General features: G+C 38.8%; 2 pseudogenes; one reads left to right on the top strand and one right to left on the bottom strand.

The window, feature by feature from the left end:
- Nucleotides 1-59,629: 59,629 nt before the first annotated feature.
- On the top strand, nt 59,630-59,822 carry LOC139001860 (translation machinery-associated protein 7B-like; annotated as a pseudogene).
- Nucleotides 59,823-66,316: 6,494 nt separating this feature from the next.
- LOC139001859 (large ribosomal subunit protein eL27 pseudogene) lies at nt 66,317-71,475 on the bottom strand (annotated as a pseudogene).
- Between the last annotated feature and the right edge of the window lie 614 nt (nt 71,476-72,089).

Here is a 72,089-nt window from a genome sequence, read left to right as displayed (position 1 = left end):
CTGTGGCACACATTAGCGATAAGCAGGGAGCGTTGCTATGGTTCAGTAGAAGTCGGTACTGAACTTCACAGAACTCTTTCAACCTTTCCTCCCTCGCTGTGTAAATGTGAACGTAACAATAAATCTTGTTGACAATTACTTCCACGTCTATTGGCAGCAAGTCAGCAGCAGTTTGAAGAGTATTGTGAGCAATCTGCGCAGTGGAGCCAACACCCATTAACTATCTCCCTCGTTTCTACTGTGACTTATAGAACATGTTATTTTTCCCCAGTGAGCAACCCTCCAAATGTCGAATTAGTAATATTAGCACCAAATACCACTAATTTGTCAGCTAAGCTGTGTTTTTCCCTCGCGCTGGCGGTGGGGTCCGATTACCCCTTTGCAACACAGCCGAGCAAAGATAGGAATCTGGGGGCGTTTTATTTATATACTTTTGCCACGCGTTACAAAAACACATTAAACAGTCACAGAGGTGACTTAGATACAGTTTGAAATACTCACCCGACTACAAACAGAATCCTGGCATTTTTACCTAAGTCTCCAATGAAGGTGGCATTTTGGCAGCGACACAGCTCTTTTTGAATTTCACCAACTAAGTTTTAATTCACTGAGTCACTTTTAAATGTGCAAGCCCTACATTCATTCTGAATTGAGAAATCGGTTGTTCATTCTTCCTACAGGCTCTCTCCGAGTGTCGTGAAGAACTAGGGGCAGAGAGCCAGGTGGGGCAGGGAAGGAGAAAGGTGTCCTCAAAGCCCCACAACTGTTTCCATCTGACACCGCTGCCCAGCTCCGGAGGCCCAGGCAGGATGCGGGGGCCCAGCTGCGGCGTCAGCTGCTGGGTGGAAGGGTGGAATGTCTCCTAGCTTGCTGGTTTCTAAGAGCACAGATGCTCCCAAAGTTTCAAATTCAAAAAAGGTTTCAGGGTCGATTTTGAGGCCTGAGTGGTTCATCAGAAACTGTATTTTGATCAAAAGATCCCCCCTTAGTTAGATGATTACTCCACTGCACATCTTTGAAAACTAAAAGGTTTATGATTCCCAACCAAAGAACTTGTATGCATATGTACATAACCCATGGATGCAGACAATAGGGTGGTGGAAGCCTGGGGTGGAGGACGGGGACGGTCCATAAGGGGTCAATGGGAGAAAAAAAGGAACATATGTAATGCTTTCAGCAATAAAGATTTAAAAAATAATAAAAAATAAAAAGTTTATGATTCCCTAAGGCCTCACACATACTATTCAAAGGAGTATGGGCCCAAGGATGCCCCAGGGAGGGGGTGGACGAGGACCCAGCCATGCAGACTGTCCAGGGACTCTATGAGTCGTTGAACATCCACAGTTTCTTTCCCATTCTTCTCATGCTCTTTCCTACACCATTTTCTAAGGACAAGACAATGTATGAAAAAAAAAAAAAGCCCTCAATTCCTTAAGTAAACATTGCTTGGCTGATTTAGGTTTCTCCTTTCCTTTCTCCATATAGTGAAAAAATCCCTAATTTGAGGCGATCATACAACTTTTCAAACCAGGACACGCTTGAGTGCTAGCGGATGCTATTGACAATATGTCAGAAGGATGGGTGTAAGCCAGTGGTACCCAGGGAAAGTACAATGTCTGGTCCCCCTACCCAAATCGATGCTTAGACCTTTGGGGATGGGAAACATACTCTTAGATGGCTGGGGAGCTGAGCTCTTCGCTCCTTGGCAGAGGACTGAGAATAGGAATAGAGTGATCCACATGTCTTCACCTCCAGAAGCACTTATTCTCACCCAGGGTTTAGCACATTACTGAGCTTGTAACCAGCATTGAATCTGTATTTGTTCTGTTTAAATGTTTTCCAAAATGTACCATCTTGTAAGTGCAATCTCATGAGTGTACCTGTGGCTTTGGGGTCTCTGGGTGTGTTCCCTGGTCACGAAGCCCTTGTACTCTGTAGCCTTTGGAACAGATTTGTAATCTATAGATTTGGGAAAGAGGAAGAGAGAAAGATGATGCAAATACAGGCTGTGGGTCAACATCACACTCCCTGACTCTCTACCTCGCTTTCTTTAGCAAGTGATTTAACCTCTGTGAGTTTCAGTTCCCACTCCCATAAAATGGGAAAAATAGAGCAACTTCACAGAGTTCTTAAAGGGATTAAATGAGCTAACTAAGTGCATTGGATTGTTGAACACAGGAGCTAGGGTTTAGAAATCAGTCAGTACACAGAGTGGTTGCTAATAATAATAGGATTCTCCTTTTTAGTGTAAAGGTCAGTGGTCTGAAGTTGGTCTATGTAGCCCTGAATTTCTATTGTCCAATCTTAGCCCTCTTGGCCTTTGTGTTGTCCTGTTGTTCATTGCACAGGAACTATGGTTTCAGGGTGGAAGACACTAGTTTACAGGTAACAAAGGACTGCTCTGTTAGAGAGTCACTTGTTCTTTTCTGCTTTTACTGTTACACAACACATTAACTGATCAACTGTGAAAACCAGTCAATTTCTTGAAACTTACTCGTAGACTCAAGTGCTGGCAGCAGCTTTCCCTAGCTCTTTACGTTCCAACATGCATGCAGATATTTGCCTGGTCCCCCACTAGCGTATTTACTTGTACAATATTTCTTTGTGTAATTCCATAGGAAGTGCCCTCAGAGAGTTTCAGATGATCCATCAGACTGGGAGTGGAGGGGGATGGGAAAAGGACCTGTAGGCGTTCTCCATTCAGGAGGGAAAAGGGAGTGAGCTAACTATGAAAAATCGAATACAATTTTGCATGGTATGAGGTTTCAGCGGGCTGCTCAGCTCTTTCCCAGATGCTGGCCAGCCGGAGAACCAATAGATCTTTTCTCAGCTGACAGTTCTTCGCACCTTGTAATGCCCTCAGCAAGACTGTCTATACGTGGTGACAGCATCTACAGACAGTTTGTTCATTGTTCTCCCACCTTCCCTTAAAAAAGTGCTATGTCCAAACATAAATTTGAAATAGTAGTTCTTTCTTACATGAGTCAAGCCCCGAGTGATGAAAATTCAAAACAGCAAGGGAAAGTCTGGAACAACTATGCCCAGACAGACCTGAGGGCAGCTGACTTTTACATGAAGGCAAACAACCCACACCTTGGTTTTTAGCATTTCATCAGTAAAGTGCATACAATAACATTGATTGTTATTAACCAATTAATAACAATTATTAGTAAGTAATTAATCTTCTTAGAGATGTAAAGATAACATTTTATAGGACAAATGCATGAAAAAGAATAGCAGCAGGATATTCCTTTCCCAGCCAGCCTCAAACCAAACTTTTAATTTACTAGCATCTTATGATCCTGATGACTCTGCAGGAGGGAAGAGATTTTCAAGAAAAGAGTACCACAGAACCCTCAAGGGGAAGACAGATGTCTCACACTGAAGTCTGAAGTTGAATTTATATAGAGAAGCAACTCATGCCTTTGAGTATCAAGTCTGTTGCAGAATAAACCTTGGGAACAGCTGAACTTTGAAAGGCATCTCAGCATACGCAGGGCTAGGACTGTGCTGGACTGATGGGATTGTGTTAGAAAGTAGAGACCTTGGTCTAGCCTCAGCACTGACCATGGGCTACATAGTCAATCGACAATACCCATTCAACTATCTGATTACTTTGATGTAATTTTAATATATATGGATATTGAGCAGAATTCAAATTCTACTTTAATATTTGTTTTCAACTAATTCTTCATAGAAAACATTTTTTTATTATTGAGATAAATTTTGGCAATCTTTCTAGACATAGGAGTACTAAATTATACTGAAATATTAACTATCTCTTTTATTCACACAACTAGCACATAATTTTTGCCAGTCACTAGGCTAGAGCATCTAGATGCAAATTTAAATAAGACATATGAAGTGTTATCAGGACAAGACAGTTTAGCTGAGGAGCCAGGCACGTAAGAAATAAATGTAATGCAGTGTAATTACTGCAAAAGACTGGCACAGGATGCTATAGTAATAGAAGAAGATGCAACAAGTTATCAGAAAGAACAATTACATTCTGGCCTTTAAAGATGAGTAGAAGTTTATTCCTGGCCACTCCCAAATAAATGTAGTAATAATATTGTCCAATATTTTTCAGCCCCAGTTTTATGTCAAGTAGTAAACTAAGGACTTTACAAATATGTTTTCAGTTAATCCTCACAACAATTCAACAATATAGATATAATATATGTGTCTTACAGATGAGGGAGCTGAGGTACAGAGAAGCCAAGCAACTTGCCCAAGATTACACAGCTACAAGGTGTTGAAGCTGTCAGGAAAGCCTGAAAGAGTATGCACAGTGTGCTTATGAACTGGCCAAGAGACTGATATGAATTAATAGATTATGCATGAGATTAAACAGGAGAGGATGAAGTGTGAATCACCCAGGAAAGTGCAGCAGGGATACATCATACCATTACGATATTATGATATATTTACCAGCAACAGTAAAAAACCAAAGAGATTCAAGCTTCATAAGGAAGCCAGTAAGGACACTGGGTTGGTAAGGAAAGTGCAAAGTAATTATCCCAATACATTAGAGGTCACTGTGGTGGCAAAAGATCGTTGAAGGTGAGGAAGAGAGAGAGAGAGAGAGAGAGAGAGAGAGAGAGAGAGAGAGAGAGACCTGGAAAGATAGGAGGTAGTAGCAGGAAATGAAAGGCAGGAAATTTGAATGATAGGGAAATGCTGTGATTGACATTGATCAGGTCTAGCCTCTAAGGGTATGACCTCAGAAAGGAAAGGCTAAAGTAGGTGAAAGCAAAGATTCCTGGAGGAGAAGTGATCAAGGAACTAGCCACTTAGAGCGATTACAAACAAATGGGGCCCAGCGTGAGCACCTCCCTGGCAGCCTCTCAGGGTCAATTGTCTCCTCCCAGCTCCTGCACCAGCAGAGTGATGCAGGGGTTAGAAAGATCAGCTCTATGCAAATTTATTTAAATCACCGTGAATGAAGTCATGACTTGGAGATAATACTGGTGAGAGTGGCAGTGTTCTAGAAGTGAAACCAAATTAAGAAGGGGAAAACCCAAAGGTCAGTAGAGGTTGGCAACAATGGGGAAAACACTGACAAACTAAGATCAAAGGGGAATTTTAGAGTGGAGGGGAAAGCAAATGATCTGGGCGGGGCAGGAGGAGCAAGAGAATGAATGTCTTCCACTCCTGGGCCAGGGAGGAGGCGGGTGGGGAGAATGAAATGAACATTTAGAGATGAAGTCAGGAGCATGGAATAGTTTGCTAATATTGGAACAAACTCATGCTGATAGGGCGCCAAGTGTTTGGAGGAACTGCATTACCGGTGAGCCTTGTGGGGATGAGAGTGTGGTAGAAAGAGCGGACCTGGATCCTGGGGCTCTTGAAGTGACTGACATAAACAGTGAAAAGTATGGTGGGTTCCAGTCAGGCCGTCATGGGGAGACTGTGGAGGGAAAGGAAGGTTCTCGAGCTTCCTTTTCTGACAGTGAAGATGGAAGGAGAAGCTGTGGGAAGGGGGCTCTTAGACTCTTCACCATTCAGATGTATTTCAGAGGTCCCGCCTGTTTTCCCTGCGCTTATAATAAAAGAGGAAACTCACCTGAATTGAAAGGTAGAACAATCCTTTAAGTTCTCCAAACCCAGAAAAGAAAAAGTAAAGACAAACATGAAAGAGATGCCTGCTACTCCAAGTTGAATGCAGCAGGAGCCGAAATTCTCACGTGAAATGCTCGCACCCCACAGGAGACATCCTGTATCCTTCTACACTGTAGGCCACTTTGAAAACAGGAACCCCACCTTCTTGTGCATGCTTTGGCCATTTCCCTTTGCCTAACAGAGGCAAGATTTTTACAAAATTACTGAGTTTGCTTCAAATTATCCAAGGGTCAGAGGTTACTCTAACAGTAAGCTAAGGGGACGGAAGAGGAAAGATGAATCACACTTTCTTAAAGAACAACAGATCAGATTCTTATCAGAAACACAATGGTCTTGGATATCAGGAGGCCAGGAGAGAAATTTTAACACGAAGGAAACAAAAAGAAATAATCCAGAAGAAAACAAAAGGTCAAAGGATTGTCTTATCCCTTTTAATGCTCAGTGCCTCTGTTGAACAGGGAAAAATTGAAATAGACATTAGTGTTGTCTCTTGCCTCTGTGTGTCCCATTTTGGTTGCTTTATCTCCACCTATAACTTAGAAAGAGCAATTACAAGCAAATGGGGCCCAGCGTGAGCACCTCTCCGGCAGCCTCTCAGGGTCAATTGTCTCCTCCCAGCTCAGCGCCAGCGGAGTGATGCATGGCCCCTTGGATGTCAGCGTGAGGAGGAGCTAAGGAGGCAAGCGGTCTGTGATTTAAACCCTTGCCTGCCTTTTTGTCCGCTCCACAAGGAATTGCCATCGGGAAGGGAGCCTGGACAAAGCTTGGCTACTTTAAGACACAGGAATGGATACAGGAGATCTGATGAGCATACAGAGGGATTCAAGGGGGAAAAAAGCGATGAAAATCCTTTCCCATTATAATCCCCACGAATTGCCTTACATCTCTAATATAGATCGCTTGGGAAATAATTTAAAAGCATTTAAAAATATCTTCCATTTTCTATTATGAGCCTTTGGATTTCCACAATTTGAAAGAGGGAAGAGTCTGTAGCTTAGAAAACTAATTACAAAACATAAAGATGCTCAAGTCTAAGGGAACATACGCGATCCGAGGGAGATTCCCGCCGTGGCAGGCAAGTTACAAATGTCGCCGGAATGAAAGAGCCGCGTCTGAAACGGAGGCATGTTTCCCCCTCAATGTCTTGTTCTCCACATCTTGGTTTTACATTTTCTTTGTTCCTGTTGGCTTACTAATTAGCTGTGATTTTTTTTTTAATGCCCCTTACAGTAGGTTAATTTTGTCTAACTCACCAGCAGGGGTTTTTGTAATACATAATTCACAGAGCAATGTCAATGATTAAAATTCTTTCATTAACACAGCACCTTAAAGATAATAAATATGAAGCATTTAGCTCCCAATCTATTGGTACAGAAAACCTACTTTTGCATAGAGAGAAAATGCGTGCTCACATAACTTGGCGCTAGAGAATAACATGGACTCTGTTTTAGGGCATTGCAAACGCGAAGTCAAACAAATCAAAAAGCATTTATTTTGGGAACAATAGGGTACCAAGGGGGCCTTCACAGAGGAATTCTAATCATGTACTTGAAGAATGCGAGACATGCCGTCAGAAGAGCTCTGTTCTGGCATTTTTGTGGGCAGCGCTCTGCCATGTAGGTGACCAGCTGAAGGCAGGGTCAGCATGTCTTGGGCTGAAAGTTGTCAGTGGTCAGGGTGCTGCTTTTACTTTGCCCTCTACATGCCATTTCTCTTCAATTTTCTCAAGAAGAGCTATGCAGTAATTAGACGTAGGGTCTGAAATTTCATTTTGAAAAGTTTTAATAACTCTTAGAACATCTGTTCTTCTGAACTCTCTCGCTTCCTTTCCACCTACACCCAAATGATTCTTATATTTCATTCAGCTAGGTGCAGGTTCTGTTTGCCTCCATGTGTTCATCCTGATACAAAAAAAGATAATAATTGCAGATGCCTTGGCAACAGCAGCCAAGAAAACAGAATCTGATCACTAAATGTGATTTTGCTTAGAGCCCTTTCCCTCATGTATTATTTTTCCCCTCTTTGTCTTCTCCAAAGGTAAATCTGGTCATTTTTTTTGTTGTTGGCTATTTTTTTGAGAGGAATGGATACTAGTATATGTATTTTAGGTAGTAATAACAAATAGCACTTGCCAATTCAAAACATTTTCCTCATTAAATATATGAATTGAGAGTACCTTTGCACAGAGGCAGCTTACTGTTCAAAGACATGAAAGTAGAATTAATAACCACAAAATTGTCACCCAGTCCAAAGGTTACACCTCACATTTAACAGGTGGCCCTGACATAATGCGTTTTCTACTCTCAGCTATGGTTCTAATAGGTTTGTCTCCGGAACCAAAGTGCAGCATCAAACAAAGCCCTCAATTGGCATTTCAAACTGAAGAGACGTGGAACCGGGTGAGAGAAGGGGCTCTCCAACATGTCACCCGTTCAAGTAAATAACGCATCCACTTCAGGAAGGAGGGCAGCAGCAGGCCAGACAGAGGAAATGTTCATGACTTGTCCCTGCTCTGTAATTGACCTGCAGCTAATTTCATAATTCCTGTTTTTAGTGTTTGGTTGCTCCTACCACTCTCAAAAGTACAAATAATTGCTCCCATTTTTAAAAAGAAAGCAGCAAACAGGCCTTTAGTATGGCAAACCACTGAGCTAGCTACTAAAATTAATACCAAATACCACTAACTGAAATTTGCTACTGATCAACACATTAACAGGAATGTTCTAACAAATGGTTCTATTTTTAAAATGATAGTGAGGCAAACTGAGTTCTTTTAGGCCAGGCAGGGATTTTAAACTAGAAGTGTTTTAATTTCACACATATAAACCAAAAAGAATTGATTTTTTTTTTCTTGTTTCCACTTATGGATTAAAGTCTGGGTAGCTTGCCAAGCTTGGTCAACCGATTAATGTTAACGATAACAGATGAGGTAGGTGCGGAGTGACTGATACCCGTAACTATTGGGCAATATATACATATGATTCAAATAAATCAAGAATTTTATATGGCTAGATTGAAACATACTTGAGCATCTGACTTTATAGCTCTTCAATGCCACATAAAAGAGGATGGTAAATGCTAAGAGTAAAGCCTCTCTTTCAAATCAATCTCCTTCCTCCCACTGAAAAGATCTTCCTGAAGCATCCATGGCCACATCTAACCAGATTGGTCTTAATGTCAAAAACTAGGTTGACTAGTTCTTAATCACAGCCATCATAACAAGCTTGATCTTGGCTTTGGAATTAAGTTGGGAAGGGCTGTCCACACAGGGCCTGTAAGTCATATCCCTTTAACCTTTTCATCCAGCCTTTCATCCTAGATATTTGTTGAGTTCCTACTATGGGTCTAAAAGTTCATGGTAAGGACTTTGGATTTTGTTTTGAAATGGGAAAGATTTTAAATTGAAGAGTGACACGATATGGCTTCAGTTTTTAAAAGGTCCCTCTGGATATTGTATCAACAAAAATCTTTGCTGAGCCAAAGACAGAAGTAAAAGAGACCAGTTAGAAGGCTAATGCAACAGTCCAGGAGAAAGGTGATGGCTTGGACTAGATGGAAAGGGGTATAGATACAGAAAGTGGCCAGCATTAGATTTATTATGAAAGTAGAGTCAACAGAATTTTCTGATGGAATGATGGGGGCTGAAAGAGACAGAAATAGAGTTCACTAAAATATAAACTCTATTTTAAGAGGTTGTGGGCGTGTGCATGAGCACAACTGATTAATCCCCATAATTGACAACAGAGCCTGGAATAATTGTTTGTTGAATGAATGACATGGTGGCTCCAAGGTTTTAAACAGAGAAATTAGACGAATGGAGTTACCACTTATTGGGGGCATGGGAGCAGGAAACAACTGCAGAGGCAGGCTGTATGTTTGTTTAGTTAGTGGGAAAGTGTGAAGTCAGTACTTCAGCTCTCAACAGAAGTTTAAAATATCTACTACATATTCAAGTGGAGAGATCAAATGGGCCATGTATGTCTGAAATGTAGGAGAAGTCAGAGGTAGAAAATAAATTTGGCTCTTGTTAGGAAATAGATGGCATTTAAAGCTATGGGGCAGATGAGATCATCTAGCTTGTGAATATCATAGAGAAGTTTGAGGAATTATCCCTACATCACTTAAATATATATAGGTCAGGAAAATAAAGATAAACCAGCAAAGAAAGAGTAGCCAATGAAATCAAAGAGGAACCAAGAGTGAGTGGTGTCTCAGATACATACAAAGAAAAGAACATGTCCTGAGAAGAGTGGTTAATTCATTGTGTCAAATACTGATGAATATATATATATTACCATTGAATTTTGCAGCATATAATTAACAAAGATGTTGTTGGCAAAGGCAATTGGAACAGCATCATTATAAACTGGTACTGAAAGAAAGGATAGATCTCCACCATCCACAACAGTGTTGACGTAACAGGTACTCAATAGATACTTAAGTGAATGAAGGAGCATTATTACTTTACTTAAAGTACATTTAAAAATAATTTACATGTGCCCTGGCTGTTGTGGCTCAGTTGGTTGGAGCATCATCCTGTACACAAAAAAGTATCTAGTTCAATTTCTGGTTAGGGCACATGCCCAGGTTGTGGGTTTGATCCCCAGTTTAGATGTCTGGGGCTGGGGGGGGGGGGGGTAGAATTGATGTTTCTCTCTCTCTCTGTCTCATCAACTTTTTTTAAAGGCAGAGAAAAATCACCTTACTAAATTATAGTATGATGATTACCAGAAGGAAAGGAGGACGAAGGGGAGGTAGAAGAGGGAAAAAGGGGTCAAACATATGGTGACAGTAGGAGACTCAACTTTGGGTAGTGAACACACAATGCAATACACATGTATTATAGAATTATACATTTGAAAATTGTATAATTTTATTAACCAATGTCACCCCAATAAATTTAATAAAATAAAAAGTAATAATAATAATTCACACATATTTCATGTTGGTCATGCCTCATTGAAAAACATTGATATTGACTTTGAGAATGTATTTAAACAAATTTATATACATATAAAAATTTTGACACAGCAATTACTAGAAATATACAAAGATGTATGCTAAACATGTCCATCAGAATATTGTTTGTAATAGTAAATCTTTAATAAAACCTGAATATTAAATTATAATAGTTAAGTAAATTAAAGTTTATCCATACAATGGACTATTTATGTGGCCAACAAAAATGTTTAGTGACAAATGATAAATTTAAGTATCCAATAGTATGCGATAATACTATATGATATAATGGACCAAGTGATATAATATTATGTGGATAAAAAGCAGGAATTATAACTTTATACATAAATTGGAATTATTTAACTACTGTACTCATTGGATGCATGTACACTTGTGTGTGCGTTTATCTTTTGTGTGTGGTGAGAGAGAGATTTATTGATTGAAAAAATATGTCAAAATGTTAACAGAGATTATTACCTCTGTATGATTATTCTCTTTCCTTTAATATTTTTTCTTACTTATACTATATTTGTCTATTTTCCTCATATAGAAATATTTTTTGTATAAAATTCAAAGGAAGAAAACTTTAAATTTCAATAAATGTTATAACTTCTTATATTATATATATGCATATACATATAGCATGTATAAAATCTATTTTAAATCTATTTAAATATTTAAACACCTGATAGCAGGACATCTATGATAACTGAAATCAACTGCAGTCAGAGTTATGTGTCGCCCATGAGATCTGTTTCTGAATCTATCAAAGGATAATGTGGTAGGATATTTATTAAAGCCGTGTGCACATCCCTTGCTGTGCATTCTTAATCACTAACTGCCTTTACTCCTCAGGCCTATGTCAGTGTACTGAATTTTAAAATGGTCATCTGTTTTTAGTCTTATAAGTGGACAAATCAGATCCAATAAAAGTGATTTTATAGAAATAAATCATGGGACTTCTTAGAAAAAAAAAGTAACTACAGTTGACTGATTAGCTTTTAAAGACAATTTTTTGGACACAATATTTACTATGTTGACCCAGTGATAACAAATAATGCTTTATATCATCTAACTCCAGACTCAGAGATCTATTATAATACTAAAGTTTTAGTATTATAATAGAATCTGATTCCCTAAATTCTCCAAATTACTAACTATCCAAATACAACTTCCTTATAACAAAGTCCACAGTTATATTAATGGAATCCAGTTTAAACAAATGCAGCCTTTTTTCTTTCAGTTGTATGACTCAATTAGTCTAAAAGTGAGGCTGAAGACTAGTAAGAATATAGCGACTCCTAGATTATTTTATTACATTTAAAACTATATTTTAAATGTTGTATTACATGTTTCTATTCTAAATGGTAGCTACATTTGAATAGAAGAAAGGTATAATTAGTGAAAAAAAAAACAAATGAATAAGTAGATAAATTAACACATATTTCAAACCACTATTATTTTCTACTGAATTCAAATTTGAAAAGCATGCATTAATCATTTAGCTTCTGCGTTAGGCAATTTCACATGTATTTAATTTTCTAAATAAAAGCAAAATATTTTTAACATATAAAAATAATCCTTCTATGTAAATGACCAAATGAAAACCAAGCATTTTTTATCTTGATCCATTCAGAAGAGTTAATTCTAATATAAATGAAAATATTTATGGTCAATAAAAATGTATAATATAAAATACCTGTTTAAACTAGAAATAAGACAGATATCCTTATAATATGCATTGCCAACTTTACAAATTCACCTGTTTTTCTTGAGACATGTGCAGAAATGTAATTCACTTAGTAATTATTTAAATATTGAGTTTTGGCTTTTAAGGAACTGTGCCACTCATTAATTATACTATTATTTAAAGTATAAGTGAAGGACTAATTATTTTAAAATATATTTTATTATAAAAAAATTTTACTGTTGTTGAAAAATCAGGAGACATCAAAACTGACCCCCAAAATTAATAAAATCACACACAATATCACCCCAACCACATAACAGCTTTAACATGTAGGTATATTACTTTCTGGGTAGTTCCTAAAGGTTTATATTATGTTCAATTTTTAAAACTGGAATCCTGTAGTAATTAAATGAGGCTTCCCCCCTCCCCCCGGTGGCACACTGTCAATGTTCCCACCCCTTCAGGTATCCAGCTACAAGATATTTTTAATGACTGCTTAGTATTACATCAAATGGATTTGCCAGTCTGTTTAAGCAATCCCATAGTGAACATTTCGATCATTTATAATGTTCTCCATTATAAACAAAACTGCAAGTAACATTCTTTTAAATATTTGTACAATATCGCCGAAACCGGTTTGGCTCAGTGGATAGAGCGTCGGCCTGCGGACTGAAAGGTCCCAGGTTCGATTCCGGTCAAGGGCATGTACCTGGGTTGCGCGCACATCCCCAGTGGGAGATGTGCAGGAGGCAGCTGGTCGATGTTCCTCTCTCATCGATGTTTCTAACTCTCTATCTCTCTCCCTTCCTCTCTGTAAAAAAATCAATAAAATATATTTTTAAAAAATAAAAAATAAATAAATAAATAAATATTTGTACAATATCGTGATTATATCCTTTGGCTACATTTTCAGATTTGGTTTATTGCTGAACTTCACTATTATTGCTGAAACTCGAGAAATGCACAGAAACTTTAAGTATTTGGTTCTTTCTTTCAAAACTGGATTCTTTTTACTCCCCACTTTCTTCTTTGTAAAGGAATCTAACATTTCGCAGGTGCTGGTGTTAGGCGATTTTATAACATCAAATTCTTAGAAAAGTCCTGCTCGATAGACCCTTTTATCTCCATTTTACAAAACAGAAAAGTGGGACCCCAAAAGGTGAAGTAACTCGCCCAAAGCCACATAGCTGCTAACAAACAAAGCTAGAATTTAGATGTGGATGCGATTCAAAGACCATGCTCCCTCAGATGGGGAAGGGCTTGTCATTTCTCCCTCCTGAAAACCTAACCTAGTAGACAGCCAGAAACTGAAAGAGTAGATCATAAAATACATAAATTTTAAAATGCCCACTTTAAGGAGTGGAATTCTGTTGTTTGTAATCAGATTGCCTCCTCAATGGTTATGCATTTTATTTTTCCCACTTCCTTCTCTGCTTTCCTGACTGTGTCCCTTCAAGGGCTTTGAAGGGAGCCTAGCCCTGTCAGGGCAGATTTCTTCTGAACCTCATTGTCTGGCCAGGTTGAATGTCTCAACATCATCAAGACAACCCTGGCATTACGATTAGCCACACTTCCTTTGGAGCACAATCCTACTGGAATTCAAACTCCCCCCACCTGACACTGAACGGTCCCACTGGTGTGGAACAAAGCTCTTCACCATCACGACAAAGGTAAAAATCTGACAAGAGAAAATTAATGGTTTTCACTCACTATGGCTCCTTCCGATAGGTTTTTTATAGGCATGACATCAGACAGGGAGGGTAAAAGTTCCCGCGATCCCTTCCATATCATCCTGAGCAAAGAAGCTTCCTCCTTTTCAAGCCATCGAGAATAGGAGTTGAGAAATTTCACTTTAATTAATTAACCACTATTATGCCTGTGAAATACAAGGATTTATACAGTCAAGGTGAAAGTATGTTATCAAAGTTTGAGAAGCATTTAACTAAAATTGCATTTTATTTTTCCCATTCCCTCTCTCTCTTCTCTAATGTTCTGATTATTGGCATGTTTTGTTGTTTTTTTAACAAAGATATTTTCTCAGGACCTTCAATCAAATTGTCCACTTTTCCTAGGTCCTAAATCTTCTTACTACACATACCTAAAACCCTCTTTTTTCCCAAACTTTCCTTCATTCTTTCTACAAAGAAAAAAAAAATTACTGAGCATCTACTATGGTTCACATGCCATGCTAGGCCCTTCAAATAGCAAAACTATTGCCTTAGAAAGTTCTCTATGCATAACTAGAATTAATGGGATTATTTCTCCCTCAATAACAGATATTCTGATAGACACGTTTCATGTCTCAAATTGCACTTTCCTAGCATTGCGCAAACAATTGTACATCATGCAAATATTTGGTTCAATTTACTTTTTTGGTTGATGTTGGCATTTGTCTGTATATCTTTCAATCTGTTTATGCATATGCCACTCATATTAAGCTCTTAGACATTAAAGGATCTGTTTATATTTAACTTAGATGTGCACAAACCAGCAAGCATTAATACTAATCCAGATGGATGTTTCTTGAGTTATTTCAACAATTAGAATATTCCCTTAAGTTCTTCATATATAAATAACTCTATTTTTGTGCAGTACCAGCCAAATATTCTTCTCAATATTATCATGAGAAACTTAAGACAGGCATTGCCTCAGGACCAAAATTATGCTGATGATAGCTACCTTTTTGATAGGGACAGTAGATGTATTCATATGCTCAGCCATATAGTTTTTCACACTAGTCCCCATACAGGTTGTAATAAAATAAGGAAATCCTTGCCAGATCCTATCTGGCAGATCCATGTGACTTAAAGGAATCTTTGGCCTAGAGTTTCATCAATAGATGCCAGAATCACCTAAAGGATTGAGAACATATGGAAAACTTCCTGGGCCTCCAAACACTGATTAACTGTATTTGTTGATAGAATATATTTAGTTTTTCTGAGCATTTTTTTAAATGCCCCACTGTGGTAATTTTCTTTATGGGCATATAAAATGTGGCATGTATAGATTTTTTTTATTGACATGTATAGTTGTTAATTATACAAATCATGGTACCTTATTGGAAATTGGGGTGATATAAACCAGAGATCCCTAAAGAATAAACCCTTTCACTAAAATTCAAATCAAAGAGATCACCACTTTCAGAGGTCTGAGGTATTTATATTTTTCATGGTTGAGTTCCTTTTGGGGGGGTAGGGAGGGGGAGATTTGGACCTCTGAAATATTTCTGTGGAAAAGTTGTGGTTTGTCAAACACCAGATAATCTAAATAGAAAAATTATCATATATAGTATGGTATATAAAACAATAGGACAAGTCTGCCAAGTCTATGTTTTTAATTGAGCGGTTATCCTTCCAAGAAATGTTTACACACACACACACACACACACACACACACACACACATAAATCAGAAAGAGACCATTACACTAAGTTAAAAAATGATTGCAATCTATCTTCTGAGCGGATGATGAGTCTTACTGGTTCCATTTGAAGTGTATTTTTCTTACCCACTCTCTGTGGATGAAGAATTGTATTAGCCTGTCATTCACATAATACACATAACAACACTCATATAGGGACCATCCTTCAACAGCGACATCATCTCTCAATCTATTGGCTCAGTTCCCTTGGGTGGTTGCCTGGATGGCAGTTAAATAGTTGCCGTAACCCCTGTGCTCCATGGATCCTAATAGAATTGGCCAGGGTTTTGAGTGATGACATCGAGTACCTCATAGTACTTTACAGTGAGGGCATCAAAATCAAGCATTCCTGAGCACTGCAGTTCCTATGAGATAAATATGCTTTCTCCATCCTGGACTATCAAAGTGCACATAGAGAGGGGGAAAGCGGGAAGAAATCAACTGGCAAATGTAACATAGATGATTTGCTTTCCTCCTTGAAGGAAATCACTGGAATCTATATAATAAAAGCCTAAGTGACTGTTATGGCAGAAAGACCAGAACAACCTGTTTCTATGATGTACACTGACCACCAGGAGGCAGATGCTCAATGCAGTAGCTGCCCCCTGGTGGTCAGTATGCTCCCACAGGGGGAGCACCACTCAGCCAGAAGCCAAGCTCATGGCTACCCAGCTCAGCGGCTTTGGCAGGAGCCTCTCTTTGGAGCAGTGAGCCGAGCGGTAAGGAGCAGCGATCAGGTGGGCAGTAAGGAGCAAGGGGTCCTGGACTGCAAGAGGGCACAGGCCAGGCTGAGGGACCCCCCCCCCCCAATGCACAAATTTTGTGCACCGGGCCTCTAGTGTATAGATAAAAGAATAAATGAAATGTCATCGAAATAGTCGTGGATGTCTTTTTACTTACATAGATTTTATCTCTGCTATTAACTGCATACCTGTTTTAAACAAGCATTTTTAATAGTTTCTTTTCACTTTTGTGGATTTGTTCCAGTCATTTTTCACCAAAAGTTTTACATATATCAAAACCTCACAAATAAAGTTGACCCAAAAAAAGGTAAATTGGAAAAATATGTGTAATATATATAACAAAGTGCTAATATCCATGATATAATAACTAATATTATGAGTGCTTCTTCTTTAAGGGCACTGTTCTCACTGGTTTACAAGTGCTATTTCATTAGAGACCCAAGGGGTGGTTCTATTATAATTGTCTTTTGAGGGAAAGATGGCTAGGTAACTGGCTAGTAGTCACCATTAACAAGTGGCAGAACATAAGCATGAGACATACATGAAAAGTGCCCATACATAAACCCAGGGAGTTTGAATCCAGTCTGTCATCTTGCCACCTCCATATCCTAGATTGGATTTACAAATCAATAGGGGCAAAATGAAATTTAGGGTGAAAAAAAGGCCAATCATATGAACAAGTGACTCCATAAAGAATACAAATACTCATAAAGAAGAAGGAGAAGAAGAAGAAGAAGAAGAAGAAGAAGAAGAAGAAGAAGAAGAAGAAGAAGAAGAAGAAGAAGAAGAAGAAGAAGGAGGAGGAGGGGGAGGAGAAGATCTCACCAAATTCCCATCCAATGCACATTGCTGTTTTGCAAAGGGTCTCAGGTTTGCGCAGACTCTGGCCTGTATGCAAGCACCCTCACCCCCCTTCCTCAGTGTACCACAGAGATCTAATATCCCAGGTGCTCTATGAGATGAAAAATTTGGGCAATTCTGATTACCATCTTTGCTTTTCAACTTCCTCTTGTACCAATGAAGATAATATAAAAACTGCCTCATGGCCTTGTTGTGAAATGTAATGAAATAATGTCTGTAAGCCATCTAGCAAAGTGCTGGGCACATCGGAACTACTCAAAATCGCATGCCTACTTTAGGCCGAATGGGGTACGCTGTCCAGTAACCCATTGGCAGTTGTGAGAAACGATGTATCCCCCTTTCCTACCTGCAAAGTGCTGCTGGTATATGCTGACCTACTATTCACAAGAGCTTTGTAATGAAACTGGTACAAGGCAGGCATTCTCAAACACGGGGGAGAACTAGTCCCACTGCGGGCCTGTACCAGCAGAATGCTGAGTTGGACGCTGACTCATGTTACTGTCTTCCAGATCATGATGAAGTCAGTACCCTCTCACCTCATACTCTGCAAAGCAGCAATTTGCATATCACACGGCAGAAGTGCAAGAGCTAATTACTCTGTCCTGGAGTTCGCAATGCGCCAAGAAGCACATCCTACGGTAAGAGCCTTATCAGACCATCTCTATGTTGCACACTATGCCTTTTGAAGAACAGACACATTTGTATGATCTACTGGATAGCTCCCTTTGAGCCTTGATCATCAATCATCCCCCTGCTCCCTGGAAGAAAGAAGTGAAATGATGGACAGTAACAAGGGGAGAGAAAGGGAGACGTTAAGTCATATCCAAAAGAAACAAATATAAAATGATTTGACAGCAACAATTTGTGAGGCAACAGGGAAGCTGGTACAGTGAAGTGCAGTGAATCAAAATGATCAAATGATTTTATTAGTTTCATTTTATTAGTCAGATCTATTACCTTTTTTTTTTTTTAGGACCAGGGAAAAACAAAATAATTATAATCAGTTTATCAAGGCAGACCCCAGTGGAAAGCATACCCCCGATTCCCGGATTCTACACCAACCTAGCTGTGCCCACTACCCTCTGACTAAGAATACTTAGCCTCCCAATTCACTCACTCCTCAGAGGGCGGACACTGGATGCAGCAAACAAAGCTCTCTCACAAAATGCCTTCACGGCATCGAGAGAAAAATACAGTGCGCGCTGTTGTATTTAAAAAGCACCACAGATGGACACTTTTCAAAGCTGAGAGGGGGAAAAAAATCTTAATTTATCTTTAAGCCCCAGACTGTAAATACACTGCCAGCACTCACAGCAGAAGCCTTCCTCACACCACTGCCCTCTTTCGCAAGCCCCTGAGCCTCACCTGGAGTAATCACATTCTCCGTGGGAGAGAGGGATTCAGTTACCAGGATAGCTTATTCCTGGGCAGCCCCTAAGCAAAGACAAAGCGTCGTGATAAGCCATTCCAAATTATAGCTGGGCCCTGTATGATGTAGACTGTTGTAGACAGGGCTGAGACAATTACCAAATGAAAGAGATATTATTATTTTAAGAAATCTAACATTTTAATACAATGTGAAAAATGAGGAGGGAATAATAAATGGAGTACATAAAAAGAGCTAATAATAAAAAAGAGCTTGGTGAGAAATCCCGCTGTCATATTTGCATTTACCCTGAAACTAATGCCATGCACATTTCTGAATGCAAATAATTCACGAGAGGAAGCAAAATGAGGATGTTAATAATCATTTTTCCCTTAATGAGAAGCTGTTCTTTGACTGAAAGGTGCTTTAGGATGGACTAAGTGAGGCTTAACAAAAGAGTTCCTTTTTTTCGGGGGGGGGGGGAATGCATAAATGAAGGCAGTTGAGTTTCATTCTGGGATTTAAAGGCAGCTGCATTAACATTATCATCACAAATATTATTTCTACCTTTTTAAATAATAAAAATGCAACTGTCAATTTAAAATTCCTCCTTGTACTGACTTTAGCTGAAAGTGATATTTCTTATGGGATTTCCAGGTATTAAAAGCATGTTTCAGTATAACTTTTAGCCATGCCAGACTTCTGCTACTTTTAGTAATAACTAATGTTAACAGATTGCTTATTATTGGGCAGGTACTGTTCGATGAGTTTGACAAGGGTCACCCTCACCTTAAAGCTAATGGAACTCCCAGAGATGGAGGTAAAATTTACCCAAGGACACCAGTTGAGTAAGCAGAATTTATCTAAGCTCGGGAGACCAGACTGCCCTTTCCACCTGGTAGCTTCTATCCTTTTGATGCTATGAAGAGACCTAAGCACATTAGCAGCAACCTGTCAAGACTGACGAGTGGCTCAGTGGTTGAGCCTATGAATCAAAAGGCCACAGTTTGATATCCAGGTCAGGGCACATGCCTGGGTTGTAAGCTCGATCCCCAGTGTGGGGCATGCAAGAGGCAGTTGATCAATGATTCTATCATCATTGATGTTTCTATCTCTCTCTCCCTCTCCCTTCCTCTCTGAGATCCATAAAAAAAATGCATTAAAAAAAAAAGAAGACTGACATGCAATCTAAAACCTAGAGAAGCTGTTCTCTTCAAACTGAGCTTAGAGTCTCCTGTTTTTTTCTCTTTCTTCCTTCAGGCAGGCTGCTAAGTACAGGATAAAAGTGTATAAAGACAGAAGAAGTTGCAGAAAATGAGCCCTGCCTATACATCTGTAGACCTATGTGCACCTCCCTCCGTGTGATTCATTCCAAGATTCAATGGCGTGACTACCAATGGCATTTCAATTGTGGAAATTTATATTATTGAAATGCTTCCATTTCAATAGCAAACCATTTCAACATCATGTTTTACTGCCAGCTGAAATATTACCAAGTCAGTGTGGTCTAGTGGCTGATAATAGGAGTTTTACAGTGAAAGTATGTGGTGAGACAATTGTGCATGGGTCTTTCCCATTTCTGCATGCCTTTCGAACAGTGGCACTGACTGACTTTGTTCTGAGCTATCTTTGCAAGAATGATTAAATAGCAAACAGCCTTGGAAGATCGAGGTTTCATTTTCCCCCCAGAGCAAAAGGCAGCCATACTTTGTGCCCATTATAAAAAAGAAAAAAATGTGTTTCCTCAACTCAGCTTTTTCTCTCTTAAAACTCAGCTCACTGCATGTGCCCGTGACACCTGGCCCCCTTACTATCATTCTGTTGAAATGGTGGCTCGGGAAAATGCTGATACTGTGACGACTATTATTAATATGAATGATAAAGTCCTTTGTCTCTGACCCAAGAGTCTCAAGTCTTCTGCCAGCATGCATGAGACTGTTTCTTGTTAGCCTCAAGAAAAAGTCTCAGACAGTTCATAGTTCTTCACCAGACCCACACTGAAATCCTGGTGCTTTTGTTTACTAATGATGTAATGTTAAGAAAGTTACTTAAACTCTCTAAATCTCAGTTTATTCACCTGTCAAGTGGGGCCAGCCTTAAGAGTCAAAGTGCTGTATATTACATTATCCTAATATATAAAAACCCTGGGTCCATCACATCCACAACGACTGGAGACTCAACCTAACGCCCAGGCTGCATGCGCAGCAGGTTCTGGTGGGTGGGGACTTGTGGCAATGGAGACAGGGACCGGGGTGGCGGGGCCGGCACTCACATTCACTCACAACTGCACACACGCACAGACACACACAGCGTCAACCAGCTCACAGCCTTTTCTCCCTTTCTTTCCCTCCCTCCCAGCTCGCTCTCAGAGCCTCTCTCAGAATGAGGAAACAAAACAGACTGGGCCTGAAGAGACCTGGATGGAAGGGAGGGTGGACAGAGAGTGGAGCGGCCCCCACTGTCCGTGCCCCCTCCCAGCCGAGAAGAGGAAGAAGGACACAGGGAGGCAAGGAGGCCTGGAGGACTGCTGAGAAAAACAAAGAGAGACAGAGACTGGGTGAGAACAGGCTGGCAGGGAGGGCAGTTGGGGGTGAGATCAGGCCGGCAGGGGAGGGCAGTTAGGGGTGATCAGACAGGCAGGCAGAGGCAGTTAGGGCAATCAGGCAGGCAGGCAGAGAGATTAGGGGGTGATCAGGCAGGCAGGCAGGCAGAGGGGTTAGGGGCGATCAGGCAGGCAGGCAGGTGAACGGTTAGGAGCCAGCGGTCCCAGATTTCGAGAGGGATGTCTGACTGCAGACATCCCCCAAGGGTCCCTGATTGGAGAGGGGGTGCAGGCTGGGCTGAGGGAGCCCCCCCGCCCACCCCATGCACTAGTCTATATATATAAAGCCTAAATGACTATTATGACTGAACAACCAGAATGACCCGTTGACCAGTCGCTATGATGCACACTGACAACCAGGGGGCAGATGCTCAATGTAGGAGTTGCCCCCTGGTGGTCATTTCACTCCACAGCCAGCCTCCCGTGGCCAGCCAACCTCCCCCAGTCCCTCCCCCCAGCTGGCAGGCCCCAATTGGCCCTGATCTCTGTCCAGGCCTAGGGACCCCACCTGTGCACGAATTTGTGCACCAGGCCTCTAGTTTCCATATATTTGTGATTGACAGTGTCCATAGTCAGGAAATATAATTAGAAAGTTCTTTAAATCTCTTTTAGTTTATATTTCAATTTCACAAAAACATAGTTAAATATAATGCAAATAGGTTTTTCTCCATAAAAGTACTAGTTGTACTATTAGTCCCTAGTAGAGAAGAGAAAATGTAAAATTCTCACAGGTAGAACATAAATACAGCTTGCTTATGAATAATAATTATTAAGCATACTAAAGAAAATCTTTACAGAGAAAATAATATCATGTTTTTAATGGGGTTTGTTTGAAAAATTCATTTGCAAATAATTCTTTGTAGTAAATCTTTGGCCCCCTTCTATATTTTCAAGTTTTTTCTATTGCTTTTCTTTGAAGATAGAGTAAAATGGGTTACAATCTTCATATTGTAACAAATACATTCTAACATAATTATTCAACAACTAGAAAAACTTTTTTTTCTTTAGGTTAAATAATAAAACTATAGATCACCATGCAGTCATTCATCATTTCAATACAGAAAAAAAGTGAGTTCATTACTCTTATTATTTTATGTAAAAGAAACTAAAACAAGGAGAAGAAAAGTATTTGAACAGTATTTGAGAAGAAAAAAATATAATGAGATGGTCCTGGCCATTCATGTCTCATTCAGGTCTGCAGAAGAAACAAATCTAAAAACTGTAAAATGATCAAATAAAATAAAAGTTCCTTCTTATTAGTACAACAAGCTGAGACAGATGTTACTAGTAGGCAGATGGCCTTCTACATGGTAACTCAGACACCCAGGCCCCTTCCAGCTTGTGGCTCAGCCATCTTTTAGGACCTCATTATGGCCATATTTCACCAGGTAGAAGAGGAAACAGAGTGGAGGTGTACTTACCCTTTTGTTTTTTTGAGAGAGAGAGACCCAGAAATGGCACATATAATATCTACCACATTCACATTCCATTGGCTAGAATTCAAGCATATTGCTACACATCCGTACAAGTGAGGTTGGGAAATATAGCCTAGCACAGGAAAAACACGTAACAAGTATTTAATAAATAGCTAACAGTCTTCCCCACACTTCGTGTGACCTATACTATGTCACTCCAGAGTTGAAAGAATTCAGACAGAGACAATTTCTAATGAATCTTCCATTAGATCTTTCTAAACATACCCATATTCTTGCATATTCCAAGCAATAATTTACTTATTGAATAATAATACAATATAGAATAATTGGGATCAAGATGCATTTTTTGTTTGTCCCATAAAAATAAACACCTTTTCATTTTGGACAATTTTTGTCAGCATTCTCTTTTATTTTACCAGAGTAACTTAAGAATCAAAAAATTAGAAATGTTATTTAAAAATTCTATGATCTATTATCCTACATTCAGGAAGGTCAACACCTACACCATTCTATTTTAATGAAAACATTTTTTTAAGATATGCAAAGAGGATTCCAGCAAGTCCTGTATGCCCAACAACCCTCACTGTCAGGAAATTCTTTCTTGTTGCTAATTTAAATTTTTATCCTGTAGCTTTAGCCCAGTTCCTTTTTGATTTTTCTTAGACATGGAAAACAGATGTTCTTTTATCCTTGGTATATTACTCATTCCCATTTTTCTACATTTAGCCTTGTCCTTAGCAAACTGAATAATCCCAGAACCTTTTCCCTACAAGTCCCATGCCCGAACCCTTTCATTGTCTTTATGACTCTCCTTAGAAATTTTTCCATCTTTCCAATGTTCCTTTTAAGTTGTCAACATCCGGAATGAGATCCTCTTAATTTACCCTATTTTTGTAAGTACCTAACCTCTGAGAGTACAGAATACATAGAGAGAAATGAATTTCATTTCCTTGCAAATGATATTCCACCAACAATAAAGTAAAATATAATTACTATATTTTGTAGCCAGTTTCTTCTTTTTGACACACTTGTCATTCCCTTAGACAGAAGTCTTGGCTCACAATCCAGGTTTCCAGTTACAGAACTGGCAAAGCCACATACTCCCTTCTCAACATATTCTTATCTCAGAAGAGTCAACACTTTTATCCATAAACATTGGGAATCTTTCACATATTCACAACCAAGACACTTAAAATAATTCACATTCAAATAGCCCCTTACAGTTTCAAAATGCTCTAACATGTGTGTTTTCATTCTTCACAACAGCCCTGTGAGGTAAATTACACATCTTTATTTGAAAGACAAGGAACCCCAGAACTGGAGGTTAATTGTTTGCTTAATATCACATAGGAATAGGTGGCAGTTATGGGTCACTATTTCAGATCACCTAATTTCATATCCTCAGGTGAGAATTTTTTTTTAAAGAGTATGACTGTGTGTATTCTTAGCAGGTGACAGTGTATTTGCTGCCTAGTAGATATTCAATAAGTGTGCATCTGAGCAAAGCATCCTTACTCATTATACTTATGCAATTGTTGTGGAGTTTAGCAGAGCACTCCAAAACTTGGTCACTCTTCTCACTCATCCATAAGAAGAAAATACCAAAGGAGGTAAACAGAGTAAAAAAAAAGAAAAGGTCAAAAATGGGAATTTGACTAAATAAAAGGAAAAGATAGGCACCTGGAAGGAAGACATAAAATGAAGTGGAAAAGTATTATTCACAGAAGATATCTAGATATGTCATCTGTAAAGCATAATCCTTCGCTTCTAAGCAGGTTAAATATATATTCTTCAGTTTTTGTTTTTGATTCATAACCTTCTGATTCTGATCAAGTAATGAATGATTGCATATGCTAATAAATACAGTACTCAGAATCTAAGGCCACTAGTGCCCAGCAAAGCCTGGATTTCCTAAGGAGCATGCCAGCTCATTAGAAGGCAGTCTGCAGGTTTGGATAACGGTTTTATTACCTCATAGAATCGCTGATGTTCCTGGCATTTGAAGCCTGATTCCTGAATAAAAATCTACTCTGGATTCACAGACTAATGAGTTTACAAAGAAGCAAGGAAACTACAAATGAAAAAAAAAAAAGAGAGTTCGGCTTCATGATTAAAAAAGCAGAATAGAGATAGAAAATCAGTATCAAAACTTCAATCCTGGCATTTACATCACTTCTTTGAATCCTTTCTCCTTTTTTTTACCTTTCTTCTTCTTTTGATGAAAAGCTGAAAACTTTAAAGTACAAAGATTTCGCCAGCCCAGCAAGCAGATTCATGGACTAAGTCCCTGAAAATGGTCCAGGTTCCCCCGCTTTTTTGACGCTAGAAGAGGCCATTCTGGAAGCAGTCATTTCATGGAAGCCTCAGATCTTTGCCATATCACTTACATTGTGTGGGGAGAGAGCCTTGGCCAGAAAAAGGGTTCTCGTTAATGTGCAATGGTGATAATGTTTTCCATTCAGCACACAAGATGTACACAGATGGGCCCCGTGTTTCCTGACTTCTGCTCTACAAGACACAGAGTATAAAGCTTTGCCCTGGATTCCTGGTGGGAGAAGCAGAAAGGAGATTTTTCATGCTCCCTGTAGAAGCTGAAGAATAATGACCCAGGAAGAGTCACTAACAGAGTTTGGGGAACACCAGTGGCTGCTTCATTGTTCTTTTCACAGCAGGCCTGGGGGCAAAAGGTTATCAAAAAGGGAGAAAAAAAACAACCTGAGGGTCAAATGGAACTGAATAGAAATTCAAATATGCTTACATACAATTTTCTCTTGGGCTTTCAGTCTAGTCTTTGATTTGCATTCTTCTAAAAAACATGTAAATGATGTTTTAAATGTGGCACTCCTTTTGTATCCTTCGTTTAATCATACACCTTTGACGTTGGGCATTGTTGATAACACTAAATATTAGCCTTATATGGCTAGCTTCATAGTAAGTGGAAAGGATGGCTTTGTAATTGTATGCTTTTTCTCACTCGAGCTTTTTCTTTTAATAAGTCAGTTTAAAAATTCAAGAGACTGTCTATCTAATACTAGTGTACTTACTAGAGAAACTACTCATCCAAGAAAGAGGCAAAGTCAGTGCAAATCATTCAAAATTTAGAAATTAATGGGTTCTACTTACTGAGTTTATCCTTGAAAATTACTGAAATGCACCCTGGCCGGTGTGGTCCAGTGGTTGGAACATCGTCCTGCGCACCCAAGTTAGTACGGCCATTTGTCTAGATAGGATTAGAGCAGAAGTGACATATGCCAATTTGAGGCCTCCTCCACTTAAAAAAAAAAAAAAAAAAGGATCGAGCCAAGCACTTTGTTCTCTCTGCTTGGGAAATGATAACTGGAACCGCCAGTGTGAACCCAGAGAGACAGCTCCGTGTCGAGGATGGCAGCATCTTCTCACCAGCTTTGGATCCCAAAGCTCTGAATTGTTGAAAGAAGAATAGACAGTTCTATCATTTTAAATCTCTATTTTGGATTCTCTTTGTTAGAGCATTTTAGCTTGTACCCAGTTTAGTACAGTTGCTATTAGGGAGAAAACAATATATTGGCAATGGTTTTGAAAGCTACTCAGCAAATGAGAAATTGCATATGACTGTAAATGCCAAAAAATGTTATGACAAATTTAGCCACAGATAATATGTGTCTACTTACGTTACACACAAAAATGGTTAAAAATACCACATGTTATTTGATGAATTCTTTCATCAAAGTTTTTAAAAATCTAATTCTAATTACCTATGGTGTTTCTTTCAACTACTAAAGTTAAAGAACAGGCTTTCTTCTTCCATTTCTCTATTCATGTCAACAGTTTGTGATATTAGTACAGGAATTAATACGCTAGAAAAAAAAAAAAAAAGCAGGGTTAAAAATTTCTTCACCTGTATCATAGCTGCCCTCATACCAATTCCAAGAATGACTCATATAATGCCCTAACTTTGCATGGTTTAGACCAGTGGTTCTCAACCTTGGCTGCACAGTAGAATCACCTGGGAATCTTTTTTAAAATCCTGATTTCTGGGCCCCATCCTCCGGAAATTCTGTTTCTTTGTTACTAATGTTGTGGCCCCACCCCATAACAAAGAAACAGAATTTCCGGAGGATGAGGCCCAGCAATCAGGATTTTAAAAAGATTCCCAGGTGATTCTAATGTGCAGCCAAGGTTGAGAACCACTGTTTTAGACTAAGTTCAGTTTACATGCATTTACAAACTGAGTTTCCAGGATCTATGTGAAATTTTTTAAAAATAAAAGAATACAATATACTATCAAAATATAAAGTGTTATTATTATTACCCAGAGTGGTTTTTTTCTTTTTAATGACCTAAAGCTTGAGAGCTGAGATAGAAGGGGAAAAGGGAATATATAACAAATAAAGGTAAGATTTCTGAAGTTACTAGAATAATTATACCTCTAAAAAGTCTGAATTTAAAATTTAGATTTTAATGCTTTACCCTAAAAAAACACACAACACACTCATATGCACACATATGAGATATTTTTAAGTATATATAAATGAAAGCATATGGAAAACAAAAAAAATTCAAAATAAAAATTGTTTAATCTGACATTAAACAATGTATATATTTTATTAATACCAGTTCATCTTTAATAGGGTGATTTGGTTTAAACAACTATGTAGCTATGACTTCATAATCTTTGATTGATAGTAAATTATCTAAATATAATTTATAGTTAAATAGCGGACTAAAATATGCATGTGGCCATTTATCTTGATTCATTCAAAATCAAAAGCAAGTTGAACTACGTAGTGTCTCTTTTTATTTGTTTAATTTAAAGCAGATGTTGGCAAATTCGTTTTTATAAAGAGAGATAGTCAATATTTTAGGCTTTGTGGGCCATACAATCTTAGTTGCAACTATGCAACTGCCATTTAGGGCAAAATCATCCATAGATGATATAGAAATGAATGAACATGTTTGTTATTCAAGAAAACTATGTATGAACACTGAAATTTTAATTTCCTATAATTTTCACATAAAATATTACTCCTCTTTGGATTTTTTCCAAGCATTTTAAAACATAAAACCAACTTTTAACTCACAAGCCTTAAAAAAAACAGCCTGGGGGCTGGCCAGTGTTGCTCAGTGGTTGAACGTCAACCTATGAACCAGGAGGTCAGTGTTAGATTACCATTCAGGGCTCATGCCTGGGTTGTGGGCTTAATCCCCAGTAGGGGGTGTGCAGGAGGCAGCTAATCAATGATTCTCTCTCATCATTGATGTTTCTATCTCTCTCTCTCCCTCTCCCTTCTTCTCTGAAATCAATAAAAATATGTTAAAAAACAAAAAACAAAAACCGGCTGGTTTCTCCATGCAGGCCATAATTTGCCAACCCTGATTTAGAATGGTCACAAAATCAAATCATATATACAGAAACATTTACTATATAAGATGAATTTTAAATCTCTTCCTTATTTAGGTCAATTTAAAATGTTACAAGATGTAATTGAATTTCATTCATTTCATAAATATTAGTGAAATCCTACTTGGTACCAAACACATAATACAAATAGAGAGACTCTGTGCCTCATGGCAATTACCGTCCCGTTTGTGAAGTAGGCATTAATAAATAACTCCTGCAGCTAAAATTCTAATGCCCATAAACTATAATGTCTAGTTTAATTCAAACATTGAATAAAACTATGGTTTTCAACATGTTTTTATTTAATTTAATTATAAATTGAAAATTATAATTGTCAATAAAATGTTCTGATATGAAGAAGTTGAGCAAATTGAATATCAAGTTTTGCAACTAGTAGTTCAACCTAAACTAGATTTAGCCAATGAAAAAAAGTACATGATTACTCTGTGTTTTAATACATTGACATTTTAATTGATTGAGTTTCATAATGGTCTCAAATTGATCCCATAATTCATGCAGATTACTACTCTTAAGGCATAAAAACACAACCACTCTAAGTCTTCTCAATTAGACTAGTTTTCTCTAAATTAGAACCTGGCAAGTTACTTAGCAGTCATTAGATGTTTTATATGTACAAAGCACCATTGATACAGAAATGATAATAATAGTACTATTCAGGAGTATTTACTATGTTCATTACATACTGTAATAATTACTTGGCATGTATTATCACATTTAATGCTCACAGAGCTCTGTGAATGAGATAATGCTTTGCCTATTCCAAACATGAGGTACTAAGTATCAGAGGTAAAGATGTGAATCCAGAGCTTTGCAATGCTCGAACATGTGCTCTGTACCACTCGCAGGTGTTCACCACATGTAGAAATAGATAAATAATAGAAGATATGAAGCTTAATGAGAGGATGATGCTGATATTAACTAATTAATATTAATAGTATGTACCATTTGCTGAGCAATGATTCTGTACCAAGCACTTTTAAAAGAGCTTTCCACAAATTATAAAGTTCAGTCTTTCCCACTAGTAAATCTCTACTCAAGGAAAGTGTTATTTTTGACCCCATTTTTTAGACAAGGAAAATGAAAATAAGATAATTTATCAAAAGTCAGAGAGCTAATAAGTAATGGAGCCAGGATTTGAGCCCAAGCAGTCTGTTTCCAGGGCTTACTTGCATGTCTAAGTCATGACCACTGCCCAAGCCACACAGACTATGCCCTGCACACTCTTAAAAATGCCATTGATTACAACAGACTTTGCATAATATGACAAAGATCCTGGATTTTACAAGTAGGTACTGGAGAGCACTTGAAGGGCTCTGTGTTTTTAAATGAATTAATATGTGTTTTGGAATGATTAATCTGAAGGCAAGGAGACGATAGACTCCAGAACTTTGTTACCAACACCATAGTCCTAATGAGAGAGAGAGAGAGAGAGAGAGAGAGAGAGAGAAGGAGGGAGAGAGAGAGAGAGAGAGAGAGAGAGAGACAGAGAGACAGAGAGATAAAAACCTCAACTGGGGCCACCAAAGTAGAAAGAGAATGGGTCTTGACTTCTTTACTAGTAATCTGGACAGTCAAAGAGAGGGGAGTATACAGATATGGAAGGATTATGATTGATAATTGAGGTGTGCCAGTTGTGGGGAGTTTGAGATTTTGTGGCAGATGGTCAGTATGGTCAGCAGTTGAACATGTGGCTCAGGGTGTGAGTTTAGGCTGGACAGGTTGATATGGTTACCCCGTAGCAGGTGTTAACAGCATGGGTTTTGGTAAACAATCCAGGAATGGCAAATATTAAGAAAGACAGGGTTTGGGGATAGAACCATGCAACACAGTTACAGTTTAGAGGTAGGTCCAGGAAGAGTTCTCTTTGGAAAGACTAATATGAGTTATAAAGAAAATCATAGAGTTATAAAGAAAATCAAGAAAAAATAATGACATATAAGAATCAAAAGCTGCATGGAAAGCCTGTAAATTAGACTGAAGCCACCCAAGAATTGGTCAGCTAGATCATTTGAGACTCCAAGTCAGAGAGTTTTAGTGAAGTAAATTAAACAAATATAGCCTACATCAAAATATCAGTGCATTCCTTAATAATGACATATATATAAGACACTCAAAGATGTCATCAAGTAGTTATTGGGCATCCATGATCCTTTTATCACTGTATTAAGTGTTACAGATATGACAGTAAAGAAACTCACAGTCTATTAGGAAAAATGGATGTGATGGGCATGTATTATCAGCATAAGTGCTACAGTACAGGAAAACATGAGATTTTTAAAAAATATATTTTATTGATTTTTTACAGAGAGGAAGGGAGAGGGATAGAGAGTCAGAAACATCAATGAGAGAGAAACATCGATTCAGCTGCCTCCTGCACACACCCTACTGGGGATGTGCCCGCAACCAAGGTACATGCCCTTGACCGGTATCGAACCTGGGACCCTTGAGTCCGCAGGCCGATGCTCTATCCACTGAACCAAACCAGTTAGGGCAAAACATGAGATTTTATTAGAGAATCCCATTTGGGGGACATAGCTTAGTCTGGTGTGGTAGGGAACAGGGGAGGGATACATTCAGGGTAGTGGTGGTGGGTAACTTCTGCACTGAAGAAATACACTCCAGTTTGCCAAATGTGGAAGCCTGACTAATGTCCTATGAAAGATGTCCCTATTCTATTCACCAGAACTTGGCATAAAGGATTTTGCAAAGATGAGTAAATTAAGAATTTTAGGAAGGGGAGCTTACCTAAGTCAGCCAAATATAATCATGAGTGTCCTTATAAGAGGGAAGGAGGAGGGGCAGAGTAAGAGGAGTAGATGTAATGGCAGTAGCAGCAGAGTCAGAGAAGAATTTGAAGATTCCACCGCCTTGAAGAAAGAGGCTACAAGCCAAGAGCACAAACTGCCTCTAGAAGCTGTACAACGTGTGGGAACAGCTTTTCTCCTAGTGCCTTCAAGGAATGCAGCCCTGATGACACCTTGGTTTTAGTTCAGTCACATACAGTTCAGACTTCTGACCTCTGAAATGTAAGATAATTAAGTTTGTGTTGCTTTAAGCCTGTAAGTGTGTGGTAATTTGTTATAGCAGCAATGGAAAACCAATGCACCAAAAAAGAGGCAGTACTAGTAGGGTGGGGTAGTTCTGCACAAAGCAAATACCTGTATACCCACCAGAAGATAGAGGTGACTGAGTTCACATTTACCATTTTGAGCCATAATTCTAAATTTGGTTATTATATCATGGTATTCCCAACCTTGTAGACCAATGCTGCTGAAATACTGTCTGAAACATTTACCATCTATATCCTCCTACAGGGATTGCTCAAACTTGGTCATCTATAAATGCTCCTCACAGACCTAAGAGTTTGGTATCACTAGGAATAAACTACATTATCCACATAATTTACACACACTACTCCTCTTTACAACTTCATGGTCATCCCGTTCTCTGTGAAGGGACCACTGTAAACCTTCAATATATAATATCTTCTACTCTGAGAGTGCATGTATTATATTGTATGACTGAAGAAAGGAGAAAAAAGTATGAGCCCAAATTTTTATCAGATTATTTGAAATATATAAACACAATCTTCAATCACTTTTTATTGATCTAAGTTAGCCCTTACATTTACCAAAAGAAATCACTATTATATTGAACATATCGTCCACATGCATTTCCTCTTGTAAACAATTACTTCCGTATAAAGATAAGTTGTTAACTCAAACTATCCACTGTGAAGAAAATGCTACCTGCACTTAATTTCTAAATAACAGATAATTTATGCAGCTTGCTTTCAAATATTTTCCAAGTGCAGTAATGTAAAGGAAAAAGAAATCATACTGTTATATAACTGTTCAATATACATTATGTTCAAGTTTAACATTTCGCAAAGGAAAGAAAAAAATCCATTAAAAATGAGAGATCAGACATCAAAATAATCCATACTGGAATCATATTGAAATAGTAAGAGCAAGTGCACATTACATTAAGTTAAATAATGCTTACAATATCTAAACTATGGAGAAAAGAGGGCACTGGCTGTCCTCAGTGAAATGAATCTAGAAGTAGAAAATCATGAAGGAAACAGAATTTGAGCATTTCCTAAAATGTGTTTCACAGATCACTAATCCCATGCATAGTTCATAAGACACAGATATAAGTAATTGTATTATAAATTATTACTTATCAGTTATAAATGCTATTACTTATAACTGCCCAAGCATATTATTTATAAAATTCTAATATAGTATTTCCTTCTAATGTGCATTAGTCCATTGATCGCTCTGAAAATTCCTGAAAGAAAAAATTAAATTGGATTAACCTAGTGTTTCCCTAACTGTTTGACCTTTGACTAATCCCACCTATTAAAACCCTCTCTAAGTATTCTCATATGGAAATACTTAGGGAAACCTTACACTAGAGCAAGGGTCAGCTACATTTTTCTGTAAAGGACCAAATAGGAACAACTTTAGGCTTTGCAGCCCACATGGTCCTTGTAAAAATTAATTCAACTCTACCTTTGCAGCATGAAATAGCCACAATTGACATGTAAATGAAGGGGTGTGGCTATGATCTAATACAACTTTATTTACAAAAACACAGCAGACTATCATTTTATTTTGTTCATTAGATTCCCCATATGAGTGAAAATAGATCCAGAGATATGGAAGCATGGAACAGACTGATGGGGGGGGGGGGGGAGAGATTAACGAAACAATGTATATGCATATATGCATAACCCATAGACACAGACAATAGTGGGGTGAAGGCTTGGGGGAGAGGGAGGGCACATCTGTAATACTTTCAACAATAAAGATAAATTTAAAAATAAAATAAATAAAAATACAGTAAACCAGATTTAGTCCATGGACCATAATTGGCCAACCCCTGACTTACAAGCATAATCCTTATCCCAAGAATAGAAGCTGAAAGTTCACCATCTTTATCGATTAGGGCTTTTCTTCAAGTGTCCTTCAGGGAGCAATGGTCATGAGGAATTTCCCTTAATCTTTACTGTGACATGAAAAGACATATTCAGGCAGGAATGGTCCAGTTTCATAAACTGTGCTAAATAAAGGAAAGACACCCCAAGTTTTAAGATAACTATGACCTTTAGCTCAAAACAAGTAGATGTTTATTAAATGATCTGGGATAAGTACACATATTTTAAACACCTATATGCTTCCAAGTAAATGCAAAGAATTAAGCTAGACATATACTTAAAAATAGAATTAAGGTAAATATACTTATTACATGTGCCAGAAAGTATAAAGGATACTATTTGTGGTCTTGATTTTATTTTGGCTAATAATTGCACCTTGTAAAGTATTTTCATAAAGTGATATATTATTCTAGGCAAGTGACTAGAATAAAATGAAAATGTCTCCCTACATATAACTAGTGATATCTATACTACCAAAATTCCCCTTAAGGCAATATTATCATCTCATGTAAATAATCTCAAGTGACTAAAGCAACAAACAATGATGCAAACTTGAATATTTTTTGCCCATTACAGTCCTTTCCTTGCTCTCATTCTGTTATTTAAAAGCTCAAATAAGCTATCAAATAAGCAAAAAATGTTAGTAAGTATTATTGTGCTGGCTCCCAACATTAGTTTTGATCATTTAGCTCATTTCTTCAATTCTCTGGAGGTTCAAAAGACCTTTGGCAATTCCACTGAATGATCTGTTATTTTCCCCTCTAAATGTCATTTCCCTAATCTAGTAATTAATAAAAGAAAAACAAAAAAAATGTTTCCTTAGTGAATGTTGCTTACTTGCTTTTTGTGCTACATTTCTACCATTTGCTATTTCTTATCCCCCCAAAAATGATGTAATTATTATTAATGACTAACATTTAATTAGGTTGTTTGATCTTTGGTTAAACAAGTTTGCAGATTTTCATTAACATACCTACAAAGATCAGCCCTACTGTTTTAATGAATATTGATGTCTTCATATAATGACAAAGCCCTTTATTTCTGGCCACTGAATTACTAGGCAGTGATCACAAGAAAACATGTGATACACACTAAACAGAAATCCTTTATTTTTCACAAAAATCTAATTTCCAGTGAAGGACTTAGGTCAATAGTTTGTATTGTGTGATCACAATTACATAAAGACAGGACTTAATAAACAGGAGATTTTCTAATTATTCACATTGAGGCATTACTGGTAATAGCTAGATTTATACAGAATGTTTTTATTATACATATTTATTTTAGTTTTGTTAATTTCAAAGATTTAAGGCAGAGAGGAGATAATGCGCCAGGACTGCAGGCAAGGCTGCTAACTGAACTGGGGTTAGATGGTTTAATCCACCCTAGGTTCTAGAAGGGAGACCTCACCGCAGGTGACAGGTCCTGTTGCTGGGGCACAGTTGAGCGTTGGGAGGGCTCCCCACAGCAGCCTGAGAGTTAGTGAAGAGAATAAAAACCTTGGAAGAGGACAGGACTCTGGTAGGTGACTGATTGGAGGGGAGCTTACCAGCCCTTCCTCCAACTGGGACTCTGAGGCAGGACCAGGGTCGGTTGTTGACAATCCCAGCGTTCTGAAGACAGGCCCACACTCCTCTTTACCCCGCCAGGCTGGGGTCTCAAAAGTTGGCTAACTCAGGTACCTGAGGTACTGTCCTCAGAATGCTCACCATCACCTCCCCCTGTGCTCACCTATACCCAAGTCTGGCTGTGCAAAATCATGCTTAGGGAAGGGTCAGTAGAAAAACCTTTGTATCAGTTCCCTGTGTCTTCATTCCAGCCGGTCAATGTCATCATCATCATATCATCATCATCATCATCATCATCATCACCAAAAAGGTGTGTTTAGGGTGATTAATACAGCACTGACTTTTTAAGATCTAATTTCTTCAACAGAATCTTTGACTTGGCATGCAAGGTCTTTCCTATAAGGCCTAAATGTACCATTTGATGGCCGAACCCAGCCCCCCCCATACCCCTCCACCCTCACTACCACTGCCACTAAGCCATTTTGGGGCATGTTACCAACATGCCAAGTTACTGATTACTACTCAAATATGCCATCCTGGCTCACGTTTCTATGACATTGCACTACTTTTGCATTTACCTATAATGACCAACTCCACCTCATCTACAGTTAATGGCTACCCTTAAAGACTCTGCTCAAAGTATTTTTTCTTCTATTCATTCATTTATTTGAAAGCATATTGACTATCTCCTATGTACCAGCTATAGTTTAAGCACTGAAGAGCCAGTGTGAACAAGATAGCCTCTACTTTCAGGGAGTTTACATCTAGAAAAAGAAACACAATAAATCAATGCTTAAATAAGCAAGATAATGATAAATTGTGAAAATGGCCATGAAGAAAGTAAACGGGGTGATGTGAGAGAGGATAAGGTATGGGGAAGAGTAACTTTAGGTAAGGTGGTTTGGGAAAGACTCTCTGAAGAAGTCACATTCCAACTGAGACTTGAGGATGAGAAGGGACCAGGTATGTGAATACCTGGAACCAGAAAGCCCTTGGCATGTTCATGAATTAAAAGGAGGCCAGAATGACTGAAGCATAAGACCATGGGTTAAGGTGGTTGGAGATGAGCTTTTGATAGGGGGGACTTATAATTTGATAGATAGAGCACCTGGATTAATCTGAAAAATAATCATATTATCTTAAATCTTAGAACACATATACTTATGTGAATAAGGGGTTAAGTTTCTTATTTGTGAATAGGGGATTAAATTGTTTCTTAAGTTTCCTTTTCAAGGCCTGTGCGAAGTGATTGAGGAGGTAACTCAGCTGTGAAACCAGCAAGCAGAACCCATAAGCATGGTCAGACTGGCCCACCAGGAATCAAAACATCATCTCATCAACATCGTCTCATCACCTAATAACTAAAGACAATAGCTGACATATGCGGACCTCCAGCGCTGCATGTAGCTGCATTCCATCCCCAGCCTCACCCTAATCCCTTCCCCTTTAAAATCCTGTCCGCTGCACCTTGCTGTAAGACAGGATTTGAATGCTTGTAGGCACCCTGTCTTCTTGTTTGGCTGGCCTTCTCAATAAACGCCTTCTATGATTCAACTCTGCCTTCATTACTGGGCACAGCGACAGGCATCCCAAGCCCATTGGAGATTTCCCAGTAACACTTTCACTCCCAAACTTCTCATTCCCATCCCCTTGAAGTCAGTAAATCAGCGGCCCCTTACATAACAGCACATGTTATGATGTTATAATTGTCTGCCTCCAACTCAACTTTGAGCTCTTTGAGGGCAATTACCATATATTATACATTTTTATATCTCTGCTATGTATTAAAGCCACGTACAAAGTATGTGTGCAACAAATATTTGTTCACTATTAATGTCTGTACTTATATTCTTGATCCTAACCGCTCCTGATGCCTGCAAGGACTCACTGCATCATGTGTCCATATTTATTCACACCTTTAACCTTCCTATTAACTCAATACATAAATCACTTCAAATCTTTCTACTCTTTAAAAAAAAAACCACACAAAAAAACTCCCTTCAGCCCCATGTTCCCTCCAGCCAGAACCTTGCACTTTACTTTATAAAAATTCCTTGAGAGAGCTATTCACTCATTGTTTCTACTTCCTGTTTTCCCCCATCCTTCCTCAGCCCACTGTAATTTAGCTTTACTCTTTGCCTTTATCTTTTAGCTCTTCAGCATTGACAGAGCTGATTGATCAAACTATGCATTTGAGCATTTATTTTGTTTTATAATGTGGGGCAGGTGACTTACCCTCTCTGTGACTCAGCGGCCTCATCTGTAACAGGGGGATAATAATGGAATCCAACCCATGGGTTCGTTTCGAGGATGAAATGATGTACTACATGTAAAGTGTCTGGCAAAGTTAGACCAATTGTTGTCTTACCCTTTACAATCATCGTAGAATTATCATTATGCTGATCCTTCTACAGCTCTCCCTTGATCTTGAAATTATTTCTAACCTTGGCTTACCTACCATCACTGTCTTCTCATTTCTCTTATCTCTTTCTGGGCATGTCATCTCAATTTCATGAAACCTCTTCCTCCAGTGTCTTCTAAATGTTAATGTCTACCAGTGTCCTCTCCTCCTTTCACGCTATATCCTTCATTTAGATCAACCCATTTTAATTCCCATTTAAATATTAATGAACCCCAAATCTTTTTCCCCAATCCAGATCTTTTTCCTAAGTTTTGGCCTTCCCTATACTACTCCATTTAAATGGTCTCCATCTAACTTTTCAGCAGAACTCCCAAATTCAATACCGCTACCCTTGAAATCAGTTTTTCTCCTCCTCTGCCCCTCCTCTACCCCTGCTGAGGATGGCATGATGAGCTAGCCAGATACCCAATTCAGAAACATTCGATGATCCCTAGGCTCTTCTCTTCCTCCTCTCTCCTCCCTCTCAACCCATCTTCTCCATTCCCCCTTCCAGGTCTCCCCAGAAGGTCTCCTCCCATGTCCATTTCCACTACAGTGTCTTAGCGCAGGCCCCAGCATCTCTCCTCTGTACAAACCCTCCTAGCTTATCTCCACACCTTCAGGCTCACAAATTTCAGTTCATCCGTGCACAGCAGCCAACAAGATCCTTTTAAAACGCAAATCCGATCATGCCATTGCCCTGCCTAAACCCCTGCAATGACTCCCCGAAGCTTTCAGGATACAGTTCAAGCTCATCAGTTTAGTTCGAAGCCCTCTGCCTGAGCCAGATCAGTGCCCTTAACAGCTCCCTCCCCACCAGTTCAGGAGGCTGCAAGTGCCCTATAAAAATCTGCTGCAGTTATGTTCCGGCTGCTCAGGAAATCCCTCCAAGCTCCACATCCCACCCTGATTGCAGCTTTGAGCCTCTGCTGTCATCTGAGTTCCTGGTTTAAGTCTCTGTCTCCAATCTGAACACTGCCTGGTTGCCTCCTTAGATGTAGGATCTGCTCACTTTCAATTTCTCATTCTCTCCAAATTGTGGTTTCTTTAGTCACCCCTTGTGCTCTGATGTACACTCTAGCCCATGGGCAAGGGACGCTCCAGTCCCTACTCCTGATCCACGCTCCCCTGACACTACCCTCCAGTCTCACCCAGCATCCAGTTTCTACCTGCCTGGGAGAGGGCAATGGACTGTTTCTGTGAACACATCAATCCCTGCGCTCCATCCACATAGATATTTGCTGGTCCTCAAACAGTTCATGCTGTTGCACATCTTTGACTCCACATAAGCTGTTCCCTTTGCTTGGAATACACCCCCATCTTCTCCCACCACTTACCCATACTACATTGCCCAACATATGCACCCACTAGCTTACTAGGCCAGCACTTGAAGATTCAATACTTGAAAGCCTTGGGTGATACCTACTCTGGTCTTAATTAAAAACCTCTCTTCTAGCCCTAGCTGGTTTGACTCAGTGGATAGAGCATTGGCCTGTGGACTGAAGGGTCCTGGTTTCAATTCTGGTCAAGGGCACATGCCCAGGTTGCAGGCTCGATCCCCAGTAGGGGATGTGCAGGAGGCAGCCGATCAATGACTCTCCCTCACCATTGATGTTTCTATCTCTCTGTCCCTCTCCCTTCTTCTCTGAAATCAATAAAAATATATTTTAAAAAAAAAACCTCTCTTCTGTCCTCTAAATCCCTCTATACAAATCTAACATAGTATTTATTGTTTAAGAGTTCTTCTATTTCATTTGGTCCCCTATTAGACTTTCAGCCCTTGAGGTCAGGGAATTATAATCAGTCTTTGTATCTCAGTGCCTAGTATAGTGCTCAATATATTATGATACCTGATAAGTTTTTAATGAGTGAATGAGCAAATTAATCCTATAGTCCTGGAATAAACCAAATAAATGTCATTTTGAAGCATTTTTTAATGTAATGGAAATTTCATGTCACAATAATATGTAAACAGCTCCAAGTGTATGTTAATATTAGCACTTTTAAACTAGACATATTCCAAAATATCTCTAAGGATCACGTGACAGGCCTCTACTTTTAACTTAGACTTCTAATGTATTGACTCCTTTAAAAACAAGATGAATGGCCATCAATTTCTTTCTCTAGAAGGCCTACATGATGAGGCAGGGACTCTCACAGAGGCTGCCCACGTGCAGAGTTATGTAGTGTGTTTGATGTGGATAAATTCTCACCAGGGAATAAAATAAGATACCCTCATTCTTTCTCACTGTGCATTTGCAAGGCTTTAGGAAAGAACATTTGTATTGCAACTTTCTGAGCAACTTAGCTCCTGTGGTGTTTTTAATTGTGCCATTTATACCTGACACTATTATCCCTATGACTAAATATAATATTACCAAATAAAGATAGTTATTGGATATATTTTTAAAATTGGTAAAGACAAATGTGTGAAATATAGAATGCTGATATTATTTTGCTTGAGCTAGCACTTCATAGTTCTAAGCCCTAACACATGCACCCATGCACGCGCCCGTGCACAGACACACACACACACACACACACACATCTTTAACTATATTTGAATAGTATGTGATGTATGATGTTAAAAATAGCCAACATTTACTAAGTGCTCACTATGAGACAGGAACTACTCTGACAACTTTATGTACATTTTGACATTTAGACCTTGCAACAATCTTAAGGAACAGGTAATATTATTACCCCCTTTTTTCAGTTGAGGAAACGGAAACAGAGAAAGATAAATAGCCTGAGGTCAGACAGCTAGTGAGTCCTAAAGCCAGAACAGACATTCAGGCCGTCTAATTTCAGAGCTCTGCTTTTCATCTCTTTGCTATCTTGTCTTTGTACAAAACATATCATAATATAAAATAAAGGTTTGCATGGCTTTACCAAGAAAAGTGGTAATAAATATAAAATGATCTCCTTCCCATAAATGGAACTATATGTATGCAATAAAACTAAGTAGGATTCGTGTAGTTTCGATCATAACTACCAATTTATCTCTTCTCTCTCCCATCAAACAGTGATTAGCCTTATACCTCTAGCATATGGTAGAGACCCTGATGCCCAAGAAAGATTGATTAATAACATTCAGAATATATACCAACAAAGATAGGATTTGATCAATAAATTTTAAAACAGCAGATTAAGAACTGCAATAAACACTTTATTTTCAGTATTCCATTAATCCTCAATCATGGTAGTATGAGATAGAAATTATCATTCCATTTTACCAATGTTTTCTGTGCTTTACAGAAGTTAAGTAAATTCCCCCAAGGTCACAGAGCTGCTAAGTGATAAACCCAAGATTCAAATCCAAGTCTGTGTTACTACAAATCTCAACGCTGTCAAGGTTTAAAGCACCTTGAACTAGACGATCTTTCTAGTAAGAGACTGGGCTGGAATTGCCAGTTCTGCCCAGCCTGGGAATTCTGTGTTGTCTTTAGTCCCCATCTTCCAGCTGGAGGATTATGAAACATCAGCAATGCCTATTATCTGTATCACCTATATCAGGCAAACTAATTCATGAACATTGTTTTGCTCCAAGTTTTGTTTGTTTTGTACTAACATTTCATTTCTTTTTCAGTTGCTAATTGATATAGTTATAAAGGAAAGGATGTTATGGAAGAAGGAATTAGGAGTTAATCAAATTTCTAAGTGACCCCTGCAGAGCCCTCACGTTTCTATTTCCATATGGGCAGTGTTGCATATGAACTCAGTGGAACAGGTGAGTCTAAGAAGAGTTCAGAGATGTCCAAACAAAACTGATGGTTCAATACATTGTTCAAAATACAAGTTAAAAAATGAAAATATATCCTGAAAAAAATCTCCCAGAGTATCCAGTTTTGATGCTGGATAAAGCCAAAACCACATTTAATGAAGAGTAATATATGTTTCATACTTAGCAAAGATAAGGCTAGAAAGAATAAAAAAGTAATCATTTAACAAAGCACCTCACCATAGAGGCACTCAGTAAATATTTATTGAATAAATGAATGAGATTTACATTTACTTCTATAAAATAGGCTACATCCCACTAAAGATAACTCTTTTGTGAAATGTTATAGAAATGATTACAAATAACTATAAATAAAATTGAGTTAAAGCCTTAAGATGCAATTTTTAAAAAAATACAAACTTCATTTTACTATATTAACTTGAATTTCTTCTTCTACTTAACTGACCACAGGTATTGATTGACACTGTGGGGAAGAAAGTGTCATTGGTCAAAATGTCTTTTCTGTACATTCTCAGTAGTCACTCATGTAGATTAATATTGATGCAAATTAACTTCCTAATGCTGAACATTTCAATTAAAACAACTTGGCCTGGTTTCCAGACTTAATTGTATCTCCTTGAAATATTTTTTGGATTCCTTTGCAATAACCTAGTTTTTAGAAATCCTAGTTTATTCTGGCTCAGAATCAATCTTCCAACATTTTCTTTCTGTTTACTGGGTCTTTTGGGAAAGATCCAAGTTTGTCTCCAGTCTCTGAAAGAAGATGAATAAAACTGAAATTGCATTTACTCTTTTTTTGACTCATGTTGGTGGTCAAAGACAGATCTAATTTCGCTGATAATTTTTATAAAGAAAAATTACTAAATTATTTTAGCACTCACCGAAACAAGGTTTATTCACAGCTAATATAACATTAATCCCATGCTTTTATTAAACTGTAAAACCCTTATAAAAAGATAGATTACTTTTTTCTCAGGTATAGCTATAAAAATCCTTATACATTCCCAAGCATTTTGGAATAACCTCAAAGTTAAACTCTTTTTAGAATAGAAGCAAGTGAGGCCTAGAATAGATAGACGCATCCAAAAGCACATGGCTAATGAGTGGCCAAACTGGGACTGAAAACCTAGTCTGGCACCTGTTCTGACCTCTTCTCACCCCTGGGAAGCCTCTAAGACTTTTCAGATTATCCTACTGCTGATTTGATCTGCAAGGTGTATACGGAATGTTGAAAAAGTCAACAGTGTCTCTCATTCTTTCTAGTACCATACACTATGTTATCTTGATCTTTCTCAAAAGAAAAATAGGAGCAAATAAACTTCAAAAGTCATTATGTGCCATAATATGGAGAAAAGTACAAAGCCTCTATCTTGAGAAAACACATAGCAAATAGATGATAGGATGATAAGCACTGTAGAAATAGATGACGGACCAAGAGATTGATACAAAATGTGTCCACTCTTACATTTTCAATACATAACACTTAACTCCTCAAAGGTTTTTGTGCACACAAGCTAAAGAACCCTCAGCTTAAGGGCTTCTATGAATTTTTAGTAGTCTGGGCAAATATTTCAATTCAAAAATACATGTCAAGCCCAAACTGGTTTGGCTCAGTGGATAGAGCGTCAGCCGTCAGGCTGCGGACTGAAGGGTCCCAGGTTCAATTCTGGTCAAGGGCACATGCCTAGGTTGTGGGCTTGATCCCCAGTAGGGGACGTGCAGGAGGCAGCCAATCAATGATTCTCTCTCATCATTGATGTTTCTATCTCTCTTTCCCTCTCCCTTCCTCTCTGAAATTAATAAAGATATATTTTTAAAAAATACATGTCAAATATTGTCCTACAAAAATGTAAATTACTTTAAATTGCTTGAGAGATGTTTTACATGAGAAAAAATAGTTATTAGAATGATTTGCTTATGTCCCATATTCTTTCTAATTGTTAGGTTATAAAGGCATATAAGCATCTGCAAAAGACTGAAAAACAAATATGTACCTGGCCTAATGTTATAGCTATGTTTCAGAAATTCATGAATGAATCAATTTTTTGTAAGTCATAACCCTATATAATAAAGAGGTAGTATGCAAATTGACCATCATGCCTTTGCACAAGATGGCTGCCCCATGTGGTCACAAGATGGCTGCCCCTACGTCATCACAAGATGGCCACCACAATATGGCCAACAGGGGAGGGCAGTTGGGGGCAACCAGGCCTGCAGGGGAGGCCAGTTAGGGGCAACCAGGGCAGCAGGGGAGGGCAGTTGGGGGTGATCGGGCTGGCAGGGGACCAGTTAGGCATCAATCAGGCTGGCAAGGGAGTGGTTAGGGGGTGATCATGCTGGCAGGCAGAAGCGGTTAGGGGCAATCAGGCAGTCAGGCAGGCGAGCGGTTGGGAGCCAGCAGTCCCGGATTCTGAGAGGGATGTACGACTGCCGACTTAGTCCCCACCCCTGTCTAAACTGGCAGTCAGACATCCCCCTAGGGGTCCCAGATTGGAGAGGGTGCAGGCTGGGCTGAGGGACAACCATCCCCCCACAAGTGCACAAATTTCGTGCACCAGGCCTCTAGTCTTATTATAAAACTAGAAGCCCGATGCACAATATTTGCACAAGGGGCTCGGCCCTTGCAGCCCCAGCTGGGGTGATCATTCTGCTGTTTGGTCTAATTAGCATATTAGCTCTTTATTATATAGGACTAGTAGTCCAATGCACGAAATCTGTACACATTAAAAGGGAATTAATTGCCCTAACTGGTTTGGCTCGGTGGATAGAGCATCGGCCTGTGGACTTAAGGGTCCCAGGTTCGATTCCGGTCAAGGGCATGTACCTTGGTTGCAGGCACATCCCCAGTGGGGAGTGTGCAGGAGGCAGCTGATCAATGTTTCTCTCTCATTGATGTTTCTAACTCTCTATCCCTCTCCCTTCCTCTCTGTTTTTAAATCAATAAAATACATTTTTTTTTAAAAAAAGGGAATTAATTAGCAGAGATATTTTAATATTGCTATTTGCCCTTTCTCTATAATAGAAGTGTGAGAGATGAAAGGAAATTAGTAAAATGTATATGAAAATCATATATGAATTTATTAATAAATAAACAGTAACAAAAGGATATAACAACAACAGAGGCATGATATAAAAACGACAAAAACATGATATGAAAACAACAAAAAAGATATAAAAACAACAGTGATGCAAACAATGACTGATAAAGTGATTAAACTTATTCTAATATCTCCCTGTATACCACATTAAGAGTAAAAACACTTTCAGAGTGCTTGACTAATTTCCCTCATGATGAAGTACTTAGAACTTTAACTGTAACATCACATGCTCTTCAAACTCGAGAGAAAGCAACATATAACTGACCATGTGCAAAAACGGGTTCAGGTAGGAACCTGCCTACTTTGTCTAGAGTTTGTCCTTGTGATTTATTAATAGTCATCACAAATGCTGGTGTCACAGGAAACCGTCGTCGAATCAATTTAAATGGGAGGCCAGTGTCAGATGGGGACAAATAAATTCTTGGAATCAGAACAGCCTCTCCCTCTGCAGATCCTGTTAATACTTCAACTTTGATAATGTTAGATTGTAATCCTTTGATAATAAATCTGGTACCATTACAAAGACCCCATTTACTATTGAGATTTCTCAATAGCATGATGATTGCACCACTTTCAATTTTAATTTATGACACAGCATTCCCAAAGGAGTAATACTATTAAGAAATTCAATGGGAAAATTTTCCTTTTCAGCATCATCTGTGGAATCAATGGAATCATCACTCAAATATGTGTGAAAATCTCCATCGAGTATATCCAAATTTTCTTCATTTAATTTTTGAACATGCTCATTTTTTGGACAAAGAATTGCACGTTTAGATATATTTTTAATATTATCGATAGCAGTGGTTCTCAACCTTGGCTGCACATTAGAATCACCTGGGAATCTTTTTAAAATCCTGATTCCTGGGCCTCATCTTCCGGAAATTGTTTCTTTGTTATGGGGTGGGGCCACAACATTAGTAACAAAGAAACAGAATTAAAACTTTATTGTGGGGAGCCGCTACAGTGTTTTGGACAGGTTCAAGCCTTGGACTGATGAGAGGGCACAGTCCTCTCATTGCCACGTGCAAGTCCCAGCTTGGAGGGCAGGGCCCTCCCAGCACAATTATAGCCAACAGCTGTAGTTATAAGCTTGAAACTATGGTCCAAACATGTGGCCCCACGTGCCTCAGTGATGTGGGCTTGATAGAGTTCAAGTGCATGTAGTTGAATAGGATTGAAACCCAGGAGAATGTTGTAAACATCTTGGACACGCCCTTACTTTGCCTCGTAGCATCTGCTATGAAATAAAGGCATGGCTGTGGGCATGGTCGCTGTCTCTCAGAGAAGCAGCGTCCCACCGAGACCTGACTTTCATTCTCTTGTCTGTCTTTTCTAAGCCTTTCAGCCGCCCCCATTCAGGTTCACCCTTGGCTGTGCTGGCGAGGCACACTTTATAAAGATCTGCCTCCACGCTCCCAGGGCGGGTTCCTGCCTCAAACCCCGCCCTTACAGGAAACAGCTTCGGGAAACAGCTTAGGGGAGGGCGCAGCCATTGCCAAGACAACCCCTGTAGGACTGACTTCCTTCCCCTTGGTCACGGTTCTGGTCTGGTCGTGATGAACACCACCCAGGGTTTTTCTATAAGTAGATGTGCAGGGGCTGACCAGCAGACCCTGAGCAACAAATGAACAGATTGCTCTCACACAGGTTTCTGTGAAAGAGAGGGTAAGGCACTACTTGGCTGTCACCACCCGCCAAGTAGCCCTGTTCACCTGCCTCCTTTGGCTTTTATTGTCCTAACAGCTTGAACTAAAATTAATCTCTAGATACAATCAGCAGGGTAAGTATCCTTGAGAAAGTATATGCTTCTACAAGGTTGGGTCTTTAAAGACTAAACATAGAGATTCTAGCAAAACACCCGAGTGGATCGGACTTGTTTTGCTTCGGTAAGGTCCCCTCAGAGGCCCCGACCTTTCGGAGAATCCTCCTTACAGACATTCCAACCAAGTCCCGTGCTTCCCTCCAAAAATGCATTGTAAGCTTTCTACTTAAGGTGATTCTGCAGTAACTCTTAAAAGAATAACACAAAATAATCACTCTATTACAGAAGCTGAATGGATACCTTAGGCAGGCCCTCAGGGATAGCCAGCACTATGATGGAATAAGCCCTCAAAGGGATCTGATTTCTTTTTTCTTTTTTTTTAATTCTTTATTGTTTAAAGTATTACATATGAATCCTTTTTCCCCCATTGACCTCTCCCCACTCCTTCCCACCCTCCCCCCCCACCCCTGCACATGCCCTCACCCCCTACTGAATGTGTCCATAGGTTATGCTTATATGCATGCATATAAGTCCTTTGGTTGATCTCTCCCCCTTTCCCCCCTACTGCTTCCCTCCCTCCCCCCCCCCCCCCCGCCTTGCACTTCCCCCATTCCCCCTGAGGTTGGATGGCCTGTTTGATGCTTCTATGTCTCTGAATCTATTTTAGTTCATCAGTTTAGTGTTGTTCATTATATTCCACATATGAGTGAGGTCATGTGATATTTATCTTTCTCCAACTGGCTTATTTCTGATTCTTATTTAGAATGTCAACTCAGTCCTTGGCCTGGGCCACACTTTATAATCAACTGGACGGCTTACAAAAAATAACAGGGCCCAGAGAGGCCCCATCCCAGACTAATTAAGTCAAAACCTCAGGGCATCAGTATTGATAATATTAACAAGAGCAGTTCTACTGGAACACAGCTACCAAAACTTTTTTAAAAAAATGGCTTCACAAGAAAACATGGACTTAGATACAGCAAAAACAAGCAACTCTTTCAAGTTTTGTCTAAAGGGAAAAAAGGAAATAATCACAAGAAGTAGATTCACAAACAAGAGAAGATTTTATATGTTTGGGGATCAGAGAAAGAATGGGGCATTGCTGGTGGGCTGGCCTGGAATAAGCAAGAGGGAATGAGTGGTGCTGAGCACGGGAAGAGGAGCTGGACTAACATTGGAGCAGGACAATTCATCCCCAGGAGAGGGGAAAGGCAGACTGTGTGAGCACAGATGCAAGAAGGGGGAGAGTTCTGGCAGAGCAAGCACACGCAAGTTCCCTCTCATAGCTTCTATTTTATCAGTGAAAAAAGAATTAAGGTCATCAAGTGAGAGGCAAGAATAGGGATGGGATTTTGCAGATCTGCAGTCAGGGCAGATGTCAAATAATCATGCAACTAGATGAATGAAATGCCTAAGAAATGTCACCACATTGGTCTGTTGTACCAGAAAATCAATGCCATTCAAAAATGAAATGCATTATTTTCACATGCTTTGATCTCAGTGAGTCCATATGGGGTCCTAATGACCATCACTTCCTCTTCCAGAAGTGTGAAACCACCCTCCTCTGGTTCATTCTCGTCTTGCCAGAGATCAATAAAGCTTCCCACTCTCTGGTTTGCAAAATATTTCTTCCTTTTTTTAAAACTCAGAATGATACTTGCTTATCTCCAGTTTGCCAATTTCTAGTCCCCAGAATTTCTTAATAATAAAAATCACTGGAAATTGCTCAGCAATCTCATTTCTGAACACTTTCAAGACCCCTCAGCATAATTTCATTTAATCAGCACATGTGAACTCATTTTTAAAAATACTAGGTGCTTCATCTCTCCACCCAGAACATAATTCAGCATAGTGAGAAATCCCTAACTTACTCTTGCTGTGTTCTATTCTGTCAGCTTGGCCTGTTACACACCCAGTAAATTCTGTATATGCACTTTATTTATTTCTAAACTCTTCCATTACCTGACAGTCTACAAGCATTTATAAGTACTTCCCAAGATTAAGTTAGCTGAATGCACTCTTATCAAATGAATGAAAGATAGGACGTGACTTTTGAACTTCCGGAAAACTATAAGCACTTCAGAGACTAAGAACCACTTATGCTCAGGAGAAATAAAATCATGTTATTATCTCCTCTAAAGGTAATGTCACACCCTTTCTCAGGCTGCTTTTTCTCAGCTCTTGATTTACTTTATTTCCCTCATTTCCTGTCTCTTTACCCTTCCAAATTATCTAAATATTGTTTCCAAAGACCAACCTTCACAAAGCACTGTTGTTCTGTTGATTTCAAGGTGATGTGAAAAGCACGTAACAGCCCTAACTAGTTTGGCTCAGTGAATAGAGCGTCGGCCTGTGGACTCAAGAGTCCCAGGTTTGATTCTGGTCAAGGGCATGTACCTTGGTTGTGGGCACATGCCCAGTGGAGAGTGTGCAGGAGGCGACTGATCGATGTTTCTGACTCTCTCTATCCCTCTTCCTTCCTGTCTGTAAAAAAATCAATAAAATATATTTTAAAAAAGAAAGAAAAAAAAGCACGTATCAGTTGATCCCCCATAAACCTTGGGTCAAGTCCTGCTCTGGGTTGTGGGTTAGATACATCTCTTTGGAGTACAATTGTCCTGCAAAGTGTGGATAATAAGAGGATTGTGTGCATAGGAATAAGCTATCTCTCCCAATGCCGAAAACACACTCAGTGTTCCAAAAATACATCTTCTGTTCCTTTCTCTCTCCTCTTCGCAAATGGCCCCACTTTTCCAATAAGGTAAAAACCCTAAATAACATTTTTTTTTCTGGAAAATGCAATGAGCTCTACCATTTTCATTCTTGAGTATTTTTTTCTCTCTTTTTTTATTGTTTAAAGTATTACAAATAGTAGTACATATATCTCCTTTTTTTCCCCATTGACCTTCCCCCAGCCTCCCCTACCCACTGGCACATGCCCTCATCCCACCCCCGCAGTGACTTGTGTCCATTGGTTGTGCTTATATGCATGCATACAAGTCCTTCGGTTGATCTCTTTCCACCCCCTCCCCAACACTCCCCAGCCTTCCCGCTGTAATTTGACAGGAGTATATTTCATATTCTACTTAGTTCAGAGTGTACTTTACTTTTTCATATCATACTCTGATTTCTTTAGCTATTTTACATATTAAAATCTCATTAATTCCCAGATGAAGTTACAGAGATAGATAAAAAATATAAATACAGAGAGATAAAAATTAATAGATACAGATTTAAGTATTTATATAGATAGATACAGATATCTATATGGTTTTATATCTCTGACATTTATATGCAATTTTACATATATATAATATATATGTATGTATATGTATATATGTGTGTGTGTGTGTGTGTGTGTGTGTATATATATATATATATATATACACACATACAATTTTATTTTAGGTACAACAGCTGGGTGTAGAGGGCAAGTAAACCAAGTGTTAAACCAGACAGAAAAGATCTCTAGCCTTCATTCACTTTAGATTCTCTAAGCCTCCATTTCGTTGCCTGTAAAATAACTTCTTCATTACAGAGTTTTATTTAAGAAGGACAATGTTTGTAAAATTCTGGCATATAATACATTCCCAGTGAATTGTTGCTTTATTCCTATTATTTTCACACGTCTTATTTTTTCTGCAATGCAAAACATTTTTAATAGCAACAATACATAAAGGCCTACTGAGCTGGATATTGCTCTGATTCCATCTTATTAATAGTAATGAGTAAATTGGCAGAGTTGATGTTTTCAAATTTTAAAAGATGCCATCTTTTAACCGAGTCTTACAACATCTGTGGTTTGGCTGCAAAAGGATTACTCCAATGAGTAAGATTTTTTTCTAACTCACACATCAAATGAAATAGCTACATGATACTATATTACTGAAGTTGTCCATTTGTAACCTAGGCAGAGGATTTTTTTGTGGTGATCGAACACAAAAATCAGTAATAAACATAGGGGCACTGATACACATAAATTTCTGGGACATAGTTCATTTTACTTTATTTTTCTCTCTCCTTCCTTCTCTCTCTCTCTCTCTCTCCATATAATAGTTCTGATTTTATATATGTATATTTATTAGTGCTGTTTACTATATATTACTATTCGCAATATACATATATGTATTTACTATTGTTCTTTGGCTAATCAAACTCACTTTGAGAGACTTTTGCTATTGACTTTTCCATATTTTCTACATTTTTCTTTATTGTTTTTTTTTATTTATCTCTATTGTTGAAATTATTATAGATGTCCTCTTTTTCTTCCCAGTGACCATGTCCACCCCTCACCTGCCCCTCCCCGCTGGCCTTCTCCTCACTATTGTCTGTGTCCATGGGTTATGCATACATGTTCTTTGTTAATCTCTTCCCACCTTCCCCTTCCCTCTGAGATTCATCATTCTGTTCAATGCTTCAATGTCACTGCATTTATTTTGTTCATCAATTTATTTTGTTCATTAGATTCCACATATGAGTGAGATCATGTGATACTTATCTTTCTCTGACTGGCTTATTTTACTTATCATAATACTCTCCAGGCCCCTCCGTGCTATCTTAAAAGGCAAGAGATCCTTCTTTTTTATAGCTATATATTTCATTGTGTAAATGTACCACATTTTTTTTTAATCCACTCATCTATTGATGGGCACTTGGGCTGTTTCCAGATCTTAGCTATTATAAATAACGCTGCTATGAACATAGAGGTACATACATTCTTTCTGATTGGTATTTCAGGTTTCTTAGGATATTTTCCCAGAAATGGTATCACTGGGTCAGATGGCAGTTCCACTTTCAATTTTTTGAGGGAACTTCATACTATTTTCCACAGTGGCTGCACCAGTCTGCATTCCCACCAGCAGTGCACGAGGGTTCCTTTTTCTCCACATCCTTGCCAGCACTTGTCATTTGTTGATTTGTTGATGGTAGCCATTCTGACAGGTGTGAGGTGATACCTCATTTTTGTTTTAATTTGCATTTCTCTGAAGATTAGTAACTTGAAACATTTTTTATATGTCTCTTGGCCTTCTGTATGTCCTCTTTGAAGAGTGTCTATTTAGGTCCTTTGCCCATTTTTTTAATTGGATTGTTTGTCTTCCTTTTGTTAAATTGTATGAATTCTTTATATTTTTTGGAAAATTAATCCTTTGTCAACAGTATCATTGGCTAATATGTTCTCACATACAGTGTGCTCCCTTTTCATTTTGTTGATGGTTTCTTTTGCTGTGCAGAAGTTTTAATTTTGATGTAGTCCCATTTGTTTATTTTCTTCTTTGTTTCCCTTGCCCTTGGAGATATATCAGCAAACATAATGTTACAAGAGATGTCTGATATTTTGCTGCCTATGGTTTCTTCTAGGATTTTTATGGTTTCACAAATTACATTTAAGTCCTTTAACCATTTTGAGTTTATTTTTGTGTATGGTGTAAGTTGATGGTTTAGTTTCTCTTTTTTTTTGCATGCACCTGCCCAATTTTCCCAACACCACTTATTGAAGAGACTGTCTTCATGCTATTGTATGCTCTTGCCTCCTTTGTAAAATATTAAGTTTGAGTGTAATGACTTGGGTCGAATTCTGGGTTCTCTGTTCTGTTTGATTGATTTATATGCCTGTTCTTGAGCCAGTACCAGGCTGTTTTGAGTACAGCGGCTTTGTAATATAACTTGATATCTGGTATTGTGATCCCTCCTACTGTGTCCTTCTTTCTCAGGATTGCTAGGGCTATTTGAGGTCTTATTGGTTGTGTTGAATAAACAGATTGCTTTGGGTAGTATTATAATTATGTTATAATTATGTTAATTATGTTTAATTCTTCCAATCCACAAACATGGTATATTCTTCCATTTGTTTGTATCTTCCCCTATTTATTTTGTCAAGCCCTTTGTTTTTCTGAGTACAGGTATTTTTACGTCCTTGGCTAAGTTTATTCCAAAGTATCTTATTTTGTTGTTGTTGTTGCAATGGTAAATGGGATTGTTTTCTTAGTTTCTCTTTCTGAGAGTTCATTATCGGTATATAAAAATGCCATCAAGTTCTTGATGTTAATTTTGTATCCTGCTACTTTGCTGAATTCATTTATTAAATCTAATAGTTTTTTGGCAGGTTTTCTGTGTACAGTATCATGTCATCTGTGAATAATGACAGTTTCACTTTCTCCTTTCTAATTTGGATGCCTTTTCGTTTTTCTTCTTGTCTGATGGCTGTGGCTTAGACTTCCAGTACTATGTTGAATAGGAGTGGTAAAAGCAGACGTTCTTGTCTTGTTCCTGTTATTAAGGAAAACACTTTTAGTTTATTCCAAAATATTTAAGATGAAGGAAGACTTCTAAGCTCTTTTTACGAGACCAGCATTACCCTAACTCCAAAACCAGATAAAGACACTATAAAGAAAGAAAATTACAGTTTAATATTCTTGATGAGCATAGGTGTCAAAATCCTCAACAAAATGTATTAGCAAATTGGATCCAGTAATATAATAAAAAGATTATTCATCATGACCAAGTGGGATTTATCCCAGGGATGCAAGGATGGTATAATATTCATAAATCAATAAATGTGATACATCACAAAAAACATATGATCATATCAATAGATACAGAAAAAGCATTTGACAAAATCCAGTACCCGTTTTTGATAAAAATTCTCAGGAAAGTGGCAATAGAGGGATCATACTTCAACATAATAGAGGCCAGATATGACAGACAGACCTACAGCCAACATCATACTCAATGGGGGAAAAATTAAAAGCATTTACATTTTTCTAAATGCAAAATAGAATAGTCTAATAAAAATGTAGCATTTTTTCTCATTTATCTTCTACATTTCCTTTTTACCAATAATATTTTTGCTAAAACAAATAATAGAAGTATATCTATTTATTTTCACTGAAGCTAACCGTGAAGGAATTTCAAGGCAAGGAAAATAAAACAGGGATTATTGGCTTGACAGTTAGTGAGACTAGAAGAAATAAAAGCTGCACTGCATCTAGAAAAATTACCTCTAAACTGATTGCTAAAAGTAAATCAATATCCTAGCCTTTTTACATGTTGGCAAGTTAATGGAAAGAAATAGGCTTATTTATTTATTTGAGTGATATTCAACCTAATAGCATTTCAGCAAGTGAATAAAAAAAACTAAAGATGAAAAACCAGTGTGACTTAAAGGAAGTAGTTAAATTTTGGGAAATGTGACTTTTTTTCCTCTTCAGAGGAATGTTCATATTCTCAAAATTGATGAAGAATTGTTTTCACATGTACCTTATTTGACTTGCATTGCACAATATTTTGGATCAATAAATATGATTAGAGTTGTCAGAACCTGGGGGTGCATAGTTGTCATTCTTAGTGTGTGTGCTTTTTAATTCAAAAATAGTTGTGTGTGTGTTTTTTAATACAACTAACAAGGCAATTTCATGTAAAACAACAACAAAATTAGAATTTAGCCCGGTCGGCATGGCTCAGTGGTTAAGCATCAACCTATGAACCAGGAGGTCACTGTTTGATTCCTGGTGAGGGCACATGCCCAGGTTGTGTGGGGCGGGGAGGGGGCAGTTGTGCATTGATGTTTCCATCTCTCTCTCCTTCTAACTTCCTCTCTGGAATCAATAAAAATATATTATTAAAAAATGAATTTAATTTAAAAAATCAGATTTTATACAATGGATATATCTCAGAATGCACATTTTTAGCTCTTTGACCTTGAGAAAGATTTTTCCCTCAATCAATCTTAATTTTATCATCAATAAAATAAGTATAATACCCACCTTAGAGATTATTGTAAAATTTTAAATATGTATTTCATGAAAAGCACTTGATAAATATTCTGAGAATGGAGTGTAAGTGGTATAGCACTTACACTCCCAAGTAGTGTGTATCAGTTGTATTTCTATTATGTGTGTATGTATGAGTGTTTAAAAAATTTTTCTAAAACTTTAAAAGTCTTTCTCACTAAGAGCTATTTTTTAAAGGGATTCATAATAGGTTTGCCTTTGAATAATAAAAGTACCATCTGCCTGAGCCATGGCATAGATAGGGAGAAATGGCAAGTCAGAAGAAGAAGAAGTAGAAGAAGAAGAAGAAGAAGAAGAAGAAGAAGAAGAAGAACAAGAACAAGAAGAACAAGAACAAGAAGAACAAGAACAAGAAGAACAAGAACAAGAAGAACAAGAACAAGAAGAACGTGCTTGCTATATCTAAATGCTTCATATGTATTACACCTTAAATGCTAGATACCCATTAGGAAATTGCTTTTTTAAAACTCATATATGATAAATGGTTTATTTCAGATATAATAAAATCTGCATGCACTTAATGTAACTTAAAATATATAAAAGAAAATTAATACAACTGTAATGAAAATAAATCCACAGTAATAGTGGGATAATTTAACATTCCTGTCTCAGCTGCTGTTCTGATAAGCAGACCAAAAAATTGTAAAAATATAAAAGAATTGAGCAGCATAAGTACTAAACTTGACCTAAGGGACATCTATAGAACACTGTACCTAGCAATTGCAGAATCAAAGGGGAAAAAAATAAAAATAATTTGAAAGGAAATTGCTTTTTTAAACTTTTTCTAATTAAAAATGTAAAACTTGCTCAGATTATGAAATGTTGTCAATGTCTCCTAGTTAGTAATTAGCATATCTGGTACTTGAACCCAAAGTCCTGACTCAAGGAGCTTTTGACCACTACACTGTCAACATCTATGTGGAGGAGTTATAAATAACTCTCAGAAATAATACTTAAAGTGGGCATAGCCAAAGGAAAAGAAGAGGGAAGATCTTCTACAAACTTCTAAAAGAGAACACTGTAACTTATACCTATTTCCAGATTTTTTTTCTATTTGTTTATGGAACTAATCATAAGTCCATTCTGTCAGCCAGTGGTCATTGTCTCCAATTACACGTCAAGAATTGGCCTGAGGTGAAGAAGAAAACTGTTCAGTGCAAAACAGCTCAATTGCAATACAGCACAGCTACGATGCAGCCCGGGGCCAGGCAGGCCTGGAGCAAGGCCCCTCTCCAGACAGCTCTGCTCTGCTCCTTGCTGGTCTGCTTTGCAATGCACTGGTCTACTCTACTGTGCTTTGGTCTGCTCAGTTCTGGGACAGTCTGCTCTGACCTGCACTGGTCTGTTCTGCTCCTTGGCATCTGCAGTGTTTCAGCTCAGCCAGGGAGACACGGTGGAAAGGGAAAAATGCACTCCCAGAGCCAGCAGGCAGGTGGCTCATACAGACCAAAGCTCTGCCCCTTGTCCCGGGTTGGTCTGTCCTCATGCAAATGAGGGTTCCAAATCCTTGCAATTTGATTGGTCAGAATAGAGCGACTCTGCTTGGTCAGAGCTGTGCAACTCCAATTGAATGGGGAAAGGCTCAGTCCTATTGGTTGAAGTGAGATCTCAGAAACTCCTTTATAAGGGCTGGCTCAGATGGCAGGAACACAAATGCAGCCAGGCAGTTCAGTGCAGAAGCAAGTAGTTCAGTGCAAACTTCTCCCTAAAGAGCAGTTTGTGTGAGAGATCTCTGTGTAGAAATGGCTACTAGGCTCTGTTTTTTTTTTAAATTTGAGCCCAGTTACCCTTCTTAATAGGTATCTTCTTTCTCAAGGTTCACAATTCCAATACACAACTCTTCAACCAAAACGTTCTGCCAAGAACCATGAACTCATTCCTGTGTGGCCTGAGAAACAAAGAGATATGAGATTCCAAAATAAGTATTTGGTAATAAAAATTGGAGAAGGGATATTCATTTTCAAATCCAATCTTTAAGATAAAAATATTCCTCAAAGTTTCAAATGCCCCACTACAAATTATATAAATTAAGATATCAAAAGCTAAAATACACTACTTAAGGTGTAGTTGAGTTCAAAGGCTACTCCAAACTCCATAGCCTGTGAAACAATACAAATATAATGATTTTACATAAATCAATGCAATGATTATCAGTAAAATAAAATAAAATAGATTTTCTTATTTGTACATAAAAAATAACAAATTTGCTTTATAGAATTAAAAGCAAAATAAGCTTGAGAAATAAGCTGTGGGCACTCTGTTCATTAAAATGTAAACAGGTAAAGTATGTAAAGTGATATGCATGCCAGGAAAGTGAGCCTTTTCATTTTGAACAACTCTAAACTTACAAACAATAGACATTTAGGTGACATCCAGACAATATTTGAGCCTGCCTAGGTGAGCGTGCAAATCAGTAAATTGTGTATATAATGGATGATTAGGTGAGCACAATTGGAGTCTGTGCCTGCAATCCAAATTTACATGCTTAATCATCATACTTGTATTTCACTGAGGATGGTTTACACACACATATCTCAATTTTAAAGGCTTCATTCATATGTATTTTTATAACTATGGTCTCTATTTCTCATACAGACAAATAATCCCCTTGTTCCTTTGAAGTTAATCCTCTTTTCTATATTATTACATACGTCATATAAAACCTTAGACTGTTGGATGGACATTGCTTGTCAATGGTTTGGTTGTATCTATGGATCCTGCATCAGACCTGGGAGTACTGTAGTAGAGAGTGAGGAAGGAGATAGGTTTTCTCTCTTTTAAACATGCTTTTTCAATAGACTCCTGTTTCCAATAGTATCTTAAACATTTCAGACACCTACAACAAAAACTAAATTCACACTTTGCATAGCCATTTCCGTTTAAGAGGAAACCCATAAAAATCATTCAACATCCGGTTTACAGAGGGGGAAACTGATATAACACTACGTGTTTTTCAAAAGCAACTGCTTTCCCATAACTTTCTGAGGCACCCCCTGGAAAAGAAAAAGATGATAGGTCCTGTTAATTCATACAAAAGACCTACCAAGGATTTCAAGTCAGCCCCTTCACAAGCTTCAACCTTACATGCCCTCCTCTTGATTGGACATTTCTATTTGGATGCCTCTCCTGTACTCAGCAAAGTGTTTCCTCTTTCTTCCTAAACCTACTCACCATACTGCTCTTGAGTCATGAAATCAGGAATGACTCCCCACTTTGATACCCTCATATGATCATCAACAAGCCCTTTCCATTCATTCTTCTTTTCATTTGTCCCTCTTTTTGATCATTAGTTTCCACCCATCACATCTGGCCCTTTGAACAGCACATCAGATTTACTGCAAAAGCAACTCCCCAGTCTTGTTGCCTCACATCCTGTCCTCTGTAATCCATCCACATTCTACACCACATGACTCATTCAAAACTGCCTTCATTACGTATTTGCATCTGTCTATCGCTTACCATAAAATAAAATTAACCATAACAAAAAACAAGCATCAAGGGTCTAATATGGTGCCAGGTGCTCTGTGATGTGTGTTATATCAGTTACCTCCTAATAATCACATGGAGATATATTCTGGCTAACTCTATTTTATAGATGAAGAAATTTAAGTTTTAGACATTGATTAATTTTCCCAAGTTCACATCATTAGGTATCTAGTAGTATGGGTACACACAAGATGCGATTCTAGAGCTTAAACTATTAACTGCTATCCTAAAGGTATGCAGGGATGTCTTCTGTGAACCTCAGAAAGGAAAGCCATTTGGAAGGATCAGGGTAAAAAGTGAAGACAAGAAAAGGCATCTTCAATCTTCTACAGTTTGTATTTACATGAGAAGTAACTTAGAGAACCATGAGTTATTTTCGTCAGGAGTTTTCTGTATTTTGCCTCTATATTTCTTTTCACTTAAATAAGCAATGGTTTTTCATGCCTGAAAGAGTAGTAGCAGGATAATAAGTTTCCAAAGGCACAGCAGTTTGGCTAGTGAAAAATTTAACAAAGGGTATTAATTAATAAATGCAACCATCACAGCACATACACACAAAAAAAGTTTATTTTCTTCTGTAAAGAGACATCCAAATAGAATAAAACAGACTTTTAATGGCTCCCCTTATCAAATATTTGTGTGTGTGTACTACATTTGGCAATCAGTCAAGGAGGGGACACAATTACTTTTAACTACAGACAGAAGGATAATGTAAAAATCGCATTTCAAAATTCTATTTGGAAATGTAATTTGTGTCAAAACCAAAGCCCATCACACAGACTGATAGGCTTTGGGAAATCCAAAGGAAAAGTAAAAATAGCATATATAGATGTTTTAGTTTTATATGTATTTGACACCAGTCAAGAAGTTGGAACCCTTTTTATGTGGCACAATCCTGAAAGTGTGCCTCTACCCTCCCCACAGTTCACCCAAGGCACTGGGAGGCTGGATGATTAGGTTTAACACTGGCGTCCAGGAGCTCCCCACACAACGTTTATCCCCGCCTTTGTTAGGCTTCCTTGATTGTAACCATCAGAAACCCATTCTGGTTCAACAGAAAGAGAATGTACTAAAGCAATCTTAGGGAGCTCAAATGGCAAAACATCTTCAAGGCAGGCTTAGAGTCAGCTCAGCATCAGTAAGGAACAGGCCAGTTTGGGGTGTCAAGCACACAAGACCACCTTGACCATCTATCTCTTCAGGACACTGCCCAGGAGTGAGTGAACTCCGTTTTTCATATTCCTATTACCACACACACACACACACACACACACACACACACCGAAAACAAGGTGACCAGTTTGTTCTGGGGGAAATGGCCACCTGTTGACTAACAAGTGCAGAGACCCTTATTCAAGGCCCCAGTAAGACTGCAGAGTTGAGTGATGTCATTCTTCGAAAAGAAAACGGGGCACTGTTTGGAAAGGGGAATGGTTGTGGGCAGCCAAAAAGCCAATGGTAAAATGTATTGCTTTTGGAAACAAGAATTTAAGATTATTTTATCTGGAAAAAAGAAAATCGTGGAATTTTTTCATTACAGTGTTTCACATATCCATATTATTGTTAAGAAGAGACTGGTCAGTTTTTTTCCCATCTCAATAGAAGTTGAACAGAGTTCAGTTAATGAACTCTGGCTCAGATTAGGCTAAAATGTAAGCAAGATCATTTGCTCATTGGGCAAGGTTCTATTGTGATAAAGGGAATAAAATAATAAACAGTGGATAAGCTTAACTTTTTATCCACTACATTTTTTAAATATCCAGAGTTCCAAGATCTTGAAAGCACATTGGAGATTATTATCTAAGACAAACTCACCATTGTATAGGTTAGGAAACTGAGATCCAGGGCACTAAAATGACTTTTCCTCGGTCATATTACTGCTCAGTATCAAAAACAAAGCCACTACCCAGATTTCCGGTTTCACAGTAACATCCATTACTCTTCACTCTTTTCTTAGTCCTCATGTGCCCTGGATGATTTAGACACTCGTGATTAAAGATAATTTCTTGAATTTGCTTTTGATTCTATCATCTACAATTTTATTATTTGGGATAACTTTACTTCCCCAACATGTACATTTTAAACTGCATTATTCCATCAAATCAGTTTGCCATTAATTATAACATGCACCTCTAGGAAAGCAAACAAAATGCTGGCAATCAAATTAGAGCACAATACTTTCTTACTACATAGGATATTTATTTTATACTTAGTGAAAGAGTTCTTCCAGGCTCATTAACACTGGTATTTTTATCATACATTATTCTTGTTCATAGATTATAAAAGGGAAATATACACAAAAATACATTTTAATAGCAGTTTTAAAAAACTTCTGCGCACATGAAATCCATCTCTCCTGAATGACATTTCATCTCAGAGCCATTGATACCATGTTACCAATATCAACCTCTGTGCTTCAAGAGCACCGGTGATGCATGATTTCTTGAACTTGTCCCCAGCCTCTTCTTTCATGCTACTGACACCCAGTCTGCATGTTCCTTCCTCAAACAGTCCTGATGGTTTTTGACTGAAATGTCCAGAGGTTGCCATTGTCCAGCCCTGCCACCAAGAATAACAATTGAGCTCACACACATGTACACACAATGACATCGTCCTTACCACTGCCACTTGGCCAACAGCAATTGTAAAACTCCATTGAATACCACACACACCCTAATTTCAGGCATGTTAAATGTGAAAAAAGGGGGCAGCGCCTGGGGGAGGGGTGGCAGGTGCTATGTCTCACCATAAAGGTGGCAAGAAGAAGCCCTGAAGCAGCCCAAGAAGCAGACCAAGGAGATGGACAAGGAAGAGAGGGCATTAAAGCAGAAGCAAAAAGAGGAGTGGGAAAAATTGAATAGCTAAAAGCGAAGGCCAAGGGGAAGGACCCTCTGGCCACAGGTCGAATTAAGAAATATGGCAAAAAGTGAGCTGTGCCTTGTGCCTGGAGAAATGGTGATCCTTAATTCCATTCCTGTTTTGACATCTGGATTCCTGCCATAACATCTGTTGCTACTGTTAGCTAGAATAAAGTGTTGACTCTGAGATTGTTCATTTAAGAATGAACTTTTGCCCTGGCCAGTGTGGCTCAGTTGGCTGGAGCCTTGTCCTGTACACCGATAGTGGCTCATCTCTTTAGTTCTTCTCACTCAGCTATTTCTCAACCCAGCTCAGGATTCTGCCAAAGTGTGATCTTCAGTCTTTGTTCTATCCTGAATTCTGTACCACCTGGAATTAAACCAACTAATTTGAAATAACCAAAAAGAAAAGTGAAAAATAATTGATGCATTAGAACATGAATGCTATAATGAGATATATTTTTTTGTATTTTAGTCCCTGAAATGAATATAAGGAACTAGCTTCCTCATTATTATAAAATTTGCTAAGCCTCTTTATCCCACCATATATCTGTAAATGATGTGCTATTCTGGTTATTCCTAGCTGACATTAGTATGGAAACTGGACAGGTATCAGTGTTATTCCTATTTCCCAGGCTGAGCCACAAGAGATGCTGTTATACACTAGTCCTCACTTAATTAGATCAAAAGCTGATTTTCAATTTTCTGAAAAATTTAGAATTTTCAAAAATTAAATAATTCTCTACTTCCTTTTTAGGTTCAAAATCTTTTATGGAGGTCATATTGAGAAATCATCATTTTTCTGGGGGAATAAACCTAGATTATTTGACACACAGAAATGAAGTATAACCCACAGTGATGAGCACAGTTCTGCCAGCTTCCTAAGAAAACCCTAGCATGTCACTCACAGTGTGGCCCAAGGAGCCACAGGAGTAGCAGCACCTGAGAGCTTGTCAGTAATGCACACCCCCAACTCACCCCAGACCCACAGAACCAGAATCGTCACATCACCAAGATCCCTAGGGAGGCAGGCACATTATAGTTCAAGAAGCAATGGCCTAAAAGATGGGCTGTTCAGTTAACGCTGAGTACACACTTCCCAGAAGCTTGGGTTGCTGTAACCATTTTATTGCCACAGCTGACATAAGTAGCTATTAGGCTCTGAGACTTTTCCAGGCTAACTGCTATTTCCTAGCACTGTTTCAATCTTCAGAGGTGAATAAGGGGGAAAAAAAATGAAGGAGTGGGTAGTGAAGGGCACAGATCTTTACCAAGGTTACTGAATCTTTAAGTACTGGAACAATAAAGAGGTAGAGAAGCTGTGAGCTGGAAGAAAACTCTCTTAGCTCAATCATCCACTCTGTTTCACCAATACTATTGACCACTTTCTACATGCCTCGCATTTAATCTTTCCACCTCTCTAAAACTTTTCTTCTCTCACTTTCTCTGCTCACCTTATAAAGCCTGGCATGACAGTCTGAACCAAGGATTCTTTAACAGGAGTTCAGGGGTTGCCTTCAGGGAGCCCCTAAATCTAAGATGATATGTTTAAAAATTGGGGTGTAGGTATATGCATATTTCCATAGAGAAAAAAAATTCATGCTCTTATCAGAATTTGAAAAGAGATTGTAATCAATCACTCGATCAATAGTTAAGAACCACTAGCAGTCTAAGTAAGTAATATCTATCCACCATCTATTTTAAAGTCATTGATATAAACTTTTTGGTGGCAAACATTAATTAATTTCATTTGGAAATTGGCTCATTATGAAATAACTAATACTCCACCCACTTTGTGCTGTCACAGACCTTTCTGTGGAAAATAAAAACCAACAACAAAAAACATAGCGATGGGAAAAGATCATCTCACTTAACTATAAGAAGACCTCACTTAGTTACATAATCATGTTGGCACCACTTCCCATTTTGCTGTTCTCCATTCCTTCATTCTATGTTATCTTTTACTAGAGGCCCAGTGCACGAAATTTGTGCACAGGGAGTGGGGGGGGGGGGTCCTTCAGCCTGGCCTGCACCCTCTAACAATCTGGGACCCCTCTCACAATCCAGGACTGCTGGCTTCTAGCCACATGCCTGCCTGCCTGATCACCCCTAACCACTCTGTCTGCCTGCCTGATCGCCCCTAACCACCTCTGCCTGCCTGCCTGATCACCCCTCACCATTCTGCCTGCCTGCCTAATCGCCCTGAACTGCTTGCCTGCCTGTCTGATCGCCCCTAACCACCTCTGCCTCGGCCCTCACTACCGCGGCTTCGTCTGGAAGGATGTCCAGAATGACATCTGAAATGTCGTTCAGCTGTCTGGTCTAATTAGCATATTATGCTTTTATTATTATAGATTATTTTGTTGTTGTTGTTGTTAATCCTCACTTGAGGGTATTTTTTTCCATTGATTTTTTTAGAGAGAGTGTAAGGGAAGGGGAAAGGCAGAAAGAGAGAAACAGCCCTGTGAGAGAGACTGGTTGCCTCACAAGTGTGTCCTGACCTGACCGGGGATGGAGTGCCCTTGACCGGACCCTTCAGTCTGCAGCCAAACATGCTATCCACTGAACCACACTGGATAGGGCTTATCTTTTATTCTTAAAGGATCATTGATGCTATCCCTCCCTTAGTATTAGCTCCCTAGTTCTTCCAAAAGTGTGTCATAGCTATATTGTCCTCATTCTATCCTTTCCACTCTGTCTCTGTCAATTTCAAAATCTCATTCAAGAAACAGCAAAGAAGGTCAGGATTAGCTTTGGCTGGCTATCATAATATACACCCTTAGCTCGGGTCCCACAAAAGGGGTGGTGTCTTTTAACGCCTTTGAAATCAAGAGAAATCAAAGAAACTATTTACAATCCTACCTTTACAACCAGAAGTCCATTGATCAGTGTAGGTAAAGGGATGGCTAATCAAGGGGGAATGGCTTTTAGAAAGTACAGTTTGATCCACAAAGCTGAGTGATCAGGGCAAGCTCAAATCCCATCTGAGTGGGGCAATAAATCTATAGTCCTGTCATCTTTGAGATATCTCATTCATGAAGCACAGGTAAGAAATCACCTCTATACCATCTCACACCTGTCAGAATGGCCATCATCAACAAATCAACAAACGACAAGTGCTGGAGAGGATGTGGAGAAAAAGGAACACTTGTGCACTGCTGGTGGGAATGCAGACTGGTGCAGCCACTATGGAAGACAGTATGGAGTTTCCTAAAAAAATTGGAAATGGAACTCCCATTTGACCCTGTGATCCCACTTCTAGGAATATATCCCAAGAAACCAGAAACACCAATCAGAAAGGATATGTGCACCCCTATGTTCATAGCAGCACAATTCACCATAGCTAAGATCTGGAAACAGCCTAAGTGCCCATCAGTAGATGAATGGATTAGAAAACTGTGGTACATCTACACAATGGAATACTATGCTGCTATAAAAAAGAAGGAACTCTTACCATTTGCAACAGCATGGATGGAGCTGGAGAGCATTATGCTAAGTGAAACAAGCCAGTCAATGAAGGGAAAATACCACATGATCTCACTCATTCATGGATAATAAAGACCATTACAAACTTTTGAACAATAATAGATACAGAGGCAGAGCTGCCTCAAACTGATTGTCAAACTGCAGTGGGAAGGCCAGGGAGGGTTGGGGGACAGGAGGGAGGGGAGTAAGAGATCAACCAAAGGACTTGTATGCATGCATATAAGCATAACTAATGGACATAAGACACTGGGGGGTAATGGAGGGCAGGGGTTTGTCAAAGGTGGGGGGGGGGAAACAAAGGACACTTATGTAATACCCTTTGTAATACTTTTAGCAAAAATAAAAAAAATAAATAAATAAAAAAAAGAAATCACCTCTAGTTGCCATTAAATTATCAAGCACATTTCCTTTGCAGTGATTCATGTATAGAGTTTTACAATTAAGAGAACAAGGTATCCCCAGAAATTCAGTACAAATATCTAACATCAAGGCCTGAACTCTAGTTTTCCTACTAACTGCCTGGGAAATTTGGTCCCAAACACTTTGCCCTCTGGGACTTGGTTTATTTATCTAAAAAAAAGAAAGAGTTGTGTTCATATTAGAATGGCCAAAATCTAGAACCCTGATAATACCAAATACTGACAAGATTGTGGAGCAACAGAAGCTCTCATTCATTACTGGTGGAAATGCAAAATGGTATCATCAGTTAAGAAGACAGTTTGGCAGTTTCTTACAAAACTAAGCATATTATTAAAATCCAGTAATTATAGTCCTTGGTATTTACCCAAAGATGTTAAACACTTGTGTTCACACACAAAAAAACCTGCACATGTATGTTTATAGCGGCATTATAATTGCCAAAACTTGGAAGCAACCAAGATGTCCTTCAGTAGATGAATGGATAAACTGTGGTCCATTCAGACAATAGTATTCAGCAATAAAAATAAATGAGCTCACAAACCATAAAAAGACATAGAGAAAACTTAAATGCATATTGCTAACTAAAAGAAGCCCATCTGAGGACACATACTACATGATTCCAACTATATGACACTCTGAAAAATGCAAAACTCTAAAGAAATGTTTAAAAAATCAATGGTTGCCATAGGTAGAGAGAGGGGAGGAATAAGCAAAGTACAGAGGATTTTTAGAGCAATGATAATACTCTATATGATCCTACATAATAAAAGCATAATATGTAAATCGACTGAACGGTGATACGACCAGTCGGCGGGGGGCAGGGCCAGCGAGCAGGCAGTGCCAGACCAGCCAAGGCATGTGCCAGCAGGCTGAGAGGGGACAGCAATGGGGGGGAGGTGGTGGTGGAAACCAACAATGGTGGAGGGGCAATTGGGGGAGGGACAGGGCCAGCTGCTTGCTGGCTGTGCCATCCCTTGATCCGCCCGCCCAGTCACCTCCTGCAGAGGGAAGCCACCGGTGGCAGCAGTGGCTAGGTGATGGACACCATCCCCTGATCAGCCAGCCAGTTGCCTCCCACAGAGGGAGGCCACACTGCAGCTAAGGCCCACTCCCCATGGAGAGCGAGCCTAAGCAGTCAGTTGGACATCCCCTGAGGGCTCCCAGACTGCGAGAGGGCACAGGCCAGGCTGAAACCCCGCCCCACCCCCCACCGAGTGCACAAATTTTCGTGCACCAGACCTCTAGTGTTATAATAATGGAAAAATGGCATTATATATTTTCCCAAACCCACAGAATGTACAAGTCCAAGAGTGAATCCTAAGGTAAAGTGTGGACATTGGGTGATTATGATGAGCCAATGTAGGTTCATTCTTGGTACAAAATTCTTGTGAGTGATGTTGATAATGGGGGAGGCTCTGAATATGTAATGGCACAGGGAAATCGCTGTACCTTTCTTTCAATTTTATTGTAAATCTAAAACTGCTATAAAAATATAGGCTTTTTTAAAAGCAGGAGTCCTCAAACTACGGCCCGCGGGCCACATGCAAATACAAATATTGCATTTGTTCCCATTTTGTTTTTTTACTTCAAAATAAGATATGTGCAGTGTGCATAGGAATTTGTTCGTAGTTTTTTTTTAAACTATAGTCCGGCCCTCCAACGGTCTGAGGGACAGTGAACTGGCCCCCTGTTTAAAAAGTTTGAGGACCCCTGTTTAAAAGGGTTGGGTGAGCTGCTCTCAAAAGAAACAAATTAGAGTAGAGGTTAAAATCTTGAACTCTGTTATCAAAGAGACTTGGGTTCAAATTCAAACCCTGACACTCACCACCTCCTGAGCTTGATCAAATTACCCAACTACTCAGCCTCACTTTTTCATTTGTAAAATGGGGGTGATAATTGTTCTGACCTTAGGAAGTACATAAAATAATATCATTCAATAATAAGGTCAGAATTTCAAGGGCATATTTCAGTTTCTAATTATTGAAAAATGTTTTTCCTTTACTCTGAGAATTTCTCCCTACTTGTGTTACCATGAGTATCAACTGATATTATTAGGTGTTAATACTTCAAAAACTGTGCATTTCTATATTGATAAGAGGAAATAATATTGATATTATTTCACTCTTCTTACTTTTATTTATTTTTTTAAATATATTTTATTGATTTTTACAAAGAGGAAGGGAGAGGGATAGAGAGCTAGAAATATCTATGAGAGAGAAACATCTATCAGCTGCCTCCTGCACAACCCCTACTGGGGATCGAGCCTGCAACCAAGGTACATGCTCTTGACTGGAATCAAACCTGGAACCCTTCAGTCTGCAGGCCGATGCTCTATCCATTGAGCCAAACCGATGAGGGCACCCCTCTTACTTTTGGAGGTACTAATTAAAAACAATCCCAATGTAATGCTTTCATTCAAACTGAGTAATGTAAATTTAAAGTGTTTTAAAATACACTAGTTCTAACACATTTGATTTTACAGAGATTTAAAAGAACATCTCTAAAAATCAATTTCTAAAAATAATTACATATATCAAAACAACCATTTAAAAAGTAGAATTTCTTATATTAACTGATATGGAGCTTGTTTTCTATTTTCAATATTATTAAGATTAATCAGATTTTTTTATTTTTATTTTAATGACTGAAACAAAACAGATCTAAAACCACAGCTTCTGGAAGAACTTGCTGGTCTTGTACTTCTGTTCAAACTTGACCTTGGCCTCCCATTAGCCTTGCGTTTTAGAGCAGGGACTCTGAAGATGTCCTTGTTGATGACAGTTTTGTCCAAGGGGATATATCCACATAGTACCTTGTGGGCATGAGGTGATTGTAGTTATAAACTTTCACAAAAGACTTAATCTTTGACCTCTTGGCAATTTTCTTCTTGCCCATGGCAGCTGTCACTTTTCGGGGATTGTGATCAATTCCAGCCACCAGAGCATGGCTATAGGGATGATCTGAGGTGCCATCCTCAATGTCCTTCATGATGATGGCTATGCGTCCAGAGTAATATCCGGCCAGGACCAGCACCATCTTCCCGGATTTTGAAGGCAGCCACTTGACCTACAGCTGAAAGGAAAGAACGGAATCAGATTATTTTTATTAGACATAATTTTTCATAAGAGCTGTTAAATCACAGGTAAAATGGTGCCAAGTCAAATGGGCTTTATCTCTATTTTGGGAAAACTGAAATGATTATCAATGAGGGAAAATAAGGCTGAATAAATATCACATCTCAGGATTTTTACCCCCTTTTTTCTTTTAATTGAGCTTCTTCCTCTCATAGATCTTGTACTTATCATTCATTTATTTTCATCTTCAAGTATTTAGGTAATACACACACATAGAGAGGTCTGGCTCTTTAGAAAACAACAAATCAAACCAAACCCTTTATGAAGCTGCTGATTTCAATACAATTTTCATGCTATTCGATTTGGAAATGATTTACATATGCTTAAATTACCTCTTCCATGATTGAAATTTTTTAAGTAATTCATTACAAATAAAATTTTACTAGGACATTTAAAAATAATTTCTTTGTTTTGTTCCATTTATATTCACAAAAGTCTTATTGATAAAGCATGAGAAAAGAATTGGTACAAGTAAGTCATACTTAAGTGGTTTTTTTAAAACCACTAAGGTACCATCTCAAACAATGATATTGATCTGTCAGTTATACCTTCTTTCTCTGTGGATATGCCTCCATGTTGCAGGGGAGATATACATATTGGCATGTATTGAAATAGTCTGCGTCAAATTATCATCTAGTTGAGATAGAGATGTAGCAAGGGGATGTCTCCATGACTCAAAAGCCCACGGAGAGGAACCACAGTGTCAAACTTGTGATATGGTGTCAAGATGAAGTATGCTTTGTATTCTATTAATAGTAGGGAACACATTTCACTGCTCATTCAAGTGTCGTGCTAGAACTAGGTGAGTGTTGCCAATATAAGTGGATGGAGATCAACACTTTTTGACACTCCTGCTACCAAGTGCCTATAAAATGTTTATACCTATAATTGTGTCAAATTATGCTAATTGAGTACTGAAAAGACACTATAAGCTGACGTATTCAAACAGTACGTTTCTCCGAATCGCATGGAGTTCTTCAAGTTAGGTACTTGGAGGGCCTTTTTCCCTTTACCAAGTAGTGTCCAAGTACAATGTCCTAAAGTGTCATTTGTTCTTAATTTAATCTTTAAAAGTAAGTATGAGGAAAGCAAATTTATTTAAATTCTTGATTATACAAATATAAGGTATTAAAGGTTTTAACTTCACTGGTTTTATTTTATTTTTTCAACCCAGTATACTAGTATCAGGATTATTTCTTTGATAGTGTTTTTATTATAAATGATACTTTGAGTACAGCTCAGAGTTTTTAACAATGTCAGCCCATCGGTAGATGTTACTATATCAGCTGTGATTGTGAGTCAGGAAGAAAATGAAATAAAATACTCATTCCTAGGGAAGTTTTTGGTTTTTTTTTCCCCTTAACTCCTCTCAGGTCAAAATGAATAGGGATTTTTCTGAAAGTCATTATAGACAAATACAACTTCAATGACGTCTCAATTTTATTTTAGGATATTCTGCTTTTAGGAATAGAGATAACAATCCTTGAGTTTCTAAATTCTGACCATATTCTATTAAAATCATTTTTCTACTTTTCTGTTAAACTGCATTTAATCCTTTGTGTCAATGTGTTGAGGAAGATAGTAAAGAGATATCTGAACTTTGCCTTAAACTACTTTAATCTTTTTTTAAGCTCTCATTCATGTAACACAGCTTCAGCAATCTGATTTCAACACCCCATCTCCCAGGGGGAAAATGCTAAGATTTCCAAGTTCAGAGACCAGTGTGAGCCTGATTCTCCTCAACTAAAAGGTATGTAATTCTAACGGCACATTCTCTACAGTGCCTCCTGGAGGCTTTTCAAGTCTTTTGAATTTTAATGGTAGTAAAGAGATCTTTTGTGCTGGCTGAAGGGGTCCTAGAGCTGAGGGGATTGGTAATGGCATATGGCACAGGTGGTCACAGAGAATTTTTATCAAGTGTGGAAAACATCAACCCTCTTACAAGGCAACATATGCCGCCGAGAACACATTTGCCCAAAACCTTTGTTCCCTGTGTTGGCTGTGAGCACAATTTAGCAACCACTTTTAAATGTTGTTCTAGTCCCACGGCCCTTAATGATGTGGGATTCAACTATGGAAGAAACCTAATGACAATGCCGTTCTGTCACATTCCCTGCACTTTTCTGCAGCACGAGTGGAGGAATCAATAGCTCCAGAAACGTTTGTTTGCCGGCCTAAGAGTCTATTCCTAACTCGTGTCTCTTCTCATCCAATTCCAAGAGCACTCTCCAGCGTGAAGTAGTTCTGAACTATTTTTGCCTGTAAACGGTTTCCCACCATTCCTCACTGTTTCCATTCAATATCCCATCTTTTAGTTCAAATAAACATCACTTTATCTCATGCCCCTTCTAATATTTTTGCATGAGAAATTATGTATTCCAACAGCAGCAATATCCCCTTGCCTAAGGAGACCTGCTGGCAGATGGAGAGCAAGTTGGAGCTCTCCAGGCCTGAACTGACAATTAAAACACCCAGCCCAGATTGATGGTGATTACTGTCTACCAGTTAGCCAAAGGCTTTATGACCCAAGCTGACAATGGCAGCCCATGCTATGGCAACAAGACCAAATAACAATTGAAGTACATGCTTGATAAAGAGTCTTTCATTTATATGCACAGCTTTAGCAATTAGTTTCTTTGTAACAAAAAGAGCAAGAGATTTCGCTCTACTAGTATTATATGACAAAGGATGGTGGAATGATTTTTAGAATGCTTTAGCCCTCTAGAGCAAATATAAAAAGTACTAGAGGCCCAGTGCACAAAAATTTGTGCACTCAGGGGGGGGGGTGCCCCAGCCTGGCCTGTGCCCTCTCGAAGTCTGGGACCCCTCAGGAGATAACGACCTGCTGGCTTAGGCCTGCTTCCGGGTGGCAGAGGGAAGGCCCAATCCCTAGGTGCAGCCCCTGGTCAGGCTCAGAGCAGGGATGATTGGGGAGTTGGGGCACCGCCCCGTCATGCACAGAGCAGGGCGGATCGGGAGGTTGCGATGCCACCCTCAGTCACGCTCAGGGTAGGGCCGATTGGGGGTTTGGGGCACCGCCCCCTGTCACACTCAAGGCAGGGTCGATGGGAAGGTTGCAGAGCCACCCCCTTTCACACACAGAGCAGGGCCGATCAGGGGGTTGGTGCGCTGCATCCTGTCAAACACAGAGCAGCAGGGCGATCAGGGGATTGGGGGGGGACCACCTGTCACACATAGAGCCGCAGGGCGATCAGGGGATTGGGGAGCTTCCTCCTGTCACACACAGAGCCGCAGGGCGATCAGGGGGTTTGGGCACTGCCCCCTGTCACGCTGATCCCGGTGCAAGGAGCCTCGCTGCTCCGCTGATCCCGGTGCCGGGAGGCATATTACCCTTTTACTATATAAAATAGAGGCCTGGTGCATGGGTGGGGGCTGGCTGGTTTGCCCTGAAGGGTGTCCTGGATCAGGGTGGGGGTCCCCACTGGGGTGCCTGGCCAGTCTGGGTGAGGGGCTGAGGGCTGTTTTCCGGAAGCGAGGGATTGAAGCTTCCAACCGCTCCTTGTTTTCTTTTTTTTTTTTTTTATTCTGGGCCAGCTTTAGCTCTGAGGCCTTGCCTCTGAAAACATCGATACAATGTTGCTAAAGCCCGGCTGAATGAAAGCCGGTTTCTGGAGTTTTGTTTAGCTTCTTATTTGCAACATAGTACATAGTTGCTTAGAGTTGTAGCTCAGAGGCCGGCAAGTGAGGTGGGGAACGTTGGAGTCCGCAGTCACTGAAGCAAGCAAGCCTCCCTGCTTGCTTCAGTGCCTGGCTGCCAGCGCCATCTTGGCTGACAGTTAATTTGCATATACTCACTGATTAGCCAATGAAAAAGGTAGCAGTCGTACGCTAATTACCATGTTTCTCTTTTATTAGTGTAGATTGTCATCATTATGCACAATATAGTGAATTTCTGATGCACCCTATACAGAAGCTAAAGTTAGAAAAAATGTATCACTCCAGACTAATTAGAAAAAAAGTAATCAATTCACTCAATGACTTAATATAGGTTAGGGTCCCTTTTCCTGGAAACATTCCAGACAATGGAAGAGCCCCATTCGGTTGTTATTCCTACAGATATCACTGCTAAAACGTAGTCTCTATAGGACAGAAAGAGCCACTCTAGCAATCTAGCTCTTTCTGCTCTGCTCATCTTTTCCCTTTTGGGAACAGGCAGCAAAATATGATAATTGCCATTATGCAAGTTATTTTAGCAGATGGAAAATTTGGACTACTAACTTACCTTTCTAAAAATTTATCTCTACAATCATTCCAGAAAGTAAGGAAATGCTTTTTAAAAATTGATGATAGGGGACACAGGAGCTTTCAGTGGTCAATGATAGAGCAATTGGAGGAACAACAAAAAAACTTTTAAGAAGCCGAAAGAGAAAGAAAGAAAGAAAGAAAGAAAGAAAGAAAGAAAGAAAGAAAGAAAGAAAGAAAGAAAGAAAGAAAGAAAGAAGGGAGGGAGGGAGGGAGGGAGGGAGGGAGGGAGGGAGGGAGGGAGGGAGGGAGGGAGGGAAGGAGGGAGGGAGGAAGGAAGGAAGGAAGGAAGGAAGGAAGGAAGGAAGGAAGGAAGGAAGGAAAGAAAGAGAGAAAGAAAGAAAAAAGGAAAGAAAAGAGCCAGGTCTTACCATCGTCCTGAAAACCGGGCCTCATCCTCCAGCTGAGCAAATCACATCATTGTTTGCAAGGAGGCCGAAGCTGCTCTAAGTTTTACTTCCCCAGATGATATGGTTCAACAGGACCAGGAAAGAGGCAGCAGTAAAACAAAGAGCAGAAATACATTTGACCCTTGAACAACGCTGGGGTTAGGGACATGGAGCCCCACACAGCAGAAAATTGCACCTATAACTTTTAACTCAACCGTCAGCACATAAGGTGATTCTTTATCCACAGATTCAACCAACCCCAATAGAAAACAGCATTTTATTTTTCAATTACAGATTACACTCAATATTATTTTGTATTCGTTTCAGTGTACAGCATAGTGGTTGGACAATCATATCCTTTACAAAGTTAGAAAACAGTATTTTTACCCACAGTTGGGAATTGGCAGTTGGGAAACTGTAGTTGGGAATGTGAAAATACAGTTGATTTTCTAAATCTGCACATAGGTTGACCTGTGAACTTCAAACTTGTATTATTAAACGGTCAACTATAATTTTTTTAATTAAAAAAGTAACATTGGATTATAACAGAAAGTATAAAATAAATATCCACGAGTCCATAATAATGTAAAAATAGTTAAATAAGTAAGTAAACAAACAAATAAATGTGGGAGAAGACACAAATCTCC

This window comes from Myotis yumanensis, unplaced genomic scaffold (genome assembly GCF_028538775.1).
Source record: "Myotis yumanensis isolate MYYU_CA2020_CCGP unplaced genomic scaffold, mMyoYum1.0.hap1 SCAF_2, whole genome shotgun sequence".
Taxonomy (NCBI): domain Eukaryota; kingdom Metazoa; phylum Chordata; class Mammalia; order Chiroptera; family Vespertilionidae; genus Myotis; species Myotis yumanensis.
Note: the sequence above shows the minus strand (reverse complement) of the source record. Positions and strands in the feature narration are given on the sequence as shown.